The sequence below is a fragment of the Panicum virgatum genome, chromosome 9K (assembly GCF_016808335.1).
Source record: "Panicum virgatum strain AP13 chromosome 9K, P.virgatum_v5, whole genome shotgun sequence".
Taxonomy (NCBI): Eukaryota; Viridiplantae; Streptophyta; class Magnoliopsida; order Poales; family Poaceae; genus Panicum; species Panicum virgatum.
The window spans coordinates 30,166,391-30,238,479 of NC_053144.1; the positions used below are offsets into that span (position 1 = coordinate 30,166,391).

General features: G+C 44.9%; 1 protein-coding gene across 7 annotated transcripts; it reads right to left on the reverse strand.

The window, feature by feature from the left end:
• Window positions 1–25,430: 25,430 nt before the first annotated feature.
• On the reverse strand, window positions 25,431–36,084 carry LOC120651189. 7 transcript variants are annotated; one of them, XR_005665979.1, is made up of 6 exons: window positions 35,843–36,082; window positions 27,394–27,685; window positions 27,143–27,307; window positions 26,922–27,061; window positions 26,722–26,839; window positions 25,431–25,887 (listed from the first exon to the last, which is right to left on the reverse strand). XR_005665979.1 is itself a non-coding variant. In XM_039928602.1 (6 exons), the coding sequence occupies exons 1-6, from the start codon at window positions 35,935–35,937 to the stop codon at window positions 25,792–25,794; spliced, it is 876 nt and encodes a 291-aa protein (XP_039784536.1). In that variant the 5' UTR covers window positions 35,938–36,084; the 3' UTR covers window positions 25,431–25,791. The 7 variants fall into 7 exon arrangements, 5 of the variants coding, with proteins under 5 accessions (XP_039784536.1, XP_039784540.1, XP_039784537.1 ...); XR_005665980.1 differs by having other exon boundaries at window positions 25,431–25,930; XM_039928602.1 differs by having other exon boundaries at window positions 26,759–26,839; window positions 26,922–27,068; window positions 35,843–36,084.
• Window positions 36,085–72,089: the final 36,005 nt, after the last annotated feature.

The window sequence follows — 72,089 nt, forward strand, 5'->3', positions numbered from 1 at the left end:
CTAGGTCAACTCTGCTGAATTAACTGAAGTTCCGAACCTTGATTCGGAAAGAGCCAAAGTTTACTGACTCATCTGACACCACTGAAGGCAAGCCCCGGTGCATAATTCTATTATTTTATGCAACTTAATACTATTTGTTTGTGCATTTAAGTTATTGGAATTGATTGAAAACCTTAGATGCATAATTCTAGATTCCTATTGATTGAACACTAGCTATGAGTCCGCAATAGCTGCTACGCTAAAAGGACCGGTAAAAGTCGTGTGATTTCCTGTCACTCGCGAGCTCTATAGCAGTTGATTGTTTACTTTCTTGCAATCACTATAAGGATCATAGACGGATTTGTTGAAGTCCGTCTGTGTTGATGAACTTGATAAGGCCGCAGTGTGTGGTAGCAGTGGTTAAGCGTTTGAAAGTACTAGCCACATGCCGTGAATTATGGGTAAGCGGCAAGCCTAGTAACTCCTCGGCCCGGCAAATGGACATACCCCCCACTCTCTCTTAGAGGTAGGAAGTTAATCTATAACTAAAGTTTATTTTATGTTGCACAACAAACCACGGGTGCAGAGAAGAGCGGTTCTCTGTAGTCGGGGAGAGTGGCGCTGATCCATGAACCGGAATGAGAAGCAAATGGTTGCTTGGGAGTGACTCAACAGTGCTCTAAGCGTGTGTGTGTGTTAGGTTTACACTTGCAAGGTTGGAAATTCGATTCAAAATCGTCTTTTTCTCGCGGATATTGAGACTGCTTGATCCCTTTGCCACATAGAGTAAGAAGTGAAACAATTTTGATACTTAATTTTGTTGGATGCAATTAAATCCTCTACCACGTTTATATAGATAGGTGCTTACCTAGACTGGTTAATCCAACTAGAATCTGAAAGCTAAAATTTGAAAGTAAGGATCAACTCTTTGTTGCTTTTCAGCAAAAGAAACCCCAGAGCCTCCACAAGCTTTGTGTAACACCCTAATTTAAATTTCAGCATTTAATAATAAATTTAATTGGCTTTATTTAATTTTCTAGGATTTAATATGCTTAGACTTGCATTTAAATTAATTTTCTCTCACAAGTAATTAAAATTTTGTCTAAGTTTAAAACTTGTTTGTGCATTCATACTGGTGCATTGTTTTATTTGTTTGAGTGCTAGGGTTGAATTCAAATTCAAATTTGAATTCAAATAGTTTGAGTGGTTGGAAAATGGAAAAGAGGAATAGAAAAGGAAAGAAGAAACCAAAACCCAACCGGACCCAAACTCAACCCAGGCCCAGCCCAAACTGCCTTGGAAACCCAACCCAAATCCCGCGCTAGGCCCAACCTGCCTGGCCCAGCTGAACCCCATGCGAGCCCAGCTCACCTCCTCACCCGCGCTAGCCCAGCAGCTCAAGCCGTGGAACACTTTTCCATCTCTCCAGCGCGAGCTAAGCCTTGGTGTCAGGAGTGTCACCACGGCCACCATCCCCGACTTCGACCCCCGCACGCATGGGATTTTCCCCGAGACTCCGCGCCGGTGAGTCTCTGCGCCGCCGAATTTCCTTGCCGCCGGCGACCCCCGGACCACCCTAACCCCTGATGCACCCTCACAGGCCTGCCAGGAGTCGAACCAGGGAGTCCAGACACTCGGAGCTCCACCACAGTGCCTCCTCCTCGAGCTCCGTCACATAAACTGAGCAATCATATACGTGCCAGGATCAAGTCACACGTATATACAACAGAATGAACAGTATATCATAGCATATATCACGTAAAAAGATATAATAAAGCGAATACGAATGTTATTTATTACAAAAATGACAAAATATCTGATACAGAGTATGCGGAAGCGTAATACATAAACGATAACTCTCGTCGGAAGCTGAGCAGGGCGCCACAGGGACGTCGACTGGGAGACGAATGCCTAGAAGTCCTCGTACTCCTGGTAGCTCCAGGTGAACTCCCTCGTGTCGGCAGGAACTGAGCAGCAGTAGATTGTCCCCAAAAGAACAAGAGGAAAAAGTGTAGAGGAGGCAAGGGTGAGTACCCAACTCGTACTCAACAAGTATAACACAAACTATGAGACTCTAAGGTTGGCTGACTCAACTGCAGTAGCTTTTAAGTCTTGGCAAAATTTTATTAAAGCTAATTACTACAAGTTGATGAATTACCATAAACCCAGTTACATAGTAATTAATCAAAATTAATCATGATACTACCGAGAACCAAACTGAAACCACCAAGGTAACCCCACTAATCAAAAGGAGGATCCAAGCTCCGCCTTGGTGTTAGGAGTGTCACCACGGCCACCATCCCCGACTTCGTCCCCCGCACGCACGGGATTTTCCCCGGGACTCCGCGCCGGTGAGTCTCTGCGCCGCCGAATTTCCTTGCCGCCGGCGACCCCCGGACCACCCCAACCCCCGATGCACCCTCACACTTTGCATGTCTAGTTAAAGGGCTGTTATAGACCCTTAGACGGGTCAATCTTGCTGAGTATTAGTATACTCAGACTTGCTGGTGATCTTGTTTTTAGGAATGTTTTGTGAGGACCCAAACACTAGCTTGACTTGGCCTAGTGCTTTACCTGCTGGCTGGACGATGGAATGGGAACCATCCACCAGCTATGGTTTAGATGAATGATGCCATGTCCGGGCTTACCATGAAATCTACCCCACGACGGTTGTGTATAGTTGTGTTTTCCTTTCCGCTGCAGAACTTCTCTTATACTTAGTTTCTATGAAACTTCTCTAGTTTCCTTTGGAATAAAACTTGTAAAAGCTAGAGCTTCGGCTCACTAGCTTCAAAACTCTGATGTAAATTACACCTCTTATCTATGTGATGTAAAATATTATGGAACTATTGTATCTCTAACTCGCCTTCGTGCGGGATGTATACTTGTGTTACGATCCGATATCAAGTGGTTTCATCGGGATTTTACCCGATAGACCAATGATTAAACCAGTTGAAGTGCAATAGATGTTTAGTGCACTCGAACTGGTGTAATTCAAACTAGTTCTGCCACAGCAGGTATCAGAGCAGACAAGTATACTCCGGATGGTACAACCCACCTTAGAAAGATTTTGAATAAAAGATGTGCTCAACAAAATTGTTTACAAAATGTGTTGGACTCGTTAAGGTTTGTTCTTAGATCGTAAAGCCCTAGGGTGATGTTTTATGGGTATTATAAGGTGGCTATATAAGTCATGTGTTCTGCAGGTACACTAACCATAGTTTGATAGGCTAAGAACGATTAGGATCTATCGACTAGGTAATATAGGGAGAGACGTATCTGTGCCACCGAAATTAACCATATAAGACGAAAGATATTTGGCAGTTATTTCTGGATATGAGGACGATAGAACGTGCAAGCATTATAAAAAAAATTAAATGCTTGAACATCTTTTAAGGATTTCTAGAGTGCTTGTTTGGTTTAATATGGTGAGTGCCTTGTTCTAAAACTTAGATTTAGTGATCATAAGAGAGGTAAACTACTTGAGATTAGATCGAGTTTTGCACCCTTGATCTCTTGTTCAAGGAAGTTTCAAAGTGATCAACTAGCCTTGTCATAGTTGGATCATTTTTTATTCTTTGAAACTTTACGTTTCAATAAATCATATCTTACAGCTTTTATGTCCCTTTTTCGCGACATCTTACCCTTTGAATTCTTGTTTTAGATGGTGGGCTCTACACGTGGTACCCCAGAGGGATTTAGCCATGGACAGGCTAGTGGATCTCAGCAACCACCACCACCTCCTAGTTTGGCGGAAGTCATGGCTTTACAAACTGAGTTGATACAACAACTAGTACAGGGGCAACAAAATCAGCCACGCTCTCAGCAGCGAGGACGTGAAGATCATATTCCCCAAGCAGCTGGATACCAGGAATTCTTTGGTACTCAGCCCCTACAGTTCCACCAAACGGATGAGCCCCTGGACGCAGATGCTTCGCTTTGGACCATTGAGTCAAAATTTTCTTTACTTCCAGTTCCATGCTCTGAAGCAAATAAGACCCTCTTTGCCGCCCAGCAGTTATGTGGCACCGCCCGTATCTGGTGGGACAATTATTGCGCCATGCTACCTACTGACCATGTAGTCCTCTGGGACGCCTTCAGGGTGCATCATATTCCCGAAGGACTCATGGATCGGAAGATGAATGAGTTCTTGGCACCGACACAAGGAACCCGCATGGTGCTACAATATGCACAGGTCTTCAATCGCATGTGCCAATACGCGGGCTATCATGCCGATAGCGAAGTAAAGAAACGGGATCTTTTCCTCCGCGGTCTCAACACCAAGCTCAGGGAGCACCTCAATCTTGTCCGCCCCGACAGTTTCAATGAGCTAGTGAATCTAGCTATCACTCAGCATGATTGCATAGCAGCGCATCGTGCTGAGAAGAAGAGGAAGGCACCAACTGGACCCTCGGGTGCGTAGCCACCGAGGTATCATCTGGTGCAGAACACAGTTTCCCAGGCCCCAGAAAGGAATTCGCCATCAGGCAGATGGGTTTTTAGGCCACCCCAGCAGCAAAGAGCAACTAGACATCCTATGCCTCAACAACAACAATCTGGGCCACGGCCAAATAATCAACAGCCACAGTTTGGGCCAAGGCCAAATAATCAACAATCGAACCGTACGAATGGCAACAACCGTTGCTTCATTTGCGGAAGTTTTGCACACTTTGCCAGGGCTTGTCCCCGGAACTAGAAGCTTGCTCAAGGTCATAACTCGAAATGGAACAACCAAGGCAAAGGCCAGAGACAAGTCATGCAAGTCCGACAAGGGAAGGTTAACTTCACTACTCTTACTGAACTTCCGGAGGGCTCACCAATTATGATGGGTATATTTTCTATCAATTATAAGCCTACAGTTATACTGTTTGATTCTGGTGCAACTCATAGTTTTATCAGTGATAAATGTGGGGCAAGAGTAGGATTTGAATCTAGCCAAGCTACGGCACAATACATGATTACCACACCAGGTGGTAAAATAGTTTCCAATCAAATTCTTAGACTTGTGCCAATCTACATGGGTAGTAAGTTGATTAAGACCAACTTGATTTCTTTAAGTCTACAAGGTATGGATGTTATTCTGGGTATGGACTGGATGACCCAACATGGGGTATTGTTAGATATCTCTTCCCGAGCAGTTGAGATCAATTCCCCCTCTCAAGGAGCTACTACCCTTTATCTTCCACCACAAGAGTACATTACTCCTCGTACCTTTGCGATGGAAGGTGTCAAACTAGAAGACATTCCGGTAGTATGTGAGTATGCAGATGTCTTTCCGGACGATTTGCCCAGACTACCTCCTGATAGAGATATTGAGTTTGTGATTGAGCTGCAACTAGGTACAGCTCCTATCTCTAAACGACCCTACCGAATGCCACCAAAGGAGTTAGCAGAATTAAAGATTCAGCTTCAAGACCTTCTGGACAAGGGCTACATTCGACCAAGTGCTTCACCTTGGGGTTGCCCAGCCCTATTCATGAAGAAAAAGGATAACAGTTTAAGGCTATGTGTGGATTACAGACCTCTCAGTGCGGTGGCAATCAAGAACAAGTATCCCCTTCCACGCATTGATATCTGTAGCGAAAATGGCCTCTCATGCCATATTTCAATATAATGTTTTGGTGATTGATGACACACACAACACTTGGACTAATATATGTGTTAAGATGATCATTATCAGGCTTATAGGTCCAAGGGATGAAAAGATACAAAACCCCGAAGAAATCAGGTCGAAAGGACCAAGACAGAGGTAATTTGCACTCATCGGTTAAACCAGCGTAAGGCAAATTACAATCATCGGTGCAATGGGTCCAGAGAAGACTCAGTTAGCAGAGTGCACCGGTTGAACCGACACTGAAGAAAGTTGAATACGTCGGTGCAATGGATCTAGAAGCTAAGGCAAGGTCTATACACCAGATGAACCAACAATTTGATCTTGTTTAACGTCGGTGCAGTTGTCCAGAGAGTTGGTTTTTCAGAGTTCACAGGACAACTACACTCACCGGTTAAACCGACGCAGCATCGGTTGATTGCCCGTACACGTAACGGCTAGCTTTTGAGGCGGGCAGTTTAGTATCACCGGTTGAACCGACGATGGCTACTGGAGGAGCGTCGGATTAACCGGCGTTAGGGGCCTTTCAGGCAGCTTTTCTCCAACGGCTATATTTGCTTGTGCTGCCTATATATACCCCCATGAATGGTTGTCACATATGGTTGGAAGCCTCAAGAGCTGAAGAAAGTGCTGCCCAAGCAAAGATCCATCACCAACCATCCTAGAAGTGCTTAGTGTCATATCTAGCTTGTGAGAAGCTTTGAGAGAGTGCTTTCTGCACTTGTATAGGCTTAGTTCTTGAGAGAGCTAGCTTAAGAGAAGTCTTGCCGAGGCAAGCAAAGCATTCCCGTCGACGACCCTCCGACTTGGTGTGGAGCGGTGCCGACACTTTGTACGGGGGAAGAGGAGACCCCCTCCTTGGTGGAGAAGCTCCGTAGTGGATTTCGGCCAGGTGACAGAGAGAGACGGTGGCGGCGCACGAGACTCGATGTCTTGTGGGCACTTGCCTTTGCTTGCCGGTGCGCCTTAGTGGCCTAGTGCAAGACGGTGATCGCAAGAGCCTCGTGTCCCGTGGACATAGGCATTTGAGCCGAACCACGTTACATGACCTTGTCTACTCGGGAGTTTGCATCCCTCTTGCACTTACCTCTTTACTTACCGCATTACGTTTCCGCACTTACTCTATCTTGCGTGCCTTTACTTTCTTAGTTAGTTTGATTAGGATTGCTATAGGTTGCAAGTCTTTTGGGGTAAGTAGAGAGTAGCATAGATAAACCTTAGTCATAACTAGCATGTGTAGGACGTGTTAGGTTTATCTTATGCAAGTAGATTGAGCCCTAGTTTAGAAAGCGAATTAGTGACACTATTCACCCCCTCCCCCTCTATGGTCGGACACCCCGGTGATCCTTACAATTGGTATCAGAGCTTGGTCTCACACCTCTTACGAGGATTAGCCAATTCCATTGGTAAATTTGTGAGAAAGCTCGTAGGAAACCCGTCGACTTCACCGTCGAGTGAGTATCATGTCCGGGGAAGGGATGAGTACCGATAGGGCTCCGTTTTTCGATGGCACGGGATTTCCTCAATGGAAAGTGCTTATGCAAGCACATCTCCAATCCCGTGGGCTTTATGTTTGGCGTGTCACCAAATTAGGGAAGAAAAATGAGACTAATGTCGAGAGATAATATGATGCCATTGCAAAATCAATTATATTGTCTTCTCTATGTGATAGTGTCTTCAATCGTGTATTTGCTAATGAAAATGCTCATAAGCTATGGAAGCAAATTGTCGAGAATCATGATGGCACAAAGGATGTTGCCAATCAAAAATATCATATTCTCGGCGAGGAGCTAAGTAGCTTTAAGCAACTTCCCAATGAAAATGCTCATGACATATATTCACGATTAAATACTCTTGTCAATGAAATCAATGCCTTAGGTCTCAATCAAGTTAAAGATGAAGAAATTAACCGCAAGATCCTCCGAAGCCTTCGCAAGCCCGATTATGACATCATCAATGCTCTCTTGCAAAAAAAAAGACTTGGTCAAGATTACACCCAACCAAGTCATCAATCAAATCATCGCCCATGAGTATAGTATGGGGATGACAAAGAAGAAGGAGCAAGAATCCACCTCTTCTTCAAGCCACAAGAGTCTCGCCGCCAAGCACTCATGCAAGCACCAACCAAGGCGGCAAGACTCATCAAGCTCAAGTGAACAAGAAGAAGAGGATGAGGGAAGATAGTGATGATGAATCAAGTTCAAGTGATGAAGAATATCCAAGGGCCGTGCTATACCATCACCGCAATATTGCCGAGCATGTACATGAGCTCTATCAGCTTGGGTACAAAACTCTCATTAGAGGGAGTGCGGTGGGGATGGAGAAGATAGTGAAGAAAAAGAACAAATCAAGATCTCAAGCTCTCTCCGCCATCTACAAGCCCAAGAAAAGTGGTGAAAGCTCAAGTCACAAGAAAAATTCCAAGAGCTCCGCCACCCATCGCCCTCGGAGATCATCACCACCTCCCATGTGTCTCATGGTACAAGGTAATAACGATGTAAGTGATGACTCCTCCTCCAATGATGAATCCGATGTTGAAACTAATGAAATTAGTGAGATGATGACACTTCTTCATAATCAACAAGAACATCTCACTAAATAAAATAAAGAAATCAAAGCTCTCAAGGCTAAAGAAAAACTTCATGCTTCATTTGTCTCAAGATATGAGAACTTGCTAAAAAAATTCAAATTGTTAGACAATGAGCATAAACATCTTAAAATAAAATATGAGAGTTTTAAATCTAAAAGTGAATCATCATCGGATAAATCATTTCCTTGCAATATTCCTTGCGCTATTCCCATTGTCAAGGTAGATGCGTCTACCTCTTGTGATCTAACCCCTTGCAATGAAAATGTGATTGTAGAAACATGTGATGATCTCATTGCCAAGGAGAATGATGAGCTCAAGTAAGAGGTAGAAAGGCTATATACGGACTTGAGGCGGCTCAAAGGAAAGTACACTCAAGAGCAAGCCCAACCTTCTCAAGATAACACCTCCGCGGGCGTGAAGAAGCTTGAGAAGGGAGAAACCGTGACTTGCTTCAAGTGTTGCAAAGAAGGCCACAAGTTCTACCAATGCAAGAAAAAAGAGAGCGAAGCAAAGGGCAAAGAAAACGGCAAGCTCAAGAACTTGAACAAGAGCAAGAAGGGCCAAAAGAAGGCTAAGGAGATCAAGAAAACCCCATCTCCAAACTTGAAGGCATCATACATGTACACCAAGCCCACTCACAAGAACAAGCAAAAGAGCAACCACTACATACTTGAAAAGAAGAAGAATGGCAAGGTGGTAGCTCATGTCATGGGTGGAGAACATATGGATGGAACCGGCCTAATTGGGTGCCCAAGGATATTATTCATGCCATGGATGGCTCTCAAAAGGTTTGGATCCCTAAAACTTAGGCGCCAAACAAGCACAACGGGGAATTTGGAGGCTTGGCAAGGTTTTGGATGCATGAGTAGGGATGCATCATGCAAAGTTGAATTAAAGCCAAGTTATGGATTAAAGATTAGTGATCCAAATTCCCCTCCCCTACATATGAGGTAATGAGCAAGGTAAAAGGATAATCTCAATTTCATTTGATATCCTTCATGCATCATTGTAGCTCAATGCCTCTCTAGGAATGCATGATCTTATCTTTACTATTGGCATCTTTCATTTAATATGCTTTCCTAGAAATTTCATATGGTAGGTTGTCTATGCTTTATCATATCTTGTTGCAACCTACATGAGCTTAATTGATTCTCTCACATGGCATATGTCTTTCATAGCATATCTTGCAATTTGATATCTCTCATATTTGTGGTAAAAATGCTTTTGATATCAATTGCTTGCTTATGATGCCATGATTAGCAAGTTATGAAGTTAAATTCCCATTATGTGAATTACAAATGCATACATTTGTTTAAAGTGATTCAAACACTAATGCACACATTTAGGGGGGAGCTAACTCTATAACTTACGTTTGTGTGACTAATATGCTTTACAAGTGCTATTTGTTGTAGTCACCTAGAGCTATCTCCATGAGTTCAAATTTCTTTTGAACACTACCCCTACAAGTCACAATTGGCATCACAATTGGTGTTAAGATGAGAAGTGACACAAGCTTTGAAAAAGGGGGAGCTTGTTCAAACAAAGGGAGATATGCCAAACTTAGTGGGTATAACACTCTATCACTAGTAAATTCCTTTTGCTACTAATGCTCCTTGTTGTTAGTGGTTATGAAGCTTTTAGGTGTTTGATGACAAAGGGGGAGAAATATACCCTAAAATCAAGCAAATAGTTTGGAGTAAATGATGCCATTAGCAAGGGGGAGAAATGGAAAATGCAATGCAAAAGGATGCATGGTGATAGGGGGAGGTACTTTGTCAATATGGGGGAGAAGTGCAATTTGATGATCCCATAGACTAAGGTAAAAAAAATTCATTGCTCATATGGTTCAAACCACACAATTGTCTTACATTGGCCACAAGCCATTGTTTCACAATTGCTATCAAGCCGGAAGCATCTCGTCCTATGGACTAATCAAATGCCGGTGGCTTTTAAAATGAGCATTGAAATGTCATCCGAGCAAGCTAAGTAGTTTCTAACTTTTTAATTTGGTACCAATTTCTTATTCTTGCAATTCATCTTGCTTGTTTTGGTTGTGTTGTCATCAATCACAAAAAAGGGGGAGATTGTAGCGAAAATGGCCTCTCATGCCATATTTCAATATAATGTTTTGGCGATTGATGACACACACAACACTTGGACTAATATATGTGTTAAGATGATCATTATCAGGCTTATAGGTCCAAGGGATGAAAAGATACAAAACCCTAAAGAAATCAGGTCGAAAGGATCAAGACAGAGGTAATTTGAACTCACCGGTTAAACTAGCGTGAGGCAAATTACACCCACCGGTGCAATGGGCCCAGAGAAGACTCAGTTAGCAGAGTGCACCGGTTGAACCGACGCTGAAGAAAGTTGAATACGTCAGTGCAATGGATCTAGAAGCTAAGGCAAGGTCTATACACCAGATGAACCGACGATTGGATCTTGGTGAACATCGGTGCAGTTGTCCAGAGAGTTGGTTTTTCAGAGTTCACAGGACAACTACACTCACCGGTTAAACCGACGCAGCATCGGTTGATTGCACGTACACGTAACGGCTAGTTTTTGAGGCGGGCAGTTTAGTATCACCGGTTGAACCGACGATGGCTATTGGAGGAGCGTCGGATTAACCGGCGTTAGGGGCTTTTTAGGCAGCTTTTCTCCAACGGCTATATTTGCTTGTGCTGCCTATATATACCCCCATGACTGGTTGTCACATATGGTTGGAAGCATCAAGAGCTAAAGAAAGTGCTGCCCAAGCGAAGATCCATCACCAACCATCCTAGAAGTGCTTAGTGTCATATCTAGCTTGTGAGAAGCTTTGAGAGAGTGCTTTGTGCACTTGTATAGGCTTAGTTCTTGAGAGAGCTAGCTTAAGAGAAGTCTTGCCAGGCAAGCAAAGCATTCCCGTCGACGACCCTCCGACTTGGTGTGGAGCGGTGCCGACACTTTGTACGGGGGAAGAGGAGACCCCCTCCTTGGTGGAGAAGCTCCGTAGTCGATTTCGGCCGGGTGACAGAGAGAGACGGTGGCGGTGCATGAGACTCGGTGTCTTGTGGGCACTTGCCTTTGCTTGCCGGTGCACCTTGGTGGCCTAGTGCAAGACGGTGATCGGAAGAGCCTCAGTGTCCCGTGGACGTAGGCGTTTGAGCCGAACCACGTTACATGACCGTGTCTACTCGGGAGTTTGCATCCCTCTTACACTTACCTCTTTACTTACAGCATTACGTTTCTGCACTTACTCTATCTTGCGTGCCTTTACTTTCCTAGTTAGTTTGATTAGGATTGGCTATAGGTTGCAAGTCTTTTGAGGTAAGTAGAGAGTAGCATAGATAAACCTTAGTCATAACTAGCATGTGTAGGACGTGTTAGGTTTATCTTATGCAAGTAGATTGAGCCCTAGGTTAGAAAGCGAATTAGCGACCCTATTCACCCCCTCCCCCTCTAGGGTCAGACACCCCGGTGATCCTTACAATATCCTATTTGATCAGTTAGCCGGAGCCAAAGTCTTCTCTAAGATTGATCTTCGTTCCGGTTACCATCAAATCAAAATCCGCCCATGTGATATACCGAAGACGGCCTTCTCTACCAGATATGGACTCTGAGTATCTGGTGATGTCTTTCGGTCTTACTAATGCACCGGCTTACTTCATGTACTTGATGAATTCGGTGTTTCTGCCATAGTTGGACAAGTTTGTTGTTGTTTTTATTGACAACATTCTGATCTATTCCAAGGACAAGGAGTAACATGCAAATCTTTTGCGAGTTGTTCTTCAAAGATTACGGGATCATCGCTTATATGCTAAATTCTCGAAATGTGAATTCTGGTTGGATAGTGTAAAATTTATGGGACATACTATCTCCAGTGAAGGCATATCCATTGATCCAAGCAATTTTCAGGAAGTAATGGATTGGAAGCCTCCTACATCAGTCCACCAAATCAGAAGTTTTCTTGGCTTAGCCGGATATTATCGCCGTTTCATCCCGGACTTCTCCATAATAGCTAAACCTATGACGGAGTTATTAAAGAAAGGAGTTAAGTTTGTTTGGGATGATAAATATGAAGAAGCATTCCACACTCTTCGAGCGCAACTAACCACTGATAATACCAAGCCATTTGATATTTATTGTGATGCTTCTAGCACCGGACTTGGAAGCGTGCTTATGCAAGACAATCGGGTAATTGCTTATGCATCACGAGCACTTCGGACTCATGAGAAGAACTACCCTACTCATGACTTGGAGTTAGCAGCAGTGATCCATGCTCTTAAAATATGGAGACATCATCTTATGGGAACCCATTGTAATATCTACATGGACCATAAGAGTCTAAAGTATATCTTCACACAAGCTGATCTGAACATGAGGCAAAGACGATGGCTAGAGCTCATCAAGGACTATGATATTGAAGTACACTATCACCCTGGCAAAGCAAATGTGGTTGTGGATGCACTTAGCTGCAAGTCACACTGTCATTGCTTAGAGACAGAATCATTCAACGAAACCCTATGCAATGAAATGAGGAAGTTGAACCTAGAGATGGTTCCACAAGGAAGCTTGAATCACCTAGCTATTGAGTCTACGATTAAAGAAAGTGTTATCTCGGCGCAACTATGTGATAAAGGTGTCAAGAACATTAAACAAGAATTAGCTCAGGGCGAAGAAAAGTATAAGTGTTTTCATCTGGATCACAAGGGAGTTCTATGGTTCAGCAATCGTATTGTTGTTCCCAAAGACCATCAACTACGAAATCAAATTCTTGATGAAGCACACCTCCCAAAGTTCTCCATTCATCCGGGCAGCACCAAGATGTACCAAGATCTTAGACAGAATTACTGGTGGACCAGAATGAAGAGAGAAATACCCAAGTATGTATCCGAGTGTGATATGTGTCAAAGAATTAAAGCCAGCCATCACAAGGTAGCGGGCAAACTTCAACCCCTACTAATTCCATCTTGGAAATGGGAAGACATTAGTATGGACTTCATCATTGGCTTACCCAACACATCCCAAAAGCATGACTCTATATGGGTGATCATTGATAGATTGACCAAGACTGCTCATTTTCTCCCAGTGCATACTACTTACTCTGCTAAAAAGTATGCAGAAATCTATCTTGATCAAGTAATTCGTCTTCATGGTGTACCCAAGACAATTATATCAGATCAAGGAGCACAATTTGTTGCACGTTTCTGGGAACAACTATAGGATTCTCTTGGAACCAAGTTGATCTGTAGCTCTGCTTATCATCCTCAAACGGATGGACAAACCGAAAGGGTAAACCAAATCCTTGAGGATATGCTCAGAGCTTGTGTCATCCAATATGACAAGAACTGGGATAAATGCCTAACTCTAGTAGAATTTTCAAACAATAACAGCTACCAGTCCAGTCTGAAGATGGCACCGTTTGAAGCATTGTATGGCTGAAGATGCCGAACTCCTTTGAGTTGGTCCCAGACTGGAGAACGCAAAATCTTTGGACCCAACTTAGTAACTGAGGCGGAGAACAAAGCGAAAGTTATTCAGGCCAATCTTAAAGCTGCTCAATCTAGACAGAAAAGCAATGCAGATAAGAGAAGAAAACCATTGCAATTTGAAGTTGGAGATCCTGTATATTTGCGAGTATCTCCAACAAAAGGTGTTCAACGATTCGGCTTAAAGGGAAAATTAGCACCTCGCTACATTGGACCCTTTGAGATCCTTGAAATTTGTGGACCAGTGGCTTACCGAATTCGACTTTCTTCTCGGTTAGCAGCTGTCCATGACATATTCCACATCTCTCAACTCAAGAAATGTGCTAGAGTCCCTGAGAAAATTGTTGAACAACAAGACTTGTAAATAGAATCAGATCTATCATATGTGGAGAATCCATTAAAAATCCTCGACACTAAGGAAAGAAGCACCATAAGGAAAAAGGTTAAAATGTACAAGATCCAATGGAACCATCATACTGAGAAAGAAGGTACCAGGGAAACAGAACACTATCTTCAACAAAACTTTCCCGACTTCCTTAGAACGAATCCAGTTACCTAACATCCCAGTCCACTTCTACTCTGGAATCTCGGGACGAGATTCTTTTTAGGGGGGAAGGCTGTGACACTTCAGGTGTCTAGTTATTAGAACATAAGGTTATGTGTGCATTTGGTGTGTTTATCCTTGTTTGATAGTCAAAATTTTTCAGTACAAATTAAGGGCATATATGTAATTATACAAAATTACTAGCCACTTTTTGCAAAAAGCTTTAACTTAGGAAGTATTTTCAAATTTGTGAAGGGCTTTCTTGCAAATATGATAGCAATCATAATTTTAGTAGATTTATTGCATTTTAGTCCAAAATTGTGATGAAATTGCTACCAAAAAGTATTTTTCCTTATTTAAATCAAGTTCATTTGGAAATTTGAAAATATTTCAAAATCCCTTGATCTAGTGAAAATTTGCACAACATGAAAGTTGTAGATCTTGAAAAACTGCACAACTCTCATTTTGGGCACTTTTCCATTTGAGCCCTAGATCAGTGGAAAATTTTTGTTTATAGTTAGACCCCTGAACTTTTCATAATTTGCAAAATGAACCCCACCCACCTTCTTCCTCCTCCCACCTCACCAGAGCCTTGCTGCGCCGTCGCTGCTGCAGTTTTCCCTGCTCGCCGGTCGCCCGCGCCGCAGTTTGGGGTGCCGCCTGATCTCCCTGAACCCTCTGGACCCCACTCCACCCCACTGCTGGCTATTGATGGTCGTTAAGTGTCATATCTGACCGTCAAATCTGGCAAAGAACAATGCCCAAAACAAACACCAAACTAGAGATAGGAGTTTAATACTAATCATTTCCACAAGTTTTGGTGAATCACTTATTTCAGGAGACCGTGTCTGCATAAGGAGGGAAACCATACTCAAATGGAGCCAAAAGTACATTTCAGAGCATGCTACATGAGCATGGGAATTAGAGGGCCCACATCCAGAAGCAAATCAGCTCAAGCCCAAGAGAAAACACACTTCCGACAAATCAGAGGCAGATACAAGGATCCAAGGGCCAAATGACATACCAAACCAACATAACTTCAGGGGAACACAAAGGAGCAACACCAGGGCCCACCTATCAGTTGTCCAGAGGAAGGAGGGCCCGAGGGGGCCCATTCGGGGTCGGCCGACCCCCTGGGTCGCCCGAACCACTACTGGGCCCAATGAGGCCCATCTTTCTCCTGCAAATTCCCAATGTGTTTCCTACGCCGGCTCCAGGTGGTACCACCTCGAAAGATCACCCAACGTTCCACCCTTGGAGGGCTATATAAGGAGAGGAGAGCCCCCAATTGAAGACACACAACAATAGAGGAGGAAGAGCTCTACTCCATGGCTTAGGCCTAGTGCTTAGAAAATAGGGAGAGAGTGAGGGGTAGTTCGGAGGGGCGCCGGCCTGTCGGCGCTCTTCTCCGGCCTTGTACCTCGATGGATGCTTCCTTTCTTAAGTAAGTATTCGTGATCTTCTATGGTAGTTAGTCTTTTAGTAAAGTAAGCTCTATCCTTTATTTGCTTGCAGAATCATCGCCCGTCCTTGTGATGGGTGCTCTAGTCTAATGGCTCGAGTCGTGGACGGAGTCGGGGCTAGAGCAGTAATCGATAGCGTAGACGTGGTGTCTAGGCTAGAGGTTACCTTTGTTTGCATACCTTCTCCATGGTCTATCAGGGTAGGCGGCAGGTGGTGACAGCCCTGTCCGTCCCTTGTAGTCCCCCACGTGAGGGTTGGGTGTAGAGCTAATAGCCGGATACTCTTGGCAGACCAGGAGTAAGTTGGTGCCCGAAGTAAGCAAGTAGAGGTAGAACCTATCTTTACTAGAACTCTAAGCCATAGGAATCCTCCCTATCCTCGCCTACCTACCTCTTGTTTGTCCTTGGACGAACCAATTAGAAGGTTAGTACCTCTGTTCCCCGTGGAAATACAATACCCTGAATACTCACGGGTGAAGTGCTACAACGGTATCTCCATACGCTTGCGGATAATTCTGCAAACGTTAAGAAATACCAACACTGGCGCCCTCCCCTCTTGCCACGATGCGCCGCCGAGCGCCGCCCCCTTGGTTTATGCTCCAGCGAGATCGACCGCCGCGGAAACTGTTTCCCTGAGCCGCCTCGCCGCCCCACGCGTCAAGCACGCATGCCGTCGCATCCCGAACCACCTCTGCTGGCACCTTGGGCTCGCGCCACGCCACCCCGAGACCTCCCCGTCGCTCCACCTCGCCAGCGGCCGTGGAGAAGCCAACGTCGTCGTCGATTTCGCTTCATCCTCGGCCGATTTCATCCCTGAACACCTCCTCGTACTCATCCTTCTCCATCCCCGGCCTATAAAAGGCCCAGATGGGCTCTCATCACCGGCACATCACCGCCGCCTCTTCTTCTTCTCTGGCGAGCCCCTGCTCTCCGTGGACCCGCCACCCCAGTGCCGCTCCGCTCCTTTCGAGCACCCCAGCAGCTCCACATCCCTCCAGTGCAGCTCACCAGGCTCTCTTTCCTGCCCATCCCTCGCCGGAGCACGCCGCTGATGAGAACCCTCGCCGCCGCGCCCTTTCTCATCGCCGACAAGCCTTTTTGGCCGTTCCACACCCCACCAAAGCACATCAAGAGGTTCGCCTCAGTCCCCTGGTGCTCACTGGTCACTTCCCCCTCGCTGCCGGCGAGCTATCTCACCGGAATCCGGCCGCCTCTTCCCTCCCCTTTCCAAACCCTGGACAAGGACCCGATTGCATTTCTTTCAAACTTTCCAGGGTCCTTTCTGCAAAAAGATCTTTCCTTTTTCTTTCATTTCTAGTGAACTTTGATAAATCCTAGAAAAATGTAGAAAAATCAAAAAAAATGTGAAATTAATTTTGTTGTATTTCTTTTAATTAAATCTATCATCTAGTGTGATGAGTTTGAAATATTTCCTTGTGTAACAAATCTCAAAAATAAACTTAGTAATAGCTCTTTTTATTTATATCCTTTGTTTTAGAGCTCTACTTTAAATGATCCTTGAACCATGTGTTCTATAGACCACATCTAGCTCTTTAAAAATTTATAAATCTTTTACTAAATTATAGCTCAGGCTTTTAAAAATTTTCTTTGTATGTTGTCTATGTCTTTACAAATTTAATTTATAACCTTTTTCTGGATTGTTTAATTAGTCAATTTCCAACTTTTAGTGAAGGAAAGCTATACTCAAGCACTTCACTAAATTTCCAATTATTGCATTTCATATAGAAATCACCCCGTTAGCAGACGGAACCTACATGCTCATCCAGGAATCAAATGGGGATTTTTCTTCTGAAGCCCAGGTCAACTCTGCTGAATTAACTGAAGTTCCGAACCTTGATTCGGAAGAGCCAAAGTTTACTGACTCATCTGACACCACTGAAGGCAAGCCTCGGTGCATAATCCTATTATTTTATGCAAGTTATTACTATTTGTTTGTGCATTTAAGTTATTGGAGTTGATTGAAAACCTTAGATGCATAATTCTAGGTTCATATTGATTGAACACTAGTTATGAGTCCGCAATAGCTGCTATGCTAATAGGACCGGTAAAAGTCGAGTGATTTCCTGTCACTCGCGAGCTCTATAGGAGTTGATTGTTTACTTTCTTGCAATCACTATAAGGATCATGGACGGATTTGTTTAAGTCCGTCTGTGTTGATGAACTTGATAAGGCCGCAGTGTGTGGTAGCAGTGGTTAAGTGTTTGAAAGTACTAGCACATGCCGTGAATTATGGGTAAGCGGCAAGCCTAGTAACTCCTCGGCCCGGCAAATGGACATACCCCCCACTCTCTCTTAGAAGTAGGAAGTTAATCTATAACTAAAGTTTATTTTATGTTGCACAACAAACCACGGGTGCAGAGAAGAGCGGTTCTCTGTAGTCGGGGAGAGTGGCGCTGATCCATGAACCGGAATGAAAAGCAAACGGTTGCTTGGGAGTGACTCAACAGTGCTCCAAACGTGTGTGTTAGGTTTGCCCTTGCAAGGTTGGAAATTTGATTCAAAATCGTCCATTTCTCGCGGATATTGAGACTGCTTGATCCCTTTGCCACATAGAGTTAGAAGTGAAACAATTATGATACTTAATCTTGTTGGATGCAATTAAATCCTCTACCATGTTTGTAAAGATAGGTGCTTACCTAGACTGGTTAATCCAACTAGAATCTGAAAGCTAAAATTTGAAAGTAAGGATCTACTCTTTGTTGCTTTTCAGCAAAAGAAACCCCAGAGCCTTCACAAGCTTTGCATGTCTAGTTAAAGGGCTATTATAAACCCTTAGACGGGTCAGTCTTGCTGAGTATTAGTATACTCAGACTTGCTGGTGACCTTGTTTTCAGAAATATTTTGTGAGGACCCATACACTAGCTTGACTTGGCCAAGTGCTTTACCTGCTGGCTGGACGATGGAATGGGAACCATCCACCAGCTATGGTTCGGATGAATGATGCCATGTCCGGGCTTACCATGACATCTACCCCATGACGGTTGTGTATAGTTGTGTTTTCCTTTCCGCTGCAGAACTTCTCTTATACTTAGTTTCTGTGAAACTTCTCTAGTTTCCTTTGGAATAAAACTTGTAAAAGCTAGAGCTTCGGCTCACTAGCTTCAAAACTCTGATGTAAATTACACCTCTTATCTATGTGATGTAAAATATTGTGGAACTGTTGTATCTCTGACTCACCTTCGTGCGGGATGTATACTTGTGTTACGATCTGATATCAAGTGTTTTCATCGGGATTTTACCCGACAGACCAATGATTATACCGGTTGAAGTGCAATAGATGTTTAGTGCACTCGAACTGGTGTAATTTAAACTAGTTCTGCCACATTAACGATTATAGAAGGATCTGCAAGCGCACGGATATACCGTTGTAGCATTTCAACCGAAAATATTCAGGGTATCGTTATTTATATTTTCCCAAAGGATGGTTATGGTGTGTAAAAATGTTTACTAGATACATAACCATAACAATTATGAGATAAGGTGTAAACTGCTGATCATACAAGGGTAAGTGATAATAAAGATAATCGAGGGTAATGTGACACTCACAAGATCAGCCAACTCTCATGAATAAAGAATAAACAAATACACCTAAGGTTAGTGGGAGCATAGGCAAACAAGATCCTAGTATATTATTCATGTTAGCAGAGAAGCTATGTTAGTCACACGCCTAGAGCTGCAGGTGCCGGAAAATTAGGGACATCGGGAAGAATGACCCGTTCTGGAGAACGTCCAGACCATTTCATCTTTGCATGAACTCCTATACGAATACCCGAACATCGGGAGTACGCTAACCGAGAAGCAGCTTCTCGGCGGACCGGCAGGGTTGTCACCACCTGCAGTCTACCCCAGTCACACCGTGGAGCACCGTCATATCCGAGGGATCCCACGTACCCGAGCCCCATGCTCGCATACGAGGTCACTACCCTAGCGCCCTCAGGTCCCCCACCCTTCGGATGGATAGGTAAGACGCTAAGGCAAGCCCGAAAGCACAACGAACCAATATCCTTACCCAGATCATCTGGTCTAAGCAGGCAACTAATACAACTTGAATAAGAACAGAACTTGGCTAGGCAGGCTAAGAACATAGCAAGATAACCAAGAACGAACTCTTTATGAATAGCATAACGAAAGTCGGAATACAAAGCCATACCAGAGGCCGAGGATTGCTCGCAGACCCCGAGATGACTGGATTCGCTAAAGAAATGAAGTACTAGCCTAGCTCCACTACCCTAAAGAGTACAAGTCACAATGAGAGTGAGAGAGAGATAGGCTTATCCAAGAGGTGTGTGTTTGAGAGAGTGGTGGGAGGCCCCTCTTATAGTGCTTGAGGTCGGTTCCCGCCATCTCTTTACATGAAAACATTCATAACCGGCCTATAGAGGATCAGAGCTAATCTCCCGCCAAAATGCATCTGGACGGGATGCTGGGGGGGTTCGGTCGAACCCATGGGTCGGCCGACCCCACCCTGCTGCCTTTCGCCACCGCCTTCGTCTGGGACACTGGCTAGTGGGTCCTCTTGTCAGGTAGTCGGTGCCGGGGCTTTGATGGTCGGTTTGCTCTGTCTGGTGGGCCTCCTTTGCTTGTGTTACGCAGGATGCGATATTCTGTGACTTCATCTGCGTATTCTCCATGTTTTCTTTTTATTCAGAACTTGTGCTCCTGAAAACATAAATTCTTCAAAACAACTATGGAGCTAGGTTAGTGATACAAATATGTTAGTAAGAGGCATGATTTTCCTTCTCTTGTGAGTATAGTTGACGGTCATATTTTGCACTTAACGACCGTCAACAGCAATCATGATCAATTCAATTGCCAAAGTGTTGACCTCTCGAAGTCAATAGTGCCAAGTCACGCTTGTCTTGAAGTCGACTCGGATTCGTTGTCAAATTTATTGGCGAATTGAAGTTGATTGAAAACTACCCCTGTCTTCACACAAAAAGAAGACAGCATGGTTGTCCTGCCAGACCACTGGCCACTAACCATAGTGATTTTCCTTAATTAAAAAAATTCTTTGACCTATGCCTTCTCCAGCAACGGTGCCAAAAATGCTTGTTGACGCTTACCAACGTCACCACAGGAAAACAGCAATGCCGTCCGCAGACGTCAATGGGTTGGCAGGTATTACATGGGCCACGAATAAATCTGCAAGCGCACAGAGTACCGCCGTAGTATTTTATCCGAGAGCAACCCGAGGTGTCATTTATATTTCCGCAGAGAAGGCGGCGGTGTGTAGAATTTAGTTAAGTTAGGGAGAACCGCTATGGATTAATAGCAATGGTCCGAACATGGGAATAATATTCATGATAAGAAGGGGTAGTAAACACACAGACAGAACTAAATAATCTGTCTAGGACATCGGAGAGAAAAGAGCAAGATCAAGGGTAACTAGAGCCATAATCTATAGTACTCTCATGAGCAAGCTGGAATGAGTCGTTCATACGCAAAAGAAAAGCCTAATCGATGGACTAGGGAGACCGCATCTAGATGAACAGGAGAAACCTGAACATCCGACTGCTTTATGTACCTCCTACCCCTCTATCCGAATGTGGAGGATTATTTGGGCTTGAACAGGGCTGTCACCAGCTGCCGGCTACCTCTACAAATTGTGGGATAAACTTGCATTCAAATGTGGTTATCAACCCAGGCACCATGCCTGCGCTAACGAGCACCACTCTAGCCTTGCGCAAGGACACCCTTGTGTATCCGGGGCCTTAGTTCTAGAGCGCCCAACTATGGAAGATGAAACAAAGCTATGATACAAGAACTAGTCTACGCATATGAATCACACAAAGCAATCATAACTCATGAGAAGGATCACATACACCACAAGAGCATATGAACTATAGTACTGAATAAATAAATGAGCATCTAGTACAAACTCAGAGCATTACATAAAGAGAAGATAAAAGACATACCGGACTCTCTATGAAGACTCTAAGACCTCGAACTATGACTCGAACCCAAACTCCTCTAGTCCTAAGACCTCTACAAGTGAAGATAAACTACAACTTGAGAGAGTAGCTTGTGGGGATGAGGGAGATCTTCCATCAACTCTCTCTCTCCTTTCATTCTTGTCTTCAAATGGAGCCCCCTCCCCTCATATTTATAGAGGGGAGCCACCCTCTACTCGGCCGGAAAATGGGCATGGAACCCCTTGAACCGACTTCATCATCCAATGAGGAGCTGCCACATCGAAACTTGGAGGTGGTGGGGCCTACTGGGCCGTCGGCCGACCAGGGTGGTCGGCCGGCCATCCAGTGGGCCCACCAACCTTCTCCTTTGTCCTGTGGGTGCTCTCGGGGCCCACTTGTCAATGGTGTGTGTCTTGACTCTGTTCATGTTGGTTTTCTTCTCTAGTGGGCCATCCGATCCATGTGAAGCTCGTGAGACGGTGTTTGATCGGGCGGCATCTTGCTCCTTGGCTGCAAAGGATATGATTGCCCTCCATTTTCAGCTAAAACCTGCACTCATAGCAATCTAGAGGAACATGTGGAATTCGGTGATTTATTAGTAGCATGAGTGTAAGAAATGCAAGTTCATCCATTTATTGTGGTCATATTGACGCTCAGAAATGGTCGTTAGTGAGCGTCAACAGTTACTCTGAGCCCGAGCTGGACCTCGACTGGGTCGTGCTTTTGTGTATCACCGTAGCCTTTTTTCTTGCTTGTTCTCGTCTGTATCGAGTGTCCGCCTCCATGGAGGTTGTACGGTAACTGAACTATCTGTTGAATAAATATATTATCAGGCTCATAAGACTGATACTTGTATCACATTTAGTCTCTACTTATGTGAGGTCGCTTCATGAACGCAGCCTCCACCTCGAGGCCTCAGGCGAGATCGTCGCGCGGCATCTTCATCCTGGTCACCGGTCCGCCACCGGCCGCTGCCGCCGCCGTCAGCGCATCAGCCTCCGCCCCAGCCGCCTTCCGCCGTCGCCCGCCGATGCGCAGCCCCGCCACCGCTACTTTTTCTTTCTTTGGATCTATTACTGTTCCGGTGGGTTTCAGTGTTTCACGAGTCCAACCCGCAGACCAGCGGACGGCCGTGTCCGTCGCATGGTCACACCGGTCCGGCTCCAACCCGCGCCAAAGACCAGGATGACGGGTCCATCTGGGTTGGGTACGGGCCGGCATCCGGTTTTTCTGAACCGATGAACAGGGCGAGGCGCACTCGGCCCTCGGCGTCTTGAGAAGGTGGCGTTGCTCCTCGGCAGGCGCGGCGCGGGCCCAAGGACCACGCACAGTGCCCCGCCCCCAAACTTCGGGTACACCGGCGGGCGGCCGGGCGGGTCGGATTCCTCGCCACCGGCGAGGTCTCCGGCGACGGGACCTATATAGCGAGAACCCCTACAGCCTTCCGCACCTAATCCCCTCTTTTCCTTCTCGGATTGGTGACCGGAAGATGGTCGACGGCGGCACAGGAGGCGGAGCTCGTCGGCCGGCCAAACGGCGGTGAAACGGCGGCGCTCATCTAGCTTACGAGCTGTGCCTAGCCTAGAGGACCCTCATGCGCGCGCAAGCTAGAGCTAGAACGGTCAGAGCGAAGATCTCCAGAAGTCCAGAGTGGCGGCCATGGCGGGGTGGCAGCCATGGCTCTCGGCTTGGCTATGCCCGGCTCTGCTCTTCTCCCCTTCCTTCTTCTGAACCCGGAAGTCTGAATCAAATTTGCTGCAAGATTCAAACATAAACTCCATAAAAAATTTACATCAAAATTGTAGAGAATACATAAGGCTACAACTCTCCTATAGATGGCTTGGCCAGAAGATCAAAGAATGGCTTGAAATCAAGCTCTGAACTCAACTGAAAAAACACCCAATACTGTAGTCCATTCAGTTTCGTCAGTCCATGCCGTCCAGTTCAAACTGGACTACATTAAATTCCGATTTGAACACTCAAATCAGGTTTCCATCCTGCTCGTCTACATCAATGTGTTCTCTATACATAGAACATTCCATTTTGCTACTTAAACAATAGGATTGTTGCACAAATCCCCCTCAACTTTGGCCAAAACTCACTGCTCTACACTTAGAAAATTTCACATTGGTCACCTGCAATTAAAAAATAAGTTTACATCTATAGAAGTTTAATTCATGTTACTAGCGGAATGGGTGTGTTGTTGGTTCTGAGATTGTTCGGTGCAGATTCGACTCCATGGTTGAGCAACATATTTTTGGCGTTTTTACAATTTTTTTGAGAAAAAAAAAGAGATCAGGGCAGGGGAACAGAGATTTGAAGCAGCGACCGCGCGATGCATACTCTCAACAACAATTACATTTTTTTTAGAAAAAAAAAGAGATCAGGGCGGGGAACGGAGATTTGAACCAGCAACGGCGCGATGCATACTCTCAACAACAATGACAGGAACCACTGGGCTTTCAGCTGCATTCGTAATACCAAAAGCGACAATATTTATCTATACATATATTTCTAAATCGAGTAAGATTTCCACCTTAACGGATAACTATACATATCCAATATTTATACCAAATCTGTCCGTAGCAACGCACGGGCATAATAATTGTCTAGTATATACTAACATGCATAGAAAAAAAGACAAGGAAGCCGTGGATTTGAACACGTGACCAGGGATGACATGGACAACTGGGCTACAGCTGTGTTTGTTGCATCCAACAAAATTTATATAACCTAACATCCGACGGGCTAGATTTAACTCTGGTTCATCTTATACACGAACACAAATTTGATGATTCTTTTTCTGTATTTTTTCTGAAATCATGGTCTTTTATTTAATAGTGTTTGTTTGTATGTTAATTGCTGCTATATAGATCTTATACTTATGTCTTGGTTTCTTTCACCCAAATAAAGAATAGAACAATATGTTTATGCATAACAAATTGTGATGTAACTTCATATTTTCAAATATTATGGTTAAGGTTAGATTGTGTCCAAATTTTAGGTGCATGTGAACAAGAAAATACTTTAGGCTGTATAAACTTCAAAGTTTAAGTTGGGTTATATGAAATAATGTAAAAGATCCATCCATTTTGTGAACAATATATACCCTAATTTTTGTAAAATCTAATGATACTTTTATTTCAAGCTTAAACATCCATAAAACGATTCTATGGAAATTTCTAGAATTTTTGGAGAAGTTTTGGATATTATTATTTATAATAAGATTGCAAGTTGATGTTTGAATTATCTCTAACAAACATTTAACATTTTCTTCTATTTTAGGGATATGAGCTATAATAGAACGGACACCTTAAAATGTATTTTTTGGATTTTTTAGGTATTATTTTTTTAGGTAGTTCTTTGACTGATACTGCTCGAGTACAAGGGAATAGGTCATCTTCCACAGGGTAGTCCATGTCTTCATTTTTTCCATGTAGATTATTAGTGCAGCCAGATACCGAATCCAGTAAATAGATCATGCCTTCCTAAGTAAGTTTGTCTTGTGTTACCTGACTAAATAAATTTGAACAGGCATTAGGTTGTGCCACAGCTAGAACTTTGTACTGCAGATGGTGGTTATTGAATTATTTTTTCGGAGTTGCTAGCACCCGGACGTCCGATCCGGGCGCTACCATCGGACAGTATCACCAAAGAGAAAATTCCCGTCGCAACATCGTCTGATGTTGCATGCAACATGATAGGACAAATGAAACATTTAGAACATACTGTTGCAACATTTGTTTGAAACATTTGCAACAGCGAAAATCAGCGTTTACAACATCATAAAACATGTTGAAAAATTATTGTTAGCTATCCATCGATGAGGAGGAAAAAACCCCGTCACAACATCCGTTTCATGTTTAATAGAACATTTAAAATCCACATGAAACATCTCGGTGAAAATATAACATCCGAATTAAACACTTGCAACATGTTTATGAAGCATATGCAACATTCCAACATCTAAATCTACTTTTGCAACATCCACATACACTTGCAATATTCTTTTGAAACATATTAAACATGTGGAACATACGCTTGCAAGTTGCAACAATGCACCAAAAACATGCCTGCTGCCCTCCATGAACGCCGCGCGGAGCTCCTCTGTTGTTGGCTGGCGTGGGGGAGCAGCTTCCCGTGGCTGGCCGCCGCCCCTAGACGTGGGGAGCTCTTCCCCTGGCCGCCGCGCGAGCTCTACCCGCGCCTGCGCCCGGCCGCGTGAGCCCTAAACTCCGCCGGCGAGCTCTGCCCCTCACCGCCCCGTGAGCTCCTTGTTTTATATACTCCATCCTTTCCAAATTATATAGAGTTGATGAGATCACGAGAACCTTGCCTACAACATTAATGCACAAATTTTACTTGTGCATCAATATGAATGTTCTTTCTTTTATAACTCTAGCCATTGCTCTCTTTTATAATGTTTTGCAAATTGCCATATGATGGAGATGAGAAAGTTATTGCATGATTCAATTACTCACTATCAAGAAAGTGGTATTTTCTTCTCTCTCTCTCTCTCTCTCTTGTTATGAAAGTGAATGAGTGGTCCAATAATGAATTTGATGATTAATGATTTTTAAATATGTGCGTGTACATTTAACTAGTTCGATAAAAAGGATCCTATTGAATTGCCCAGGAGACCTTCAACGTAAGTACATGAACGCAAAGAAGGGCATACTACCATACTGCCTCTAGCTAGTACCAATGGATATCAACATGGTTTGGGAAATACAATCGAACAAAACCTCACTAGCAACATCTACAAAGTACTATATATCACATTAAAATCCCTGGCTAGTGAACAAAACTCAAACTATTCATGATGAAAAAGAACAAAGAAATAGCATAGCAGGAAGTACCAAGCAGATGATTTACTTGCATTACTAGTAAAGGTGTGCAAGACTTCTATGGCGAGGTAAACCACCAAATCCATACTCCTAGTCGGTACTCCTAATGCGATAGACCACCATCACAAATCAAAACATATGCTACTTCTAGTTTGTAGATCATACTGTCCTAATGATATGAGCATGTAATCTGGCACTCAATTATCGAGGACACTGAAGTGTCATACAGTCACAAAATTGCTCAACGAGTATCTGTGGGAATAGGTTTTCAACTAATTACTTATGTGTAGTAGGGGCTGCAACAAAGACTATCTCACCCAGAACCTTATCCTTTTGGGTCCAATTATCCTGCAGATAATTTGACCGATGCCTGTAGCCACTCCCATGATATTAAGAACCTGATCATGAAGAAAAACAAGCTAAGATAAAGAAATAGATTGGCATCAAAGTAAATCGTTGACAGTCTCATAGTGTTAGTACCATATAGCGGCGGCCCGCATGGTAAGACCACATTCCTCCTTTGGAACATGAAAATATCTCAAAACCTGAACAAAGAGTAGCTGCAAATGTACCAGCCATCTTTGTCCACAGAACATTTCTTGGGTCATTCTCAAACTTCCCTTCAGCCTTGAAAAGAAAAGTCAGAAGCAAGCAAACCAAAGAATGGTTTAACTAATATTAGCTTTCAAATTCCTACTTACACATCGATCGATCACAGGCCAGAGGACCACTGCTATCTTGACAGAGCAGCTCAATTTGAACAGGTTGTCCTCAATGTATGGCCAATTGTATGATTGCTGACCAAATGTTATGACAACCACACACACAAGAGTTACAGCTAGTAATCCAACCAAGCAGAATGCCTCCTGAAACAAAAATATAGCTCAAAATTGAATCATACAAAGCAGAAAATCATCTATATGTAGAATAGTTTGTTTTGGTTGACACAAACCATAGCATTTCCTTGGCGAGGCTTCTGATGAGTGTTACGAGGCACACCTTTTAGTAAGTCAGACATGTCTTTCATGGTACAGAACATGCCCTTATGAAGATGAAAAACATGATTTGAAGCTAATAATAGCGCCAGACAGTAGAAATATGGCCACACAGATGTACACGTGTTCACAAAAACCATGTGATAGAAGAGCATGTTGAGCGTGTCAGCAGCATCCCAAAACAACGATGCCAGGGAAAAGCAATCATGGAGGACACTGTCCCAGTCTTTAGTTAGGTGATATGAAATTCTACAGAACAAAAATTAATAGTAAAAGGTTAGTATTGTAAGAGTGAGAAGATACTTATTACAATAACCAGTTTATTTACTAAAAGAATACTTCAATAGTTAGGTCATTCAAATTTGCCTAGCTAAAACCAGAGATGATAAAACTGCTTATTATATGCATAATTACTAATTTCTAAGGTTCAGTCACCACACATCGTGTGGCTACACCAGATGGTAGTAAAATACAGAGTAATAGTCCACCTGAAGTAAACCAAAACCACATAAAAGACGGATTGGGCTTGCTGTTGCTTGGCAGTAGGCAAAGCAGAATCAGAGAACCATTCAGCATCCATTGTTTAGTCAGCCCACTCAATCATTTATCCCCTATAATTCAAAGACCTGTTTGTTAGGATCGAGTCACTACTTGACCCTCATGAATTGTTGGGCCACCCACCCACCCAACGGGACCCCAGCCTATGACTTATCCCAATCAATCAGATGCATAAGACCCTCATGAATTGTTGGGCCACCCACTCACCCAACAGGACCCCAGACCATGACTTATCCCAATCAATTAGAAGCATTAGTCCTAAAATTTCCTCACTCCTTGAGAATGGCTCGTCCTCAAGCTGATTGCAGTGAAACAGTCAATAGACACAGACCTCCTGGGTTCGAAGGAACATGCAAATCCTCAGGTCCTGTCATAACTCTCCATGGCAATCGTTTTACATTAGGATCTCATCAGATGTGCAAAAACACAACAGAATATTGTGCTCCAAGTTTTTGTTGGCACCTTATAACCACCAGAATCCTACACCCCTGAAGTATTTGATGGATGTAGTATACAACCATATGGTGCAGCAATGACCAGAGCTAGCCCACATTATCAAACTATGCGCCCCAGTATTGCAACAAAAAAGCCCAGTCTGAAGCAATTTTTCACTCAACGTCTGTTCAGACAAACTGCTTAACTGAGATCAAGTTGCAGCAAAGCCGATTGCTAATATCAATATGACTAGCTTCTAGTTGGTTGCCCTCATGCAGCTGTGCATCTATTGTTTCTGTAGTAATTACTGCTGCAAACCCATTTCCTTGTTCAGTCTTCTTGCACCGCTCGTCAGCTGATACATATTTTCAGACTTTCAATTCCAGCAGCATCTTATAAACGATGGATCATATTCAGTAGTGTCAACAGCTCAAAGCCAAAAGCAATGCACATGTGTTTGCAGATATCATCAAACAATTACTACAGCTAAAAGCCTAAAACATCTAATTCTGCTAGCCCAATACCCATCACCACGCTTCAGCTGCAACAGTACAAGGATTTGAGGTAACTGAACAGCTGAAGCACTTGCACCCCACAAAATATCCTGGCTACTCCATAGTGACAGCATAAACATGCCCTATGGATCCTGGTACCGTTAATTGCAACACCTCATCCCAACAGTCTGCTACTAGTAATTCTTTACAGCTATGATCTGTGTGATGTGGGGGCGCCAGTACCAAAGGCGTCCGAGGGCCCGAGACGCTGTCAGGGCAGCTAGGACGGCTTCCCAGGAGGTGCCGACTGTACTCAATGGAAATTAGATGCCTAGGGAAGAGAATAGTGTTAATGAGGGATTAGAATTGATGCAGGAGAAACAAGGAGCCAGAGACTGGGAGCCTAGGAGCTCAGCTTCTCTATTTATATCGTCTAATCAGCCTATGAGAAATCAATCAAGAATCAGTTATCCCCTAATCTCTCCTTGCTCCTCTCAATCTCACCCCCTTCACCATTGGGCGTCTAGGCAAAGCCCCTGGCGCCTCTGCTGGCCCTGGCTACGAACTAAGGAGACGAGGGCCTCCTACCCTGGGCACCAACACCCTTGACAACCTGGTATCAGGTTTCCGGCGATCCTCATCCACCTCTGTGCCACCTCCACCAGACCGACACGTCAACTGCAGCTCCACCATCATCCCATCACCCTCCACCGCCTCCATCTCCTCGTCCATGGCAGAGCCCACCACGGCCGATCTGGTCAAACTCATCCAAAACCTCACAACCTCCATTAGTGAATTGCAAGGGCAAGTAGCCGCCCTATATCAGGAACGACCAGCCGTGGCCTCCTCTGGTCCCAGGGGATCGAGCAATGGTGACCAACACGGTGATTGCCCTCCCCGCTTCTAGAAACTCGACTTTCCCAGGTTCGATGGCAAATCGGATCCGCTAACGTTCCTCAATCGCTGCGAGTCCTATTTTCACCAGCAACGCATCGCTGTGGAGGAACAAGTGTGGATGGCCTCCTACAATCTGGAAGGAGGCCCCCAGATATGGTTATCATCGAAGTCCGGCAGGACAAGGCCGTTTCTCAGAGTTGCTCAACCTTCGGTTTGGGCCGCCGATCCGTTCCAATCCTTTGGGCCAACTCATGGCGTGTCAACGGATCGGCTCTGTCTCCGAGTACCAAGATCGGTTTGAAGTGTTAGGCAAATAAACGACGCAAAATAGTAGATCAATCACAGAGGACACGAGGATTTAACGTGGAAAACCCTCCCAATGTGGAAGGGAAAAACCACGGGGGCCACCAAGCAAATCTTCACTATATCGAGTGTGGTTACAAAATACCGAATGACGGCTTACGTGTATGACTGAATTTGGATCACAACTCAACATGAAGCCCTGCTACCTCACGTGGGCATGCTATCGGAGGCATAGCGGGTGCAGGCGTTCACCGCGGGTCTGCAACCACCGTTCAGGCTAGACGCCCACATCCACAATCCCGAACCCCTCATCGTCTCCATGAGCCTCGCCCGCAAGCTGGAGCAACGCGAGCAGTACATTGGGGTTGCTGCACCATGACTTGTTCCACCACGGGCGCTAGCGTGCGGCCTCCTCCAAAGGCTGCCCCCTCAGCTGGTGTCCCTGCGCCTCCTGCTCCCCCGTCAAGAACTGCATCACCCACGGTCGTCGTCGAAGGCTGTTGGGTAAAGAGTCTTTCGCAGACCAAGATGGAGGAACGCCATCACCTCGCCTGCTTCAACTGCAATGAAAAATTTGGACAGGGTCACAACCGGGTCTGCCAGCGTATCTTCCTCCTCAACTTGGCCGAAGAAGATGAAGCTAACGCTGCGCAGGCCACGAATGATGCAACAAAAGCTCAGACTGCTAATCCGCACATCTCTCTGCATGCCATCCCTAGTGTCCGCACCAGTGACACAATGCAAGTGCGCATCCAGCTGGGTGGTGCCTCCATCCTTGCGCTCATCGACTCCGGCTCGACACACAATTTCATATCCGAGGAAGTCGCGGCGCGCACTTTGCTTCAGCTCCTTCCCCGCAGCAACATGAAAGTAATGGTGGCCAATGGGGAGCGTGTGTTGTGTCCCGGTGTCTACAGCGCAACAGCCTTAAACATCCATAGCGAGACCTTCTCCATCGACTTCTTCGCCCTGCTGCTGGCCGGTTATGACGTCGTCCTCGGCACCCACTAGTTGGCATCCCTCGGGCCAATTCTTTGGGATTTCGACGTGCTTACCATGTCCTTCTGGCACCGGAACCATCACGTGTGCTGGTAGGGTGTTGCCGGACCAGCCAGCCCATCCTTGCGGGCGCGCAGCGACTTCGACCTCCTACAGGCCTTGTTGGATGAGTTCAACTCCATCTTCACCAAACCCACTGGCATGCCGCCTCCACGCTCTCAGGACCACTTCATCATCTTAGTCCCGGGGTCGCCACCGGTGGCCGTCCGGCCCAACCGCTACCCCGCCTCCCACAAGGATGAACTAGACCACCAGTGCTCCTCCGTGCTGGGGACTGATCCAGTGCAGCACTTTGGCCTTCTCTTTCCCGATGGCTGCTGTACAATCAAGGATGCTTAACCCATTCTGGTGGTTGATGAGCTACACGCCACTACTACTTTTACAAGCTCGATCTCCGTTCCAGCTACATGAAGTTCGCATGAACCTAGCCGACGTTGAGAAGATGGTGTTCCGCACTCACGATGGCCTCTACGAGTTCCTAGTGATGTCATTCGGTCTGTGCAATGCCCTGGTTATGTTCCAGGATGAAGAATGTATTGTGCCCCTTCCTACACCGCTTCGTCCTTTCTTCGATGACATTCTAATCTGCAGCAGCTCGCTGGCGGAGCACCAGAGCCATGTCCGTGTTGTCCTTTCAGTGCTTCACCAACACCGCCCTTCGTCAAGCGCTCCAAGTGAGCTTTCGACGTCAACTCCATCTCCTACCTGAGGCATATCATCTCTGCTACTGGGGTGGCCATGGATCTTGACAAGGTCCAGGAAGTTGTAGACTAGCGTACACCACGATTAGCGTGCGCGGTCCACGGTTTTCTGGGCTGGCAGGCTACTACCGCAAATTTGTCAAAGAGTTTGGCACCATAGCAGCACCCTGTCTGCCCTGTTAAAAAAAGAGGGGTTCGCCTGGACAAAGGGAGCCAACAGGGCGTTCTCCTCCCTCAAGCAGGCAGTCACCACAGTACAGTGCTCGTACTCGCCCTCCCCGACTTCGAGCAACCCTTCATCGTGGAGTGCGATGCCTCCATCTATGGGTTTGGCGCCGTTCTCCTCCAAGGCCAGCACCCGGTGGCTTTCTTCAGCCACCCAGTAGCACCACGCCATCAATCTCTGGTGGCATTTGAAAGGGAACTCACCGGCCTCATCCTCGCCATCTGACTTGGCGGCCATACTTCTCCTCAAGAATTCCTCGTTGCAGCGCATGACGACGGCCATATGAAGGTGTCCAGTGCACCCTGCACCCAGCCTGCACAGTAACTTCCAGTCAGCTAATCTGCGCAAGTTGGTACAGGACTATGCCCGGGCCTGCACCACAGCACTACAAATCAGAACATCTGCACCCAGCAAGCCTGCTCCTTCCTCTGCCGATACTAACATGGGTCTAGTCCGATATTGGGATGGACTTCATTGAGGCGCTGCCCCGAGTCGGCGGCAAAACAATCATCCTTACCATCGTCAACCATTTCCGTAAGTACCGCCATTTTATTCCACTGGCGCATCCCTACTCCGCCGTGTCCATGGCACAGGCGTCCTTCTCTGACATCTTGCGCCTGCACGGCATCCCGTAGTCCGTCTTGGACTGCGACCCGGTGTTCACTTCCATCTTCTGGAAGGAGCTCATGCGCCTCGCAGGCGTCAAGCTCCACATGATGATGGCATTCCATCCTCAATCGGACGGCCAGACCGAGGCAGTCAATAAGGTCATCGTCATGTACCTTAGCTGCCTCACGGGCGACCGACCTCGACGGTGGCTGCCATGGGTAGAATTCATCTACAACACAGCCTTCCAGTCAATGCTCAAGACGACTCCATTCCAGATCGTCTACGGCCGCGCAACCCCTCCCATCCGCTCCTATGAGCCAGGTGAAATGCTGGTGGCTGCAGTGGCCAAAAGTATGGCTGAGTGAGATGAGCTAGTCCACTTCGTTGTTGGAGATTGGGTCTAGCTGCGCCTGCGCCATCGCACTCTAACGCCCCTGCATGTGGTCACCAAGGCGAAGCTACGGCTCCGCTTCTACGGGCCATATCGCATCACGGCCATCATCAACAACGTTGACTACCATCTAGAGCTCCCTCCTCATGCCCGGAAGCATGACGTCTTCCACGTCGGGCTGCTCAAGAAGTTTGTGGGGACTCCGCCCACTGCAGTCAGCTCTGCCTCCCACCCACCATGGCGCAACGCAGCCTGTTCTAGAGTGCGCCACCCGCTCTCGCCGGGCTAGAGGGGTGCGGCAGGTGCTGGTGCATTGGCAGAGCGAGCCTGCAGCCTCCGCGGCCTAGGAGGATGCCGACAGCTTCATTGACCGTTACCCAAGCTTCCAACTCGAGGTTTAGTTGCTCGTCGAGGGAGGGAGAGATGTGATGTGGGGGCGCCAGTACCAAAGGCGTCCCAAGGCCCGAGACGCTGCCAGGGCAGCTAAAACAGTTTCCCAGGAGGCACCAGCTATAATCAATGGCAATTATTAGATGCCTTTGAAAGAGATTAGTGTTAATGAGGGATTAGAAATGTTGGGGGAGAAACAAGGAGCAGAGATTGGGAGCCTAGGAGCTCGGCTTCTCTATTTATACCCTCTAATTAGCCTATGAGAAATGAATCAAGAATTAGTCATCCCCTAACCTCCTTGCTCCTCTCAATCTCACCCCCTTCACCATTGGCCGTCCAGGCAAAACCCTTGGCGCCTCTGCTAGCTGTGGCTACGAACTAAGGAGCCAAGGGCCTCCTACGCCTGGCACCAACACCCTTGACAATCTGAAGCAAGGTGTTGTTGGAATCTTTGCACATATGAAGATTGATTTGTGCATTGGTACACTGTATGCCATCTCCAAACAACGAATCAGCCACACGACACAATCAGAGCTCGTAATGGATTCTCATGAACTAAACTTAATGTGTGCATTTCCAAAGAAAGATAATATGACTAGGAAGAAGATAATAACATTCAGCCAGTGGCTCCAGTACCGTTATTCTTGCTCGAATAGATGCCCCGTTCTGAACATAATCCTTCCAGACTACAAAATAGTTGGAGCACAATCATTTTTCCTTGTGGCAATAAAGCACACAGAAAACAGCTCTTTTAGTGATGGTACCAACAAATATTTTGGTCACCTCTTCAGTGCAATCCCTTAATAGCAGCTCAAAATTTCCTTGGCGTGGACCGCAGCTCAACTCCACCACCTATAATCTCCACACTGTGTAGTAGCTGCCAAGGTTACTGCTTGACGAACTTCAATGCTGATTGCTGCCAACCACAGAACCACCATAATTTTGTAGTACATGTCCCTGGGCACCTTATGATCATCGGACAAACTGAAACATGCATAGACAAACTTGGATGTTGAAGTTGAATGTAAAAATGCCTGCCTTGGCAGCCTTCTAAACTAGGAGGACACAGGTTGCAACCGCATGTTCAATGTTGGGAAAAGCGCCAAGGGCCTTAGGTTGTCATTGATATCAAGTACTCCTCCATACTCAAAAAACCTGATGTTTAGGACAAGGTTTGAGTCAAACCTTGAGAATATAAATCATGAATAACTCTCAAGTTGTTGAGTTTGAAAATATAAAAATTATATGAATAGATTTGTCTTGAAAAATACTTTTATGAAAGTATACATATATCACTTTTTGATAAATATTTTTAGAGGAATAAGAAGTCAAAGTTGTGTTTTGGAGACCGTGTCGCTGTCCTAAACGTCAGGTTTTTTGGGTATGGAGGGAGTATACACCATTTGGCCCAGGCATTCCACTAAACACCTTGGGCACCGACAAAGAGGGTGACGCACACACAAGCATGCTCACTTCCTAGGTTGATGAAGTGCGAGATCCTTTCAGAAATACAGCAGCCCAGCCCATGTTGGCATGCTGTCCAGCTTGTGTGCCTCTCATCATGCACGGCGGGTGGCACAAGTTGAGGCTGGCATAGCCATGTAGACTTGTAGAGGGATGTAACCGCAAACAATTTAGCTGCTGGAGGGCAAGGCTAGGGCAGCTGAGTTAGTGTCCACCGCCTTCCCTGTGGTTGAGGCCTTTTGTCAAACATTTGGCGGGAGACTTGAAGATGGTGGCCTTGATGTCGCTGTCCGCGTCCATGGAGTGTTAGCATTTTGTCGAACATGTGGAGGGCACCACGGCGGTGCACCTGGTTGCTACAAAGACCACATCCATGGTGGCATCCGCTCTAAGCGGACCTTGCTCTCATCTAGGACTAAGGACCAAGCAAATCTCGAGAGGTGGTGAATAGAACGAAAATCTTCAGAGTAAAGAAAATACTGTTGTTTCCTTGCCAAAAAAAAATCATTATTTTACAAACACAAGAGGAGGAAATTGTTGTGGTGCTTTCAAAAAAAGGAAATTGTTGTTGTGGTGTGCCGAAATGTAGGAGCAACAACTGCACCGGATCCCAGCAGCCGTATGGTATGCAATCATCGTGTTCGGCAGGCTGGAGCTGGAGGCTCGAGCTGGAGTGCTGTGAAAGGAAAACACTGTTCGGCAGGCTGGAGCTGGAGGCTGGAGCTGGAGGAACGTGAGAAAGAAAACTGTAGAGCTGGTGGGCTGCTCACCAGCCGAACACAGGCAATAGGTACAAAAGGCCAAAAGGGAAAATCGTCGATAACACAAAGCGTCACAGCGATCACAGAAAGGAATGAGAACGCGTGGCAGATAACTCACATGGGCAGGTGGGAGCCGACGATGCTAAGCCAGTCGAAGAAGAAACTGATCTGCCCGACAATCGCAGTTGCGGCCGCACACTCCCCCAGTCCCATCTCGCTTCTCCCCTGCGCTTGGGTTGTTGGAGTCGCGTGGCCGTGTGGGTTTTCGGGAGACTCGTGTTCTGGTCTTTTTTTTTATATCTTTGCTAGGTTGCTACGGGAGGAAAAAAAATTTAGTGCAATACACTAAGTTTGGGCAACGTGGTGTTCATTTTGCATCAATCAACGACGATCATTTCACCTCAGGCCGTGTTTAGTTTTAAAAAAATTTTCTCCAAAAATATCACATTGAATATTTGGACACATACATGAAGTATTAAATGAAGTCTATTTATAGAACTTTTTACACGGATGGGTTTTAAATCGCGAGACGAATCTAATGAGCTTGCTTAATCCATAATTTGCAATAATGGTACTATAGTAACCATTTACTAATGATGGATTAATCATGTATTAATTGGACTTATTAGATTCATCTCACGATTTACAATTGATCTGTACAAAAAGTTTTGTGAATAGACTTTATTTAGTATTCCGAAATATTAAGATTTCTTTTCAAAATTTTTTTGGCAAAGTGATCTAAACACAGCCTCAGACATTGTCCACATCCTGCATCAATCTGATGTACAAAAAAGTAAAGAATATTATATTATAATTTATTTGTGTCCACATGCAATGAATTATATAAATAGTTTTCAAATTAAACAAGCTAAGTTTAGAGCTCGCTAAAAAATGTTTTTTCGCAAAATGATAATACACATCATTTTTCGCAAAATCTCAGCTGAATGATATGTATCTATCTACCCCTAAGGCACTGATCAAATTTCGTTTGGGCCACCCAATTTTGTGTACCCCGCTCAGATCTAGAAATAAATTTTGTATACACGAAAGCAATCTCTTCAAAATCTATGGCTGAAAATCTGCTGATGAGTAGCTCCAACCCATCCAACATCCCATCTGCCCTGGATCATCCCTGGCTTCAACGGAATTTTTTTTAATTTTAACACTTTTTAATCTAAAATTTTAATAATAACCTATCTGGATCTAAATTTTCAAAAACTAGCCCTTTTGGTCACGCCAAAACTCGTGGCGCGACTCACTAAAGGGTCGCGCCTTATGCTTTGGCGCGACCAACCTACCACACTGGCAGCTCAGCTGTGACACCCTAGGTGTCTGTACAGTAGTTGTGTATCTATTTTATGCATCATGTGCTTGAATTGCTTGAAAAAAGGATCTTTTTGTAAATATAAAGGTTATATGTGTAATTATGATTTTATGCAAGGTCCTTTCTGCAGTTATATTTGAATAGGTTGTGAAATTATAACTTTTGTGGAGGGTGTTTTTGCAAAATTCAGTGCATTTATTGCATGGCAGCAAATTTTGCTTTTAAGTCTAAGTTTAAAGTGAAATTGCATTGAAAAAGACAAAATTCCTGGAATTCAAAATCATTTCCATGTTTTCAAATTTAACTCTTGAATCTTTGATCGTATAAATTTTTGCTCAACATCAAAGTTATAGATCTTGAAAAACTGAACAACTTTCATGTTGGGCACTTTTTCATTTGAGCCCTAGATTAATAGTTATCAATGTTTTACATATAGGTCCCTGAAATTTTGGAAATTTTGTTTAGGTCCCTGTCTTCTTCCCCAGCCTGCCTCTCTGCTCTGCTTCTCACCGCCGACCGACAACGCCGCCCGCCTGCCGCTCTGGGCCGCCCCCGGGTCACCTCCTGCTCGCGCTGGCAGTACACGCGTCGCGCTTGAGCTCCCCACCGCCCTCTTCCCCTTGCGCTGGCCCTCTACCGCTCTTGCCACGCGCCCCCGACAAGCCCTGGCGGCCGCCACCTTGACGCTGCCGTGGCCCGGCCAGGATAGAGCCCCAGCGCATTCCTCGCGCGCGCCTCAGCTCCAGAAAAGATCCTTCATTCCGTTTCCCTCGCCATCTCGCTCTTTCCCTGCCCAGACACCCCGGAACGCCACCGCCGCTCCACCGAACGCCGGCGAGCCTCAAGCCCGCCGTCGAGCCGCGCCTCCACAGCCGCACCGCCCAAATCGACCCCACATCTAGCTTCGCCTCGACCCCGCACAGCTCCCCAGTCCCTTATCTTCCACCCTCGACCACCGGAAACCCCTCGCCGTCGAGTCCTCTCCGCCGCCGACCGCCCTCCTCCGTCGATCCACCTTCTCCGACCATCTCTCATCGCGACACGAGCACCAGAGGGTGCGGTTCAACCTCCTCTAGCGTTTCCCCAACTTTCCCCATGCCACCGGAGCCGGACCTCGCCGGGAAACGCCGCGCCCCCCTGCTCTGTTCTTGTTTGCCGGCCAGGGACCTCGGGTTGAAATTCAAGAAAACCCGGGGGGTTATCTGCATAGCCCAAGGACTCATTTGAATAGTGCTTCAAGGACCTCTTTGTTATTTCTAGCAGTGAACTTTGAAATTCAGTAGAAATTCGTAGGAAATTCGTAAAATAGCAAATCTTGATGTTCTGGAATCCTTGTGTAAAGCTCTATGCAGTAGAATCATAATATGGTAGGTGTTTGTTGCAAGTTTTTGCTGTATAAATGGTTTTGTGTCACTAGGTAAATAAATACTAGTTGTTTTATCTTTTTCTTAACTATTGCTTGAAGCCATGTCTTGCAGTGAAACTTTTATGGTTGTTTTTTCTTGTAACACTAGTATTGCTATAATGTGTAGCTATTTATTTGATTTAATCCTTGTTTAGTAGACTTTAATTATGATAAATAGTTTATGCTGGTGATAAATCATGAAAATATTTCTGAGTGACCTTTTTGGATAGTTTAGCTCGTACATGAAGTTTGAGCATCAGTTCATGACTAGAACAGGAGCTAAAAATAAATCTTGCTAATCTATTGTCTGTTTTGTCTATTTTCTCAGAATTAATTCTGTGTATATGAAATCATGAAAAATTCACAGTAGCTAGTTCATTTCTGTGTCGATCTCCTGTTAAATTTTGAGCTTCTGCTTTGCTTTAGTTTGACCTGTATAATTCAAGATTGTTCTAGGTGTTGTCTGCTTGAATGGTTTGTTGTGAATAAATGGCTACATGTTTTGGCATGATTTTTACAGGGTAGCTTAATCTGTTCATGTTCTGTTTAGGATAATTTTTGCTAAATTTATTTCTGTTTGTGCTTTGAGTTGTTTATTTATTAGCAAACCATGACTTACTTGTTATAGGAAATTACCCCCACTTGTTTATGAAGTTAGTAAACTTCATTTGTGCTGTTGATCATGATGCCCTGTGTAGTTGGATTTGTTATTTAACTACTCTATAAACGATTGCCCATGTGTGTTTATAATACTGTTCTTGCATTACATATAGATACGACTGCTTTGTCGGACGGGACGTACGAGCTGATCCCGGATTCCGAAGGAGGTGATCTCGAAGCTCAAGCAAATACCGCCGTACTAATTGAAGCCCCGGACCAAAGTTCGGAAGAGCCTAGAGCTGAAATAATTAGCGACTACCGAGAAGGCAAGCCCCGGACATAACCTATATTTCAAATCAATATCATTTACTGTTATTACTTGCTTATGCATTTACAGTTCTTAGGATTTGAATTGAAACCCTAGATGCATGATCCTAGGAACCTATGTACTGAACACTAGACTTGAGTTCGATTACTTGCTAAGCTTATAGGACCGGTAAAAGTCGAGTGATTGCCTGTCACTCGCGAGTTTTATAGGAATCGATTGTTTACCTTTCTGTTATCAATATAAGGACGACAGACGGGGTTGTGTTTGATATCATGACCTTATGTGAGACCCCGTCTGTGTTGATGAACTTGCTAAGGTCGCGGTGTGTGGTAGCGGTGGTTAAGTTTTTGAAAGTACTAGCCACATGCCTGTAAATATGGTACGCGGCAAGCCTAGTAGCCGATTGGACCGGGGAGTGGATATACCTTTCACTCTCTCTTTAGAGATAGGTTTTTTTAAAGTTATTGTTGATCAACACTGCGACTTCAAGGGATAAGGGTGGACCTCGTACAAGGGTGGACCTTGGAGCCCTGTAGTCGGGAAGAGTGACCCTATCCACAAGCCGGAAAGAAAGGTCAACGGTTGTTTGGGAACGATCCGACGGTGTTACAAACGTGTGTGTTAGGTCTGCCTGGCCAGGTTAAGAAATTCGATTCGAATCATCTGCTTCTCACAGTTTGGGACTGCTTGATCCCTTTGCCACACAGAGTAATAAGAGCAACAATATTATTTATCAATCTTGATGTTTGCTTAGTTTTCTACCATGATTGGATAGTAGTTTCTTACATAGAATTGTTAATCAACTAGAATCTTGAAAGCTAAAACTTGAAAGTAAGGACCTATTCTTTATTGCTTTTCAGCAAAAAGGAAAACCAGAGCCTCACTGAACCTTGCATAGTCTAGCTAAAGTGGGCTACTTATACCCGTTGACGGTTAAGTCTTGCTGAGTATTAGAATACTCAGCCTTACTGTTGAAACTTTGTTTTTCAGGAATGAGTTTTGAGGACCAGGCCGCTAGTTTGCCTTGGCCCTGCTCTTTTCCTCCTGGCTGGTCCGTAGGGTGGGATACGTCTTCGGCCGGCAATGACCATGACGAGTGATACCTTGCTTGGGCTAGCTTGGTATACCTTTTGCTACGTGTTGTAGCCGTCGTTGTCTCTTTCCGCTGCTTTTCAAACTCTGAAGTTAAAGTTATGGTTTGTATAACTGTTTACAAAGTTTGGTTTTGTAATAAGTACTTTGAAACATGTTGTAATCACTACTTTGCCTATGTTGTAAACTTGTGGTTGTAATATCTCTGGACTCGCCTTCGCGCGGGGTATGCTTGTTCGATCCGAGAACCGGTGGTTGTATCGGGATGTTACCAGACAGACCAAGAATTGTTCCGTTTGAAGTGCGTTTGAGCCGGTGTTGCCTTTCTGGTGATGGCTTGCGTACTTGAGCCGGGATAATTCAGGTGGTTCTGCCACAGCTGGTATCAGAGTTGCAAGCATACACCGGAGATGTTGGAACCTTAAAAAAACTGGTTTTCTTATAAAATTGGAAGAACAAAGTATTTTAGAGAACTACGTTGGAATCGTTAAGGATTGTGCATAGAACGTCAAGTCCTATGGAATTTACGAGAATTACTAGGTGGTTATTTATGTATGGCTTATGTTATCTGACTTCCAGCACTTTACATTTTGTCAAACCATACTCACAAGCAACTCTTAATTCCTGTAATGACGCACCTACGTTGAGGTAAGAAGGTAAGGATCCTCAGTCAGCTGAGGGAGACTGACCTTCCTGTCGGTGATGCGAGCCGAACGCTGCCCTCAAGCAGTGGCTTACTTGAGGTGCTCCCAATATACCAACGATTAGTTGACTATATTGGAAGTAAAGTGTACTCAGTCAGCTGAGGGAGTCTGACCTTCCCGTCGGCGATGCGAACCGAACGCTGCGCTCAAGCAGTGGCCTACTTGAGCTACTGCCAATATATCGACCTCGGTCGACTATATTGGGAGTAAAGGAACTTGTGAATACGCCACCAAGTAGCGTATGTTAACGTTGGTCATACGACGGAAATTGTATGGCTGCCGCTTCTATAGTGAGCGGTGAATGTTTGGGGACGCTTTCATGAGTGCTGGCATGAAAGGTTCATTGGATATATATATATATATATATATATATATATATATATTTATATATATATATATGTGTGTGTGTGTGTTCTGTCAATCTTCTGCAGGTACACTAACCGCAATTCGATAAGTTAAGAACGGTTAGAATGTATCGACTAGCTATATAGGGAGAGCCATATCTATGTATGCTACCGTGCTAACCACGTAAGCCCAACCATAGTTGGCAATTGTTTATCTTGTGAGGACGGTCAGGACGTGCATGCATATTTGGTTGATGTTTGAATTGGTTCCTAGTCTTTGAAGTTGTTACATAAGCTTTGTAAGGAATTCCTAGTATGAGTCCTCATAGATAAATGTTAGTGTGTTCAAATCATGAGTGAGTTAAATTCTGATTCTAGGAGCATGCTTGTTTAAATGCTTAGACTTTCTTGGATGAAAAAGATGGTTTTGAGTCGTTCCTTCATCCTAAGCCCCATCTTGTTGTTATAAGGATCTTTTTATTTCTTAGAATCTCAAATGATGAACCGTACCACTTGGAGGTTTGTTACTTTCTGAAGTTGGTAAAATCAGATAATTCTTTGAATCAGGATCATATTTTATCCACATTCTTCTTAAAAAGCTTTATTTGAGAAGGTCTTTTGTAAGTTAGTGGCTTTGGATTTCGTATGAACCTTACCATTGATCTTAGCTTGTTAATCAATCCAACTCTTGATCAATGCGTTGAATCTATTCCTATCAAAACCATTATTCCTTTTTCCTCCATGGCTCCTTGGCTAAGTCATGATGTTTGTTAACAAAAGCCCATCAATAGTCATTCTATTCCTCTTGGTGTTATGCCAGATCTTGCTGGCTATTTTGATATCTAAAATCCTATATTTTCATTCTTGCTCAGTTAATTTTGGATAAATTAAAAAGTTTCTTGATAATACAATGCATAGTGTTGACTTTTGAATTTGCAGTAAACTTTTGAAATATAGTCCTTGATGCAATAATCATGCATCACATCATTTCATGTCAGTCGTCAATGCATAGTATTGCATCATGATTGGGAATTTGTAGACTGACTAAGGGGTATGCGTTTGAGTACCACTTCGTGGATTGTCTTCGGTTCCTATCTTATCGTTGCTGGCGCTATTGGGTTGCCACTCTTGTTTTCTCTTGTGGTGGAGTTTAGTCATATAACCTTGATGCCGCGACGAAACCTAGACTCTCGTGTGTGCTGCAGCCACATGATTGAGTTACTAGGAGCGCGCTGGTGTCTAGTATGTGTGACGTAACTCACTGCGACCCCCTTCTATGCAACCTAGTTAGTGTCTTAACTTCTGATCTTTACTCAAGGGTACAAGGTTAACGAGTTTTAGTCGCAGGAAAAATGGGTATGGTATGCACATTGCATTGGGTGCATCATCAACTCATCCTTGTGGGCATCATGTTTATGAATTTCATACATGCATCCATCAAGAGCATCATCATCGTTGCATCAGAGTGTATGCAAATTTAGGTCAGCATTGTGGCAATTACATTGTGTCATAAGCACCATTTCAGTTGCGCAGGGAACATTCCATTATTGCATTACACCACCATTGCAATCCTACATCTTATGGGTGCATCATTATCATGGTTTCGAGCATTTGCACTTGGAGTTGGAAGATTTTGTCATTACCCCTTGATGGCATTGGCATACATAAGCATATTTTGCCACTAGCGTTTCCCCAACTTTCCCCATGCCACCGGAGCCGGACCTCGCCGGGAAACGCCGCGCCCCCTACTCTGTTCTTATTTGCCGGCCAGGGACCTCGGGTTGAAATTCAAGAAAACCCGGGGGGTTATCTGCATAGCCCAAGACTCATTTGAATAGTGCTTCAAGGACCTCTTTGTTATTTCTAGCAGTGAACATTGAAATTCAGTAGAAATTCGTAGGAAATTCGTAAAATAGCAAATCTTGATGTTCTGGAATCCTTGTGTAAAGCTCTATGCAGTAGAATCATAATATGGTAGGTGTTTGTTGCAAGTTTTTGCTGTATAAATGGTTTTGTGTCACTAGGTAAATAAATACTAGTTGTTTTATCTTTTTCTTAACTATTGCTTGAAGCCATGTCTTGCAGCGAAACTTTTATGGTGGTTTTTTCTTGTAACACTAGTATTGCTATAATGTGTAGCTATTTATTTGATTTAATCCTTGTTTAGTAGACTTTAATTATGATAAATAGTTTATGCTGGTGATAAATCATGAAAATATTTCTGAGTGACCTTTTTGGATAGTTTAGCTCGTACATGAAGTTTGAGCATCAGTTCATGACTAGAACAGGAGCTAAAAATAAATCTTGCTAATCTGTTGTCTGTTTTGTCTATTTTCTCAGAATTAATTCTGTGTATATAAAATCATGAAAAATTCACAGTAGCTACTTCATTTCTGTGTCGACCTCCTTTTAAATTTTGAGCTTCTTCTTTGCTCTAGTTTGACCTGTATAATTCAAGATTGTTCTAGGTGTTGTCTGCTTGAATGGTTTGTTGTGAATAAATGGCTACATGTTTTGGCATGATTTTTACAGGGTAGCTTAATCTGTTCATGTTCAGTTTAGGATAATTTTTGCTAAATTTATTTCTGTTTGTGCTTTGAGTTGTTTATTTATTAGCAAACCATGACTTACTTGTTATAGGAAATTACCCCCACTTGTTTATGAAGTTAGTAAACTTCATTTGTGCTGTTGATCATGATGCCCTGTGTAGTTGGATTTGTTATTTAACTACTCTATAAACGATTACCCATGTGTGTTTATAATACTGTTCTTGCATTACATATAGATACGACTGCTTTGTCGGACGGGACGTACGAGCTGATCCCGGATTCCGAAGGAGGTGATCTCGAAGCTCAAGCAAACACCGCCGTACTAACTGAAGCCCCGGACCAAAGTTCGGAAGAGCCTAGAGCTGAAATAGTTAGCGACTACCGAGAAGGCAAGCCCCGGACATAACCTATATTTCAAATCAATATCATTTACTTTTATTACTTGCTTATGCATTTACAGTTCTTAGGATTTGAATTGAAACCCTAGATGCATGATCCTAGGAACCTATGTACTGAACACTAGACTTGAGTTCGATTACTTGCTAAGCTTATAGGACTGGTAAAAGTCTAGTGATTGCCTGTCACTCGCGAGTTTTATAGGAATCGATTGTTTACCTTTCTGTTATCAATATAAGGACGACAGACTGGGGTTGTGTTTGATATCATGACCTTATGTGAGACCCCGTCTGTGTTGATGAACTTGCTAAGGTCGCGGTGTGTGGTAGCGGTGGTTAAGTTTTTGAATTGTTCCGTTTGAAGTGCGTTTGAGCCGGTGTTGCCTTTCTGGTGATGGCCTGGGCACTTGAGCCGGGATAATTCAGGTGATTCTGCCACATCAGCTGACCTGGCAAGGCTGAGTCGCGCCACATGCTTTGGCGCGACTCTTCAGCGAGTCGTTCCATGCGGCGTGGCGCGACTCTTGAAGGAGTCGTGCCGTCTGGCGTGGTGCGACTCTTTAGGGAGTCACGCCGTGCGGCGTGGCGCGACTCAACTAATGGTCAGTGACGATTCGCCCACCCGTACTGAATGCAGACTCGGCTGCAACAGTAGATGCTGTTCCAGGAAATACATAACGGGCCATATCAGTTAGAATTGGATATTTTGGTGCATGCATCTTCTTCCAGTGTAACATGTCAAAGCTATCATTATCACACCGGAATAAATTGCCATACGAGTGAACTTTTCCTCAATTTGCAATCTCATCTTCTTGAGCAGAAGAATTAAAAGACTCTCCCATTTCAAATGAGATGAGTATCCATTGTACAAACTTTTTATAGTTGTACCTACTTAATCAATATGAAAACTAGCTATGTCTCCAAAAGCCTTGTTTAATCGAAACTCAACAAATCCAAACTTGATTCGAGAATCAAGTATAACTAGTATGCAATTTGAGTATGAGATTTTCCAATATTTCTCAAATTTTGTCTTCATTTCTGTGTATTGCTTAGTGTGCATTTTAGTTCATGTCTCATACACAAGGTAGATTTTCTTGACATCGAGAACTGCTTTGTACATTCAATTTTTGTCCATGGTTTGATCTACACAGATTACATGTATAGATTTAGTGGTAAGGAGGTTAGCAAACTGGTCTACAGAAGCCAGTACGAGTGGGCAAAATATGTGGACTTAAATTTTTAATTATCTTTAAATCCTTCTAACAACAAACCCTTTCTACATGTCTCAATTACCAATGGAGGCGAAGGTAAAAAATGACCACGATGGCCTGCTAACTCAGTCGGTAATGTAACATTACGATATCTCCAATAAGAGAAAAGCATATTACGCATTCAATATTTTTCAAGATATTTTGCCATCTGTACAATGAAGGTAATTGTTCTTAAGAAATGCAGAAATTCAGGTGGTACTTCGACATAATTGAATGATTTTTTTCTTAGAAAGTTTCTCTTCTAAAAAGTGGTGTTCATGAGCAGGCTGAATCAGATTTTTCACCATAAATTATGTTAAATGATGATTTAATATGCTTGCAAAAATGTCTGCTATAGATAGAAAACTAGAGCCAGTTATCATTTTTCTTAGTTTCACCTTCCAGCATGTAGGCTGAGAGCCACTAGCAGTTTTTCTTCAATGTGATTAGCCAAATGATTTTGGGTATCAGGATTATCTTTAACATGTCAAGTGTGTTTTGGTCATAAAATTTTGTTTTGGCGATTCTATTGGTTACCAGAGAAATTTATGATTTGATAATGAACATGAAGTTTGCATAAAGGGAAAGAAAAAGAGGTCACGGCCTACGGTCTACGCGCCGCTACACATGCGATTTCAACGTAAGCAGGACCTCCACTACGCATCGCATCAGGTTATCATGAGCTTGCTTGTTATATGTCCGTAGTTCTTAGATCGTATGATTGCTGGGACTCCAAGTTTGAGTCTCTAATTCTCCAATATCTTTGATCATTTGGCAGCAACGAACACTGCCTTGGTGCCCAGTTGTCGGTGTTTTACCATCGGGTTGTCCGAGGGGTATCCTGAGGAGAGTGATTATGAGTAGGGACTCGCCGAGATCAGAACGCGATGGTGCAAGGAACACAAGAATTTAGACAGGTTCAGGCCGCCGGAGCGTAATACCCTACGTCATGTGTGGTGGTTTGTATTTCCTTAAGTGTTGTTCGATGTGTCTCGTCTCTTTTGAGGGAGTCCCTGTTCGCCCTTATATAATCCGGGGGAATAGGGTTACATGGAAAGTCCTAGTCGAGTTCTGTTAGGATCCTAGTCTGAGGAGTTTGGCTGGTTTCCGAGTACATCGACTAGTTCTACTCCTATTCGGGTAGATACAAAAAAGGTAAGGAATATCCATGTGCTACTCCCTACTCTAGAATATTCCATGCCCGTGGGCAGTCCCGCTGTCCCGGGTCTAACAGGGTGTAACTATTCGCGATGAATCTAATGACGGTAATTAATTCCTGATTTGCTATAGTAATGCTACAGTAACCATACTCTAATCGTGCGGTCAAAGGTCTTATTAGATTGGTATCGCGAATTTACCAGGAGTCCTGAAGGTGGTTTTGTAATTAGACTTTATTTAATACTCTAAATTGGTGGTCAAAGGTGCAAAAAGATTTCGCGAAATTTTTTTCACCCCAAACCAAACATGGCACATAATTCTTCTTTATGTTGAAAAATTTATGATGCCAATGTTCGTGCCATGGAGGTGGAGGACAGAGTGGATTTAGAGAGGGAGGGGCGGTGCCATGGAGAAGTTGGGTGGGAGGGCCGGGGGAAGAAACGGAGGAAGAAGATGTGATCGTTTATTAAGTTGAGTCGCGCCACGCCACACGGCGTGACTCCCTGAAGAGTCGCGCCACGCCGGATGGCACGACTCCTTTAAGAGTCGCGCCACGCCGCACCGCACGACTCGCTGAAGAGTCACGCCAAAGCATGTGGCGCGACTCAGCCTTACCAGGTCAGCTGAGTTGCCAGCGTGGCAGGTTGGTCACGCCAAAGCATGTGGCGCGACCCTTCAGTGAGTCGCGCCACGAGTTTTGGCGTGACCAAAAGGGATAGTTCTTGAAAATTTAGATCCACGTAAGTTATTATTAAAATTTTAGATTAGAAAGGATTAAAATTAAAAAAAATCGGCTTCAACGCATTCCCACATCCCCACCTGCCCGTGCCCAACCCCGAACGAGTCCACCGCGGTTCGAATCCTACCAACGTCATCCTCCTCTATTTTCTCTTTTTTCCTCTCTTTTCTCCCACCCATAGTTGCCCGTTGGCTTTCTCTTTTTTCCTCTCTTTTCTCCCCGCCGCAGTTGCCTGTCGGCTCGCCCGCGCCGGTCGTCGCAGCCGCTCTCGCCCCCATCAGGGGCGCCAGGTCGAAGTGCAGCCTGAGCTCCCGCGCGTGCCCTAGCCGCTGCCCCACTTTTTTCTCCTCGCTCGCACCCCCGCAAAGTGCCCTAGCTGCTGCCGACGCTCGCCCGCGCATGCCACCGATGCTCATCCATGTCGGCTGCTGCCAGGCCCTCGCTCGTCATGCCGCGCCACACACTCCGGCCAGCGCCGCTCGTCGTGTCCGCCCTCACCCGCGCCGCTTGCCACCACATGCTCCCTCAGCCCCCGAAACCTAGGTCGTCTTCTCCACATCCGTTTTGGGTTGCCGGAGGCCGCCGCGGTCCGGATCCGCCCTCTCCCTCGCCGGATCTACGCCTCCCTTGACCAGATCTGCCTCGACGCAGTGTTCCTTAGTTTGGGTGACATGGAGCCGCCCAACCCTTTCTGGCGGAGCTAGCGCGGCCTCATGTATCGGTGCTCACACGCGAGGAGGCGCTGGCCGACTGCGCTCTCAGGCGCCGCCTCCCCTCCCCTTCTCCTAGCCGGCCCAAACGGCAACTGCGAGGCGCTACTGGCCGAGTGCCGGAAGCGTGGCCCCTTTGGCCGTCCCTCCGTTCTTGGCGGTCGCCATGAACTTCAAGCTAGCGGTCGATGCTAGCGGCAGTAGCGGCGCCACAGGGGGCACCAACGACACCCTCAAAGATGGAGGCGGGGCGCGGGCATCAACATGTCGGTGGTGGCAGTGACGACAACAAGGCTGCCCCCGAGAGCCAGCCCTGGCGGTGGAACAGCGACGAAGAGACCTCCATCAAAGAACCCACCTGGTAGGCTCCCCGTGTTGGAAAAAAAACATGACTTAGTACTTAACATTTCCAGGATCTAACACCTAAACAACATGAGCACAACCCATTAAATACAAGAACAAGTTTAGATGTAGACTGACGAGGAGCGGCATCGCGGGCGTAGCAGATGCACTGGCCATCTTGGTTGGGGATGAGAGCGACGTAGGAGCTGTAGTCATTCTCGTAAATGTACCCGACGTAGTCGAAGGAGATCGTCGCGGGTACTGCCTTCCTTCAGGTCGCCACCGGCACTGTCCAGGGAGGACGGCGGCGGGTTGACGACGGCCTTCAGGAGGCTCCAGCGCCACCACGGATCGGGCGGCTGTAGTGGGGCGGCTAGATTTGGACTAGGTTGGACTGAGACTCCAAATGCCGGGCCCCACTATTTATTATGGTGCTAGGCGGCCTGGGGCCGCAACCACGTGTATGGTTGCGTCTTCGATCAAGGCGCGTAACGGGATCTCAAGGCGTCCTTATCCTTTCTCCTGTTTTTCTCATTTTCTGGATTTTTAGCATTTTTGACCACCAAAAATTCCAACATTCTCCCATTTGGTATAAAGGCCGATAACTAACGCCATTCTTAAAGTAGGATTATGCAAGAGGTAGTGAGTTACAATAGTGAATGAATCCCATTGCAACACAGTTGTCTACAACACACAGAACTACTCAAACTAATGGGAGGTGGTTGTCTTACGACCCTTTCAAGATCACAGGCTATCCGATAATCCCATGCCGGCAATAAGCTCATGAAAAGTATTGGGAGGTAAGCCTTTTGTTAGTGTATCCGCGAGCATTTCCTTAGTGCTTATATGCTCTAACTCAATTGTATGATCTTGGATTCTATCCTTCACAACAAAATACTTAATCTCGATGTGCTTGGCAGCGCACTCCATTTGTTGTTGTTAGCATAGAAAACTGCAGCTTTATTATCGCAGTATAATCTTAGTGGTTTACTTATGCTGTCTACCACTCTTAGTCCGAGAATAAAATCCTTAAGCCACACAGCTTGCCCTACGGCCTCGTAACATGCCACAAACTCAGCTTGCATCGTAGATGCTGCTGTAAGCGATTGTTTGGAACTTTTCCATGAAATCGCTCCATTTGCAAGTGTGAAGACATAACCTGATGTCGACTTCTTAGTGTCAACACAACCAGCAAAGTCGGCGTCTGAATAGCCAACTACTTCCAAATTCTCAGTTCTCTTATATGTGAGCATGTATTCCTTAGTGCCCTGCAAATAACACAGAACTTTCTTAACCGCTTTCCAGTGGTCCATACCTGGATTAGACTGAAATCTGCCAAGCATCCCGGTAATGAATGCTAAGTCAGGACAAGTACACACTTGTGCATACATAATACTTCCGACAGCTGAAGCATATGGAATCGTTCTCATTTGATCAATTTCTAATTGATTCCTGGGACTTTGACATTGCCCAAACTTATCGCCCTTAACAACTGGAGCAGCTGTGCTTGAACATTTGTGCATATTATATCTTTTAAGAACTTTCTCTATATATGCCTTTTGAGATAGTCCTAATGCACCCTTGGACCTATCTCGGTGTATCTCAATGCCCAGAAAAAAGAGGCATCACCGAGATCCTTCATGTCAAAGTTCGATGAGAGAAATCCTTTTGTCTCATACAGCAAGTTCTTATCGCTGCTTGCTAATAGGATGTCATCCACGTAAAGCACGAGGATGATAAAAGAGCTCCCCTTAATCTTAATGTATATGCAATTGTCCACTACAGTTTCAACGAAGCCTGCTTTCTTAATTACTTCATCAAACTTAAGGTATCATTGTCTGGACACTTGTTTTAATCCATAAATGGATTTCTTTAGTTTGCATCCCAACTATTCTTTGCCTTCTATAACAAAACCTTCTGGTTATGCCATGTATACACTCTCATGCAAATCACCATTAAGGAACAAAGTCTTAACGTCCATCTGATGTAACTCGAGATCCAAATGTGCTACTAGAGCCATAACGATTCTGAACGAGTCTTTCTTTGAGACATGCGAGAAGGTTTCTGTATAATCGATTCCTTCTCTCTCTGTGAATCCCTTAGCCATAAGTCTTGCTTTTGTAACGCCCCAGGTGTTTAATTAGTCAAACCAGGGTCGTTAACACCAAATCATGTACCCTTAACCCAATGCAAGTCTACATAAAATGGTTAGCAATTCAAAATCTTGGTTGTGTTAAATTTAAAATAATTTTCAACCCGTGGTCTAATTGAACATTTTTCCTGAAATGAAACTTGTGGAGTTTTAAATGTTGAATAATTTTTGTCCTCCAATATTTTTAATTTTTCAAACAAGAGTCGAACAAAATTTGAATTTATCTCAAACCGGGTAAAAACTACATTTGTCGGGATTCAAATTGAACTTTTGAATTGGGTCCCAAATGAAAGTAGGCCTGAAACAAAAGTGGTAGGATTTGGAATTTGGAACATCTTTCGTATTCAAAATTTTTCGAGTGTTAATTGAAAATTTTGAGAAAGATTCAAATTTGAAATCAATCAAATTTCTCTCTCTCTCTTTCTCTCTACTCTCTCTGCTCTCTCCTCCCCTCCCCTGTTCTGCCGGCCGACCAGAGGCCGCCGGCCTCACGCCGCGCGCCGCCCACCCGGCCAGGTCGCCCCCCCCCCCCCGCCACCTGGTTCGCCCAGACCGGCCACCCCAACCCGCTCGACCTCGCCACGTGGCGCCGCCCCGTGCGCGCACGCCGAGGTTTGCCGCCGTAGTGCCACGGCGACGCCGTGAAGGCTCGGATGACCGCGCCTCGCTCCTTCTCGCGCCCTTGACTCATCTAGACCCATCCCGCGAGCTCCACAGCGCCCTCACCCCTCTCTCCTTCCTCCCTAAGCGCGTGAGCCAGCTCCGCGTGCCCTCTTTCGCCTGGAACGGCCACCGCCACCAGCCATGCCCGCCGCCGCGCCCTAGGCTCCCGCGGAGCCCCCTCCTCCGCCCTCCCTCGTGCCCAACAACCCCCGCAGCTAGCTTCCTTGGCCTCCACCGGTGCTCCCCGACCCGCTCGCCTATCCGCGAGAAGAAAACTTCTTCCAGGGGCCTCTGCGCAAAATGTTCTTTCTTTTTCTTTTTGTTTTCCAAACCAGCAAACTTTGAAAATTCCTAGAAATTCGTAGAAAAATCATAAAAATGCAAATCCAATTGTTTTAGAATCCTTGCAACAAGATCTACAACTTTCTTTACATACACATGTTTATTTTCTGTCTGTATTTTAATCTATGAAAAAGATTAGATTCCATAGACTATATTTGTTCTATAGGAGATTTTTGGATGGTACGTAATACATGGTATGCTTAGTGTTGTGTAAAAATTTGAGAACCAGTTGACCTTTGTAACTAGATGAAACCCTAGTCTTGGCTAGATCTAGTAAAATATATTGCTTTTTATTTCTGGATGCTATGACTTAGATATATGTATGAAACTTTTTCTGTGTATTTCCATTACTAAATGAGCACCACTTTCCAAGTTTCAATATTTTTAGATTTGTGTAGCTATTTCTTTTGTTTAATGCTTGTTTAGTAGATATTAATTATGATAAATAGTTTATGTTGATAATAAATCATGAAAATATTTCTGAGTGTTCTTTTTGCATAGTTTAGATTGTCCATGGAGTTTGAGCCCCAGTTCATGATTAGAACAGGATCTAAAAATTAATCTTGATGAGCTAATGTATGTTTTGTTTATTTTCTCCTATTTATTTCTGGGCATAATAAATCCTGAAAAATTCACAGTAGCTAATTCATCTATTTTTAGACCTACTGTTAAAGTTTGAAATTGTTTTATACTCTGGTATAACCTGTATAATTCAATCTTTTCTAGGATTTGTCTGATTACATAAATTGTTCTGGATATTTGGCTACAAGATTTAGGATGAGTTTTGCAGGATAGCTAGTACTGTTACTTTCTGTTTGTAGTAATTTTTGTTGAATTTAATACTGTATGTGTGCTGAGTTGTTGGTTTATTAACCAACCATGATTTAATTGCTTTATGAAACTACTCCCACTTGTTTAGGAGTTTAGTCTAGCTTTCTTGTGCTGTTGAGCATGATGTCTTGTGTAGTTAGATGGATTATATTACTACTCTATAAACGATTGCCCAGTAAAATATGAATGAAAATGTTTCACTCTTTAACTTCGGGTTTTGTTTGCGTTACACCGTTATTGTGAAATAATTCATAAATTCCTACCATCACAACGACTTACCCATGTGCATTGCATCTCATATAGATACTTCTACTCTCGCTGACGGAACTTACGAGCTGGTGCTCGAGTCCGAGAGTGAGCAGCGTGAAGCTCAAGTTAATCTAACTGAAGCTGCGCAAGACCCGAACCCGATTTCGGAAGAGCCCAGATCCAGTTACGCCCAGGAAGGCAAGCCCCGGAGCATGTCCTACTATTTTCAAATTTATGCAACTTATTATTGTTCCTATCTATTTGTGCATTTAAGTTTACAGGGGTTGACTGGAACCTTAGTTGCATGATCCTAGGTACCGATGTTTGAACACTAGTATGTGTAGGTCGCTAGTTGGCTATGCTAATGTTTCGGTAGATGTCGAGTGATTCCTGTCACTCGCGAGAATTATAGGAGTTGGATGTTTACTACCTGCTGCAACTATAAGGCCTACGGGCGGGACTGTGGTACTTGGGATGTCTCGTCTGTTTAGTGAAATGTGATAAGGCCGCAGTGTGTGGTAGTGGTAGTTAAGCGTTTGAACGTACTAAACACATGCCGAGAATATGATAATCGGTAAGCTTAAGTACCTGATTGGCCCGGCAAGTGGACTTCTCCCTCACCTTCTTTGAACGTCGTTTCTCATGCGCGCACATGCGGGTGCAGAGTCGTCGTACTCTGTAGTCGAGGACGGTGACCCTGATCCACAACCCGGAAAGAAAGGGGAAATGTTGCACGTGTGACTCTGGGAGTAACCACGTGACGTGTATTTAGGTCTGCCTTGCAAGGTTAACAAATTCGATTCGAATCGTCCGCCTCTCACGGATAATGGGACTGCTTAACTCTTTTGCCACATAGAGTAAGAAGTGAAAGATGAGAATGATGAATATGGTTGACTGGATAATAAAAGATAAATGTTATCACCATGCATGCTATTGGATAGATGCTCACTTAGAATGGTTAATTGAACTAGAACCTGAAAGTTAAAACCTCCAATTAAGGATCCACTCTTTATTGCTTTTCGGCAAAACAAACCCCTCAAGCCAAAAGCCTTGCATGTCTAGGTAAAGGGCTAAGTATACCCTCAGTCGGGTAAGCCTTGCTGAGTATTAGAATACTCAGCCTTGCTTGTGGCTATATTTTGTTTCAGGTGAAACCTTTGAGGATATGATTGCCAGTTTGACCTGGCCTTGCACTCTTCCGCCTGGTTGGTCCGTGGAGTGGGATGCGTCCCCGGCCAATGATGACAAGAACGAGTGATGTCTTGTATCGGGCTTTCTCGAGACATCCGTATCGTCGTTAGTTCTCGTGTTTACTTTCCGCTAAAATAAAGGACTCTGATGAACTTCTGTTACGTTGGTTTGAAAAGTACTTTGTTAAATTTGGAACTTGGTTTGTAATTCTGTTTTTATGTTAAACTCTGTGGTGTAATATATTGTGAGGTGTTGTAATCTCTGGACTCGCCTTCGTGTGAGTTATGCTGCTTTGTTCGATCCAGGTGTAAGTGGTTCTATCGGGATTTTACCCGACAGCACTGCCGGATTGCTCCGTTTTAAGTGCGTGTTAACCCTGATTGTCGTTTTGATGATGGTTAGCGCACCTAAGCCGGTTTATGTCGGGCGGGGCTGCCACAGCTGGTATCAGAGCCGAACAAAGCGTGCACCAGAGTTAGTGATGAGTTTTTGAAGGATTTTATTAAAATTTTGACCGTAACACTTGCGTTTGCAAAATACGTTGGTTCGTTAAGGATGGTGCCTAGTTCGTAAAGCCCTAGGGGAATTATGGGCAGTTACTAGGTGGCTATCTAACTTATGTCATTATACCTGACTTCCAGCACTTTACCTTCTGTCAGACCTTATCTTTGTGCTCAATCAACCCTTAAATTCTGTAACGACGCACCTACGCTAAGGTAAGAAGGTAAGAATCCTTAGTCAGCTGAGGGAGTCTGACCTTCCCGTCGGTGATGCGAGCCGAACGTTGCCCTCAAGCAATGGCTTCCTTGAGGTGCTGCCAATATACCAACTATCAGTTGACTATATTGGGAGTAAAGTATACTCAGTCAGCTGAGGGAGACTGACCTTCCCGTCGGTGATGCGAACCGAACGCTGTGCTCAAGCAGTGGCCTACTTGAGCTGCTACCAATATACCGACCTCGGTCGATTATATTGGGAGTAAAGGAATTTGTGAATACGCCACTGAGTAGCGTATGTTAACGTTGGCCATACGGCGGAAAAATTGTATGGCTGTCGTTTCTATAGTGAATGGCAATGTATGGGTGAATATGTGGGCAACTGCATATGCGTTACCCATGTGGCGTAGGACACATAGGGGCCGTTCGTGAGTGCTGGCACGAAGGGTCCAGTCGTGGATATTTATATATATACATTCTATGCATCTTTTGCAGGTACACTAACCGCGATTACGTTAAGTTAAGAACGGTTAGAATTCGGCTAGACATATATAGGGAGAGACGTAATTTTGTGCTATGCTACCGGCGCTAACCCCGTAAGTCCAAAGCTATTTGGCAGTTGTTTGTTTTGTGAGGACGAATAGGTCGTGCATGTATCATGATCTTAATCTGGAAATCAATAAAAGTACATGTGGTAATAGGAAAATACTGAGGTTTGCACCTGAGCACGTATTATTTTTCACGATTAAGGTCTATCTAGACTCTGTTCTGTCTGCCGTGTTTGAAAATAGGAAGTTACCGAACTCAGCAAATGACTTTATTTGCCGAAGTGCTTGAGTAGAATACAAAGGTGTAGAATGTTAAAATACCCCTCTACTGTCAAGAGTTGTTCTTGAAACGAACAACTTTTTGTCCGTGTTGTTATATAATTCATACAAGTTTCATTGATCTGCACCTATTCTTTTGTATTTTGGGGCTTTGCATCCCACTTGCTTACGAAGGAATTTTTTTTTATTCCAGATGGTGGGATCAACGCGTGGTAATCCGGAGGGTTTCGTGAACGCGAGTGGTAGCGGATCACAGCAGCCGCCACCCCCACCACCAGGCATTGCGGAGGTCCTGGCCGCCCAGACTGAGTTGCTTCGCCAACTTGTCCAAGGGCAGCAGCGAGGTGGACACCACGCCCATCAACCTCAAGCTGCTGGTTATCAGGATTTCTTTGCAACCCAGCCTCCTCTGTTTCACAAGACAGAAGAACCACTGGATGCGGATGCTTGGATTCGCACAATCGAGTCCAAGTTTGCACTACTTCCGGTGCCATGGTCGGAGGAAAATAAGACTCTCTTTGCCGCACAACAGCTTCACGGTTCTGCTCGTCTTTGGTGGGACAACTACCATGGCATGCTTCCGGCCGATCATGTTGTTACTTGGAATGAATTCAAAAATGCATTTAGGGACCACCATATTCCAGAGGGTCTTATGGAAAGGAAACTGAATGAGTTCCTGGCTCTCACTCAAGGGACTCGTACGGTTATCCAATATGCCCAAGCTTTTAATGGTCTCTGTCAGTACGCGGGCTATCATGCTGACACAGATGTTAAGAAACGTGACCGCTTTCGCAGAGGACTCAATACCAAGCTCAAGGAATGACTGAATCCCATTAGGGTTGACACATATAATGAGTTGGTTAATCTGGCAATTACACAAGAAGATTGCATTGTGGCTCATCGTGCTGATAAGAAGCGGAAGGCTCCACCTGGACCCTCGAGTGCTCAGTCACCGAGGTATCGTTTCGTGCAGAATGTTTCTCCTACAATTCCTCAGAAGGCCCCTCAGCCAGGGCGTTGGGTTATTAGGCCGCCACAGCAGTAGGGTGGAATGCGACCCCCTGTTCCTCAGTTAACTGGTCCCAGACCTTTTACCCCACCACCAGCCTGTCCAGGCGATAAAAATCGTTGCTTCAACTGTGGGAGTTCATCTCATTTTGCTCGAGAGTGTCCGCAGCCTAAGAAACAAAACCAGGGTCAAGGTTCTACTCAGAACAACCAGAACAAGGGAAGAAGGCAGACTGTTCAGGTCAGGCAAGGGCGAGTCAACTTCGCCACTCTTGCAGAACTTCCTGAGGGTGCACCAGTGATGACGGGTACCTTTTCTATCCACAACAAGCCTGCAGTTATACTATTTGATTCCGGTGCGTCCCATAGTTTTATTAATGCAAAATTTGGTGCAAAAGTGGGTTTGGATTTCTGTCACACAAAAGGGTCTTATATGATATCAACACCGGGTGGAAAAATTGCTTCCAATCAGATTATAAGAAACGTACCCCTTAAGCTGGGTAGTAAAATTATCAGAACTGAACTGATCCTTTTGGCACTTGAAGGCATAGATATCATTTTGGGGATGGATTGGATGACGCGACATGGAGTAGTCTTAGATATTCCTTCCCGAGTTGTGGAAATCAATTCCTCTACCCATGGAGCCACTACTCTTTATTTGTCCTCCCAAGAGTGCACCAATTCTTGCGCATATGCCACGAGCGAATCCAGAATAGTAGAAATCCCAGTGGTATGCGAGTTTGTCGATGTTTTTCCGGATGACTTGCCAGGAATGCCACCGGATAGGGACATCGAGTTTATTATTGAGTTGCAGCCAGGCACTGCACCTATCTCCAAGAGGTACTATAGAATGCCACCTAAGGAATTGGCCGAATTAAAAATTCAACTGCAAGAACTTCTTGACAAAGGTTTCATTCGCCCTAGTGCATCACCTTGGGGTTGTCTGTCCTTATTTGTGAAGAAAAAGGATGATAGTTTGAGATTGTGTGTGGACTACCGGCCTCTCAATGCGGTGACAATCAAAAATAAATATCCCCTTCCCCGCATTGATGTTTTATTTGATCAGTTGGCTGGAGCTAGGGTGTTTTCAAAATTGGATCTTCGTTCTGGATATCATCAGATCAAAATCCGACCCTGTGATATTCCTAAAACAGCCTTCTCTACAAGATATGGACTATATGAATATTTAGTCATGTCCTTTGGCCTCACAAATGCACCTGCCTATTTCATGTACCTTATGAATTCGGTGTTCATGCCTGATCTTGACAAGTTTGTCGTGGTCTTCATTGACGACATCCTTGTTTATTCCAAGAATGAGGAGGACCATGCCCAACATTTGCGCATTGTTCTTCAACGCCTCAGAGATCATAAATTATATGCTAAGTTTTCCAAATGTGCATTCTAGTTAGACAGGGTGAAATTTTTGGGTCATACTATATCCAGTGAAGGCATAGCCGTTGATCCTAGTAAGGTGCAAGAAGTGATGGACTGGAAATCTCCTGCTTCCGTTCATCAGATTCGCAGTTTTCTTGGTCTAGCTGGATATTATCGTCGATTCATTCCGGACTTCTCAAAAATTGCTAAGCCTATGACCGAACTGTTGAAGAAAGGAATCAAATTTGTCTGGGATGAAAGATGTGAGAAAGCTTTCCACACTTTAAGGGAGTTGCTGACTAAGGCCCCCGTCTTAGCTCAACCTGATAATGCCAAGCCCTTTGACGTGTATTGTGACGCGTCTGGTACGGGTCTTGGTTGTGTGCTCATGCAAGACAATAGAGTCATTGCCTATGCTTCACGATCTCTTCGGCCTCATGAGCAGAACTATCCCACTCATGACCTCGAGTTAGCAGCCGTCATTCATTCTCTGAAGATTTGGAGACACTATCTTATGGGCACTCATTGCAATATCTATACGGACCATAAGAGTCTCAAATATATCTTCACTCAAGCCGATCTAAATATGAGACAAAGAAGATGGTTGGAATTAATCAAAGACTACGATCTCGAGGTGCACTACCATCCGGGCAAGGCCAATGTTGTCGCGGATGCACTAAGCCGCAAAACTCATTGTAATTGCCTAGCTGTGGAATCTTATGACCAGACACTGTGCTCGGAAATGAGAAGACTCAATTTGGAAATGATTCCCCAAGGCACTTTAAACCACATTTCCATTGAACCAACCCTCCACGATCAAATTATCATGGCGCAACTACATGACGAAGGCATTAACATCATCAAGCAGAAGCTCTCCCAAGTGGAAGAAAAATATAAATGTTTCCGCCAAGACCACAATGGAATTCTATGGTTCGAAAGCCGTATAGTCATTCCAAAGAATCATGAGCTACGAAAGCAAATTCTCGATGAGGCACACCTTTCCAAGTTCTCCATTCATCCAGGCAGTAACAAAATGTATCAAGATCTTAAACAAAACTTCTGGTGGACTAGGATGAAAAGGGAAATTGCTAAGTATGTTTCTGAATGTGATACCTGTCAGTGAGTAAAAGCCAGCCACTTGAAGGTAGCCGGCCCTCTTCAACCTTTGTCTATTCCATCTTGGAAATGGGAAGACATAGGTATGGATTTCATTATTGGATTGCCAAACACGTCCCAAAAGCACGACTCCATTTGAGTTATCATGGATAGGCTCACAAAGACGGCGCATTTTATTCCAGTGCACACTACCTATACGGTCAAGAAATATGCCGAGATTTATCTCGATCGTATTGTTTGCCTACATGGCGTACCCAAAAAAATCATTTCTGATCGTGGTACTCAATTCACAGCACGCTTTTGGGAACAATTGCAAGCTTCTCTTGGTACCAAACTGATTCGAAGCTCAGCTTATCATCCTCAAACCGATGGACAAACAGAGAGAGTAAACCAAATCCTAGAAGACATGTTGAGGGCTTGTGTCATTCACTTTGACAAGAGTTGGGATAAGTGTTTATCTCTAGCAGAATTCTCATACAACAATAGCTATCAAGAAAGTTTGAAAATGGCACCCTTTGAGGCCTTGTATGGTCGAAGGTGTCGTACTCCTTTAAACTGGTCGCAAGTCGGAGAACGAGTGGTATTCGGACCTGATCTTGTAACTGAGGCAGAAGAAAAAGTGAAGGTAATTCAAGCAAATCTTAAAGCGGCACAATCTAGGCAAAAGAGCTATTTCGACAAAAGAAGAGATCCCTTGCAATTCGAAGTTGGAAATCATGTATACCTTCGGGTTTCTCCAACCAGGGGTGTACAAAGATTTGGAGTGAAAGGAAAACTAGCTCCCCGGTATGTAGGTCCCTATGAAATCATCGAAATTTGTGGACCCGTGGCCTATAGAGTGAGACTTCCTCCGCAACTATCCACCATACACAACATCTTCCATATTTCTCAGCTTAAGAAATGTGTCCGAGTTCCCACAGAGATTGTTGAACAAGAGGATATACGGGTAGAACCGGACCTTTCCTTTGTGGAATATCCTATCAAAGTTCTGGATCAGAAAGAAAGGGTAACAAGAAGAAAAGTAGTTAAAATGTACAAAATCCAGTGGAGTCATCACACTGATGAAGAAGCCACTTGGGAGACCGAAACCTATCTAAATGAACATTACCATGGTTTTCTAGCTTCCCTCCAAGGTACACACACCTTCCACACTTAGCCTAATTACTCGAATCTCGGGTCGAGATTCTTTTTAAGGGGGGTAGGCTGTAACACCCCAGGTGTTTAATTAGTCAAACCAGGGTCGTTAACACCAAATCATGTACCCTTAACCCAATGTAAGTCTACATAAAATGGTTAGCAATTCAAAATCTTGGTTGTGTTAAATTTAAAATAATTTTCAACCCGTGGTCTAATTGAACATTTTTCCTGAAATAAAACTTGTGGAGTTTTAAATGTTGAATAATTTTCGTGCTCCAATATTTTTAATTTTTCAAACAAGAGTCGAACAAAATTTGAATTTATCTCAAACCGGGTAATAACTAAATTTGTCGGGATTCAAATTGAACTTTTGAATTGGGTCCCAAATGAAAGTAGGCCTGAAACAAAACTGGTAGGATTTGGAATTTGGAACATCTTTCGTATTCAAAAATTTTCGAGTGTTAATTGAAAATTTTGAGAAAGATTCAAATTTGAAATCAATCAAATTTCTCTCTCTCTTTCTCTCTACTCTCTCTGCTCTCTCCTCCCCTCCCCTGTTCTGCCGGCCGACCAGAGGCCGCCGGCCTCACGCCGCGCGCCGCCCACCCGGCCAGGTCGCCCCCCCCCCCCCGCCACCTGGTTCGCCCAGACCGGCCACCCCAACCCGCTCGACCTCGCCACACGGCGCCCCCCCCGTGCGCGCACGCCGAGGTTTGCCGCCGTAGTGCCACGGCGACGCCGTGAAGGCTCGGATGACCACGCCTCGCTCCTTCTCGCGCCCTTGACTCATCTAGACCCATCCCGCGAGCTCCACAGCGCCCTCACCCCTCTCTCCTTCCTCCCTGAGTGCGTGAGCCAGCTCCGCGTGCCCTCTTTCGCCTGGAACGGCCACCGCCGCCAGCCATGCCCGCTGCCGCGCCCTAGGCTCCCGCGGAGTCCCCTCCTCCGCCCTCCCTCGTGCCCAACAACCCCCGCAGCTAGCTTCCTTGGCCTCCACCGGTGCTCCCCAACCCGCTCGCCGCCGCCCCGGGCCACCGGACCGCCGCAGCCGCCGCCAACTGCCGCCGCCGCCGCCCCTGTTCCGCGGAGGCGCCGCCACCGGCCGTCCCACGCTCAACCGAGGCCACCCCAAGGTTGCTCTCGCTCTCCTCTTGCTCCTCCCCCTAGCTCTCCTCGCCGCCGTTGACCCCAGGCGCCGGAATCCGGCCGCCCGCCGCTCCCCTGCTTCCAACTCCGGCCAGGGGCCTATCCGCAAGAAGAAAACTTCTTCCAGGGGCCTCTGCGCAAAAAGTTCTTTCTTTTTCTTTTTGTTTTCCAAACTAGCAAACTTTGAAAATTCCTAGAAATTCGTAGAAAAATAAAAAAAATGCAAATCCAATTGTTTTGGAATCCTTGCAACAAGATCTACAACTTTATTTACATACACATGTTTATTTTCTGTCTGTATTTTAATCTATGAAAAAGATTAGATTCCATAGACTATATTTGTTCTAGGAGTTCTACTTAGAATCTATAGGTGATTTTTGGATGGTAGGTAATACATTGTATGCTTAGTGTTGTGTAAAAATTTGAGCACTAGTTGACCTTTGTAACTAGATGAAACCCTAGTCTTGGCTAGATCTAGTAAAATATATTGCTTTTTATTTCTGGATGCTATGACTTAGATATATGTATGAAACTTTTTCTGTGTATTTCCATTACTAAATGAGAACCACTTTCCAAGTTTCAATATTTTTAGATTTGTGTAGCTATTTCTTTTGTTTAATGCTTGTTTAGTAGATATTAATTATGATAAATAGTTTATGTTGATAATAAATCATGAAAATATTTCTGAGTGTTCTTTTTGCATAGTTTAGATTGTCCATGGAGTTTGAGCCCCAGTTCATGATTAGAACAGGATCTAAAAATTAATCTTGATGAGCTAATGTATGTTTTGTTTATTTTCTCCTATTTATTTCTGGGCATAATAAATCCTAAAAAATTCACAGTATCTAATTCATCTCTTTTTAGACCTACTGTTAAAGTTTGAAATTGTTTTATACTCTGGTATAACCTGTATAATTCAATCTTTTCTAGGATTTGTCTGATTACATAAATTGTTCTGGATATTTTGTAACAAGATTTAGGATGAGTTTTGCAGGATAGCTAGTACTGTTACTTTCTATTGGTAGTAATTTTTGTTGAATTTAATACTGTATGTGTGCTGAGTTGTTGGTTTATTAACCAACCATGATTTAATTGATTTATGAAACTACTCCCACTTGTTTAGGAGTTTAGTCTAGCTTTCTTGTGCTGTTGAGCATGATGTCTTGTGTAGTTAGATGGATTATATTACTACTCCATAAACGATTGCAAAGTAAAATATGAATGAAAATGTTTCACTCTATAACTTCGGGTTTTGTTTGCGTTACACCGTTATTGTGAAATAATTCATAAATTCCTACCATCACAACGACTTACTCATGTGCATTGCATCTCATATAGATACTTCTACTCTCGCTGACGGAACTTACAAGCTGCTGCCCGAGTCCGAGAGTGAGCAGTGCAAAGCTCAAGTTAATCTAACTGAAGCTGCGCAAGACCCGAACCCGATTTCGGAAGAGCCCAGATCCAGTTACGCCCAGGAAGGCAAGCCCCGGAGCATGTCCTACTATTTTTAAATTTATGCAACTTATTATTGTTCCTATCTATTTATGCATTTAAGTTTACAGGGGTTGACTGGAACCTTAGTTGCATGATCCTAGGTACCGATGTTTGAACACTAGTATGTGTAGGTCGCTAGTTGGCTATGCTAATGTTTCGGTAGATGTCGAGTGATTCCTGTCACTCGCGAGAATTATAGGAGTTGGATGTTTACTACCTGCTGCAACTATAAGGCCTACGGGCGGGACTGTGGTACTTGGGATGTCTCGTCTGTTTAGTGAAATGTGATAAGGCCGCAGTGTGTGGTAGTGGTAGTTAAGCGTTTGAACGTACTAAACACATGCCGAGAATATGATAATCGGTAAGCTTAAGTACCTGATTGGCCCGGCAAGTGGACTTCTCCCTCACCTTCTTTGAACGTCGTTTCTCATGCGCGCACATGCGGGTGCAGAGTCGTCGTACTCTGTAGTCGAGGACGGTGACCCTGATCCACAACCCGGAAAGAAAGGAGAAATGTTGCACGTGTGACTCTGGGAGTAACCACGTGACGTGTGTTTAGGTCTGCCTTGCAAGGTTAACAAATTCGATTCGAATCGTCCGCCTCTCACGGATAATGGGACTGCTTAACTCTTTTGCCACATAGAGTAAGAAGTGAAAGATGAGAATGATGAATATGGTTGATTGGATAATAAAAGATAAATGTTATCACCATGCATGCTATTGGATAGATGCTCACCTAGAATGGTTAATTGAACTAGAACCTGAAAGTTAAAACCTCCAATTAAGGATCCACTCTTTATTGCTTTTCGGCAAAACAAACCCCTCAAGCCAAAAGCCTTGCATGTCTAGGTAAAGAGCTAAGTATAACCTCAGTCGGGTAAGCCTTGCTGAGTATTAGAATACTCAGCCTTGCTTGTGGCTATATTTTGTTTCAGGTGAAACCTTTGAGGATATGATTGCCAGTTTGACCTGGCCTTGCACTCTTCCGCCTGGTTGGTCCGTGGAGTGGGATGCGTCCCCGGCCAATGATGACAAGAACGAGTGATGTCTTGTATCGGGCTTTCTCGAGACATCCGTATCGTCGTTAATTCTCGTGTTTACTTTCCGCTAAAATAAAGGACTCTGATGAACTTCTGTTACGTTGGTTTGAAAAGTACTTTGTTAAATTTGGAACTTGGTTTGTAATTCTGTTTTTATGTTAAACTCTGTGGTGTAATATATTGTGAGGTGTTGTAATCTCTGGACTCGCCTTCGTGTGAGTTATGCTGCTTTGTTTGATCCAGGTGTAAGTGGTTCTATCGGGATTTTACCCGACAGCACTGCCGGATTGCTCCGTTTTAAGTGTGTGTTAACCCTGATTGTCATTTTGATGATGGTTAGCGCACCTAAGCCGGTTTATGTCAGGCGGGGCTGCCACAGATTTGAACCATTCGATTTTCCCTTTGGAGTCATATTTAGTTTTGTAGACCCATTTATAGCCTACTTTCTTAGCTCCTTCAGGAATTTCTACCGGGTCCCATACATTATTTGTGCTCATGGATTTCAGCTTTTCTTCCATGGCCTCAATCCACTTGCGAGAGTATTCACTACTTATTGCTTCCTTAAACGAGTTCGGATCATCAACCTTCCCCATATCGTGTCCTTCACTTAAATACACGAAATCTTCTGAGACAGTTGTTTTTCTTTCTCGCGTCGATCTTCTTAGAGGTTGTGGTTCCACTGCGGGAGCAGGTTCAACTTCTTCCTCTTGCTGAACCTCTGATAGTCTGATGTACCGTAAGTGGTTTGATCCTGTGTGACCTCAGCAGGCTCTTCCACAATTTTATTTTGATGCTCATCATTTACAGGCACATCCTCATGCTCACTTATGGTAGATGTTCTGTCCACATTAACTTTTGGAGGATCAACTACCTGAGACGGTGCTGTAAACTGAGTCATAGGCACATAATAATCCCGAGTCAACGGAGTTGGCTCATAAGTCCGCATTTTCTCAAGATCAATTTGCCTAGGCTCAGTGCATCCATTTTTCTCTAAGAAGACAGCATGTCTTGTCTCAACAAACTTAGTGGTACCCTTAGGACAATAAAATTTATATCACTTTGATTTTTCCGGATAGCCAATGAAGTAGCAGCTTTCTGTCTTAGGATCTAATTTTCCAAGGGATGGATTAAATAATTTCGCCTCTGCTGCACAACCCCAAACATGCATATAATTCATGCTGGGTTTCCTACCAGTCCATAGCTCATAAGGAGTCTTAGGGACTGACTTACTAGGAACACGCTTACTTATGTGTGCGGCAGTCTTTAGCGCTTCCATCCATAAACTCACTGGCAATGTAGAGTTGCAGAGCATACCGCACACCATGTTCATTAGGGTGTGGTTTCTTCTCTCAGTTACTCCATTTTGTTGAGGTTCACCTGGAGTGGAATACTGAGCTACTATTCCATTTTCTTGAAGGAACTTGGCAAAGGGACCGGGGATTTGTCCATATATGGCATGTCTCCCATAATCTTCAACTCATGCTGATTCTCTACTTCAGCTTTGAAGATTTCAAACTTATCAAGTGCTTCAGACTTTTCTCTTATAGGGTAAATATAACCATAACGGGAGAAATCATCAGTGAAAGTAATGAAATAACGAAACCCATCCACGGATCTTACATTAAATGGATCGCAGATGCCAGTGTGAATTAATTCTAATAATTCTGAACCGCGCTTAGCTCCATCCTTTTTAATTTGTTTTGCAAATTTTCCCTTAATACAATCAACACATTGATCTAAGTAAGAGAAGTCTAATTTAGGAAGTATCTCTGCTCTAATGAGACGCTCCATCATGTAAAGGTGCATAACAAACTGTATCACCATCACAACTTATTAGGTATCTATTGTTCCTAAAAGTGCACGAATATCCATCTCGATCTAACTTAGAAACAGAAATCATGTTTAGATGTAGACCGCCGAGGAGCGGCATCGCGGGCGTAGCAGATGCACTGGCCATCTTGGTTGGGGACGAGAGCGACGTAGGAGCTGTAGTCGTTCCCGTAGATGTACCCGACGTAGTCGAAGGAGATCGTCGCGGGTACCGCCTCCCTTCAGGTCGCCACCGGCACTGTCCAGGGACGGCGGCGGCGGGTTGATGACGGCCTTCAGGAGGCTCCAGCACCGCCACGGATCGGGCAGCTGTAGTGGGGCGGCTAGGTAGGGACGGCGGCGGCGGGTTGACGACAGCCTTCAGGAGGCTCTAGCACCGCCACGGATCGGGCAGCTGTAGTGGGGCGGCTAGGTTTGGACTAGGTTGGACTGAGACTCCAAAAGCCGGGCCCCACTATTTATTATGGTGTTGGGCGACCTTGGACTATAACCACGTGTACGGTTGCGCCTCCGATCAAAGGCGCAGAACAGAATCTGAAGGCGTCCTTATCCTTTCTCCCGTTTTTCTCATTTTCTGGATTTTTGGCATTTTTTACCACCAGAAATTCCAACACTCTGTCTTGCTGAAATCTTGCAATCCAAATGAATTCCTCGCCGATTTGCTTCCCCCAATACACTAGCGGTTCTTGGTGGACCCAAATCCAAAAGGCAAGGGTTGCATCTTGTTTGCTTGCTCTGCTTCGGATGCTCGTGGGGAGGGAGCAGAGGACAACCAATAATAGTGGCATGATTGAGAAAGAGCTTATGCTGATGGGCATGGCGATTCCTTTTCTCCTCAGCCTCTGACGGACACACCCCATCCTCACTTGACTCTAGCACCTACTTGACGCGGTGGCGGCGGTGCAGACTCCGCAGCAGTCGGCGGACACGGTGCGGCCCAGGCGCAAGCATCGGCGGCAGGAGCAGCTGAGCGCGTCGGCGTCCTTCTTCGAGTGGCTAGTGCAGCGGCTGATGGAGCACCAAGAGAGCCTCCACTGGCAGTTCCTGGATGAGCGGTGCGAGCGGGAGCATGCCACATGCGATGAGCCGTGGCGGCGGCAGGAGGGGAGAGGGGTTGGCCAATGGCCCGCGAGGCCAGGGCGCGCGCAAGACCTCTTAGGGAAGTCCCAATGGGTATTGATGATAGTTTCTATCCTTCTTAATCGCACTTGACAGCTCAACTTTTTGCTGATGTGGCAAAGGAATTAACGAGGAAAGAGAACACAAAATGAAGAAACGATTTCTACGGCAAGGAACGACGTCAACGCAAGCACCGATGCACCTAGAAACTAGCCAAACCCTGATGGGGAGACTCGAGTAGAGTCGAGCGGCTTGATGGCGGATCCTGTGCGCCGCCGGCCGCTCGCTTGCGCGTCCTCCCTTGTTCCCGCGCTCGCCCTCCCTCTGCGCGCCCGCCTTCCCGCGCCGTCCCGCCTCGCGCGCGCTGCTTCCCTCCCAAAGGGGAGACTAATTTACGGTCGACCGTACGAAAGGGGTCCGTACGGTCGATTTCCGACCGGTACATTTCTTTTCCACTTTTAGTAACTTTTTTGTCGTTTTCTGAAAAAAAATTCAAGAAAAAATTTTAGAGAGCGAAAAAAATAAAAAAGTTGAAGAAAAATTTCTGGAGAGCGAAAAAAAATTTCAAGGGAAAATGGAGAGCAGCAGAAAATTTTTTCAAGAAAAAATTGGCGACCACACAGATTTTTTCAAAGAAAAAATTAGGGGAGAGGGGAAACTTTCAAAAAAAATGGAAGGTTGTACGGAACAAATTAAAAAATTTCATGAGAAAAATTTTTACATCAAAAAAATATCAGGTAAAAAATTGAAAAAAAAAGAAAAAAAAGAAAAAAAGGGCGCCGGTACCCGGGGAGCTCGCCGCCGGAGGCGGGAGCCCGGGGGAGGGCCCTCCCGCCGCCGCCGGCGAGAGCCCGAAGCTCGCCACACCTCCAGCCGTCGGGCTGCCGCACCTCTCCGCGCACCTCGCTCGTCCTGAGGTCCAAAGCTCGCCGCACCTCCCAACCGCCGGGCCGCCGCGTCTCCCCCCGCCAGGCTGCCGCGCCGCGGCGAGCAGCGGCGCCGCTCGCCCGCCGCCGCCGCAGCTCCTAGGGCCGAAGCTCGCGGGAGCTTCCCAAGCCATCAGATCGAGAGCAGGTAAAAGATAAAGACGAAGGGGGAAGGAAGGTTCGTGGGAGGAGAATCACGTGGGTTGGGCCCACCACGTTGGCCTCTTTTGCGGGTGGTCGGGTCAACCGTGCGTTGGGTTCCGTCCGGTCAACCGTAAAATCAACACTGGGCCTCCCAAATCCCTCGCCATTTTCTCGAGCGCGCACTCCTCCTTCCCTCCCAAATCCCTCACCTCTTTCTCGAGCAAGCCACCGGGGACAACGATGGTCGCAGAGAAAGAGCGCTGCCCCAATCGGTCTCCAATCCTCCCCCAATCCAGAGGCGGACCCAGCGCGCCTTTTTTATTTTTATATTTTTTGAAAACATTTTTTACAGAAATATATTTTCAATATCACAATTTATAGTTTTGTACCCCTACCGCCCGGCAGGGGGGCGGCAGGGGGCCTGCCGCCCAGCAGCGGGGCGGCAGGGACTTATATGTAAATTTAAAAAAAAATATTTGCGCGGGAGCCCTTGGCGGGAGCCTGCCGCCCGCCAGGGGGGTGGCAGGCTCCCCAGTCCTGTATAAAAGGGTTTCCCTCCCCCTCCCCCTCATTTGCTTCCCACGACATCCAGAGAGAGGGAGGGAGAGAGGAGGGGTGAGGGAGAGAGTTGTAACGGCGAAGCCCTGCCGGATTTTGGATCCTAACCGCAGGTAATAAATATTTCTCAACTTTCTCAATCTAAATTTATTGTATGTTTAATTCTATAATTAGTGTATGCAGCAGTAATGATATTTTAGCGATTTAGGTAATGTTTTTAATATAATTTAGGTAGAATTAAGATTAGTTTTTAGAAAAACCAATTAGGTTTACCAACAACTTTTGTGGTATTGATTAGTTATTTAATACGAGAAAAAATTTCGAGAAATAGTCAGAAATTGTAGAAAATATTAGAAAAGTATATGAAACATTCAGATAAATTGTAGAAAATGCAGAAAAATTTAGAAAATGTTAGAAAAATATATTTATAAAAATACATGTTGTGGTTGTTTGTATACATAATGTTCAACAACTCACACGGGGCCTATGTGGATAGGGTGTTTGTGCCTTACGCACTGGAGATCGCAGAGGCAGCTGTGGAGGAAATGCCTCAATACAGTTGGGGTGCAGCGGTACTTGCAGCCACGTACCGTGGCCTCCGCAAGACATCGGTGCAAAATAAGCACAATGCAATTCTTACAGGATGTCTAATTCTGCTACAGCTTTGGTCGTACGAGAGGATAGCAATTGGTCACCCGCTTGTCGACCACTCACCGTATGAGCTGGATATGTACGGTGACACCGAGGACGATAGGCCCACCATGGGGACTCTCTGGTACGCTCGTCAGGTACGGAAATAACTGCTACTCGTACTATTCTGTTGGCAATTCTGTTGCTTTGTTTTACCCTCTTTGTATTTCTTATTTGTACATATTATTATTAATTTTGTGCAGAAGAGGTGGGCCCACGTACAGTCTCGTCGGGCCTATCCTGATTTTGTGGCTGAGTTTGATCGGTTGACACCTGAAGACGTCGTGTGGGAGCCCTACTCCGAGTTGGCTATAAACACTCGTGCACCGATCGGGATATCTTCGGTTTGCTTTCAGGACCAGGCCTTATGGATGACAACTACAGCGTTGGTGTACGACGTTTACATTGAGACTCCCTGCCCGGACAGAGTCAGGAGACAGTTCGGTCAAAGGCAGTTGTATCCTGTGCCGTCAGCATTGGATCGGGTCGAACGCCATGACCACAGGTAACAATTCATATACTATTTCAATGACTATGCATTGTATAGTTAACTAATCATATTTGACTAAATTGTTTTCAATATTTAGTTTATCGAGGACTGGGCAACCCTTCTCCAACATGTGGGTGACAAGGGTGCAGCCTTGGGTCGATGGCTGGGACCAGGCAGAGGAGAACGTGGCGCTTGCGACCCCTGCACACACGGAGGCTTCGTACAGGGCGTACCTTTGAGGCGAACTTCGAAGATTGGAGTCCGTTATTTTCTACACCTAACCCGCAGGCCGATATTACCTTCCAGACACCTGTGCCCACCGGACGTCCAGGTAGAGACGTAGGGCCTCCAGAGCGACACACCTACTCTACAGACCACGTCCACGCTCAGCGTAAAAGAGGTCGACATGGCCGGGGTGGCCGGGGTGGTTAGGATGTGCTTATAGTTGTTTCTGTATTTTTGTTATGGACATGTCATCATGTTATACTTATTTCGTTCTCATAGATCACCTATTTCGTTCTCATACATCACCTATTTCGTTCTCATTTGCGTATGTGTGTGAATTGCTAGCTTATACTTTTCATATTCATGTTCTTTACTAATGGTTTTTATTTGTATCCATATCTAAAACACATCTAATGGCCACAGCAAGTTGTCCACAGCAGGGAGAATGCCGCCCCCCTGGCGGGCGGTAGGCCCCCTGCCGCCCAGTGGATTGGCGGCAGGGGGCCTGCCGCCCGTCAGGGGGGCGGTAGGCTCCCGCCAAGGGCTCCCGCGCAAATAATTTTTTTTTAAATTTACATATAAGTCCCTGCCGCCCCGCTACTGGGCGGCCGCCCCCCTGCCGGGCGGTAGGGGTACAAAACTGTAAATTGTGATATTGAAAATATACTTCTATAAAAAATGTTTTCGAAAAATATAAAAATAAAAAAGGCGCCGGACCCAGCAGGTAGTCCAGGTAGGTCTGGGACTACCTAGATTTTGGCCCAACAAACTAACTGATCAATTAGAAGTTCAGCCCACCAGCCCTTTTGGTCGCATACCCACCCCTCTGCCCGATGGCCCATCCAACCATTCGTCATTCACTCATGCTTCCACGGCGCCAGGCTCTCGAGCCACGCGACGCCCTAATGCGCGGCGCGAGTGCGCGACTGGCGAGCAGGACTTTTGCATCTGCTCTAGGTACTCGTCCAGCCCTCCATGCCACGCTGCTCGATCCAGACGCCATGAGCCCATGACGCTGGAGCGGCAAGCGGCCGTGAAGCTAGCAAGAGCTGTAAGCCTAGTCCATCTTTTTCCTGCTTCTGAATGCAAACTGCAAGCGTGAATTCAGTTTTTAATTGGTGTGTCCGTTGGCATTGTTGTTGATTCTATTCTCTGCAGTCAATCTAGTGAAAAATCATCTGAGAAATTTAGGAGTCATTTGTTTGGTCATTTTTAGTTGAGCTTGATATTTGAGAATGACAGTTAATATTTTCAAGCCACTATGAAGTGTAAAGATAAAGCTTTAACATGTGTTCCAATTTTTTTACAATGTAATTTATGCAAGTTTCAAACTTATATTTGCTGAAGTTAAAGTATTATGAGACCTTTTCTAAATTAGTGATCGACTTTTATGGATTTTTACATGTAAAGCGAATTGTTAATTGTTGGAGAATAATATAAGTGTACTACCGAATTGTATATTTGACTATACTAATGACATTGGTTTTTTTTTCTAGGCATACCCTAACTTCAAATCCTGGGTCCGCCGCTGCCCCAATCCATCCCCAGATGAATCCACTTCTTGCTTCTAATTGTGGTCTGAATTTTGTGATTGCAGATGTCCTCACGCTCAGGATGAAGTGGCGTGGATGGCCTGTGACTGGTGGCCTTTCTGCATCGTTGCTTGTCGCTTGAAGCTTTTGGACCTGACATAGGCCAGTGTTTAGTTTTTCAAAAAAAATCCTACGATACCCGTCACATCGAATTTTCAGACACATACATGGAGTATTAAATACAGTTGAAAAAATTACTAATTATACAGTCTAACTGATTAGCACGAGATGAATCTTTTAAGCCTAATTAGTCCATAATTGGACATTATTTGTCAAGTAACAACGAAATGTGCTACAGTACCAAAATTCAAACTTTTTCACCAACTAAACACACCCTTAGTGAGAAGTCAGGTATAAGTAATGTTAGTTCGTAGAATGTTTCTTCATGTAAGCACATGCGTTCATATTTGATTTGTATGTATAGATGTGCTGGACAATATCATTTGTATTTTTAAATTGCTTGCCTCTGTGATGTCTGTAGACAACTAGGTGCACATCAGCTTACATTTTTGCGGAAGAGGTATTGCACAAACAGAAAATTCCTTTTAACTTAGGCATTCCT

Bases quoted from the DNA above. Each gene is read 5' to 3' on its own strand.
- LOC120651189 (XM_039928602.1), bottom strand. From the start codon at position 35,937: ATGGGACTGGGGGAGTGTGCGGCCGCAACTGCGATTGTCGGGCAGATC. The intron at 27,686-35,842 runs GTGAGTTATCTG...TTTGTTCTGTAG, and splicing joins GTCGGCTCCCACCTGCCCAT to AATTTCATATCACCTAACTA. The intron at 27,069-27,142 runs GTAAGTAGGAAT...TTTCTTTTCAAG, and splicing joins GGCCTGTGATCGATCGATGT to GCTGAAGGGAAGTTTGAGAA.